General features: G+C 46.8%; 4 protein-coding genes across 9 annotated transcripts in view; 3 read left to right on the top strand and 1 right to left on the bottom strand.

The window, feature by feature from the left end:
* The first annotated feature begins 12,283 nt into the window (after positions 1-12,283).
* CEACAM16 (CEA cell adhesion molecule 16, tectorial membrane component) lies at positions 12,284-16,360 on the top strand. Its single transcript, XM_088672661.1, has 3 exons — positions 12,284-12,330; positions 14,337-14,690; positions 16,194-16,360. The coding sequence occupies exons 1-3, from the start codon at positions 12,297-12,299 to the stop codon at positions 16,196-16,198; spliced, it is 393 nt and encodes a 130-aa protein (XP_088528787.1). The 5' UTR covers positions 12,284-12,296; the 3' UTR covers positions 16,199-16,360.
* A 12,562-nt stretch (positions 16,361-28,922) lies between these two features.
* CEACAM19 (CEA cell adhesion molecule 19) lies at positions 28,923-42,119 on the top strand. 3 transcript variants are annotated; one of them, XR_015950699.1, is made up of 8 exons: positions 28,923-29,094; positions 30,266-30,529; positions 32,850-33,221; positions 35,866-36,055; positions 37,319-37,371; positions 38,521-38,615; positions 39,766-39,973; positions 40,781-42,119. XR_015950699.1 is itself a non-coding variant. In XM_035121003.3 (8 exons), exons 1-7 carry the CDS (start codon positions 28,923-28,925, stop codon positions 39,943-39,945), a joined length of 1,224 nt encoding a protein of 407 aa, XP_034976894.2. In that variant the 3' UTR covers positions 39,946-39,973; positions 40,781-42,119. The 3 variants fall into 3 exon arrangements, 2 of the variants coding, with proteins under 2 accessions (XP_034976894.2, XP_034976893.2); XM_035121003.3 differs by having other exon boundaries at positions 39,868-39,973; XM_035121002.3 differs by having other exon boundaries at positions 39,766-39,807.
* Positions 42,120-44,431: 2,312 nt separating this feature from the next.
* On the bottom strand, positions 44,432-56,353 carry LOC118087878 (pregnancy-specific beta-1-glycoprotein 8). Its single transcript, XM_035120942.3, has 6 exons — positions 56,166-56,353; positions 53,861-54,241; positions 50,957-51,337; positions 49,052-49,177; positions 47,772-47,846; positions 44,432-44,890 (listed from the first exon to the last, which is right to left on the bottom strand). Exons 1-5 carry the CDS (start codon positions 56,215-56,217, stop codon positions 47,809-47,811), a joined length of 978 nt encoding a protein of 325 aa, XP_034976833.3. The 5' UTR covers positions 56,218-56,353; the 3' UTR covers positions 44,432-44,890; positions 47,772-47,808.
* Positions 56,354-64,925: 8,572 nt separating this feature from the next.
* The window catches only part of LOC118087788 (uncharacterized), an 8,061-nt gene continuing 3,343 nt past the window's right edge, over positions 64,926-69,643 (top strand). Inside the window, exons 1-5 of one of the 4 annotated variants that reach the window (XM_035120773.3) lie at positions 64,926-65,162; positions 66,113-66,232; positions 66,703-66,975; positions 67,968-68,072; positions 69,542-69,643. The exon at positions 69,542-69,643 is cut by the window's right edge and continues 14 nt beyond it. In XM_035120773.3, coding sequence (XP_034976664.3) covers positions 65,105-65,162; positions 66,113-66,232; positions 66,703-66,975; positions 67,968-68,072; positions 69,542-69,643 — 658 coding nt within the window. In that variant the 5' untranslated portion in view covers positions 64,926-65,104. The remainder of the gene's footprint in view (positions 65,163-66,112; positions 66,233-66,702; positions 66,976-67,967; positions 68,073-69,541) is intronic. The other 3 variants (XM_088671307.1, XM_088671309.1, XM_088671308.1) reach the window with 3 other exon arrangements.

Genomic DNA, 69,643 nt, shown 5'->3' with positions numbered 1-69,643 from the left:
TGTGAGGATCCATGCATCAAAACCACGTTTTTGGGCCACGGTGTCGCCAGGAAGCTGTGGATCCTTGATTTTTGTGGTGCAGGCTGTACCCCTGGCCATGATATGTGATTTGAGGGTGAATTTGGGGGGGTGCCATGCAAAAAGGTGAAGATTCGTGAGGATCCGTGCTTCAAAACCACGTTTTGGGGCCGCGGTGTCGCCAGGAAGATGTGGATCCTTGATTTTTGTGGTGCAGGCTGTACCCCTGGCCATGATATGTGATTTGAGGGTGAATTTGGGTGGCTCCATGCAAATAGGTGAAGATTCGCGAGGATCCGTGAGGATCCGTGCTTCAAAACCATGTTTTTGGGCCACGGTGTCGCCAGGAAGCTGTGGATCCTTGTTTTTTGTGGTGCAGGCTGTACCCCTGGGCATGATATGTGATTTGAGGGTGAATTTGGAGGGGGCCCATGCAAAAAGGTGAAGATTCGTGAGGATCCGTGCTTCAAAACCACGTTTTTGGGCCACGGTGTCGCCAGGAATCTGTGGATCCTTGATTTTTGTGGTGCAGGCTGTGCCCCTGGGCATGATATGTGATTTGACAGTGAGTTCGCGGTGGCCCAATGCAGAAATCATGAGGATCCATGAGGATCCGTGGTTTTTAACCACGTTTTTGTGTCATTGTGGCCGCACGAAACAGTGGATGCGTGATTTTTTTGGTGCTGCCTAAAGACTAAGACATACTCTACAATATCATGGTGTTGTTTTTTAATTTGAATGAAAAAATCATATGAATTCATGAGGATCCGTTTAAAATCATCTGGATCCGCGTTTTACCCTGACCCGTATTTACTTAAGGATAGGTTCAGTAACTTCTGGAATTACTGTACTGGTCTTGCAGTCATAGGAGCCCTGATGGACCATCAGGCCAGTGCCCCATCTGGTCCAGCATCCTGTATGGCCAAATCCACACCGTGATCAACTCCCTCCCGGAAACCAATGTCCCAACAGTAGAAGGACGTGTGGATCCAGAACTGGCCTCCACTGTCACTTACCGACTCATTGTTAAAACCGTGTTTAAGGAAGACAATCTTACTCGGCTACTAGTGATCGCCAAAGAAGAAGAATGGCCAATCAGATGCCCGTGATATGCCCCCGCAAGCGGGATCCGGGCACAAGAGCCTTCTTCCTCCTGCGCTCTCCAGCAACGGGTATTCAGAAGCGTTCCTGCTTCCGGCCGTGCAAGCAGGGCATCGCCTTCGTGGCTCGTAGCCATTGTTGGCTCGTAGCCACCGCCGTGCAGTCACACATTTTAATGTTTGTGTAGCTGACTTTTAGACTTCTGTAAATAGCTTATTAGCCGATTTTGGCATTAAGCGCGTTACATAGGAGCCAACTCCTTGGGGCCGAGGGGGTCTTCGGCTTCCCCAATAAAATATTTCCCCCCCATGGCCATTGGCCATTGCCATTCAAATGGGGTCCGTGCACCACGTCATGTGTTCGATTATGCAGGGTAGGGCTTCCTTGTGCCCCCATAACATGTCATTATTGGGCGTAGGGGGGCATAACTGTACATAACTAACTCAGGTTCTGCCCCCCCCCCCAAAAAATCTGGCAGATTAACAGCGTTTCCCCCAGCAATATAATGATCATGGGGAAAGCTGCACCTGTTAAAATTATGCCTGCGTGTAAATTGTACAGTACAAAGCATAAACACCACTTCACACGAGCATTGGCTTTTTAACTTCAGTGGCATAACGTTGCTGTCTTGAAAACTCCGATGCGAGGTTGGCACCGTCTTTATCACACTGTTCGTGGGCTGGATTTCTGTCTGGCATGGAGAAATCTACCAGATCTAGCGTCTTTCTCCATGCGAGGAAAAGCTTCGCTTGCCAGATCTCTGCGCTGCAGGCTGCTGTTAAACGCATAGGAGCAGGAGCAAGGAGAAAAGGTGGCAGCCGGCAGCCCTGCTGCTCCTCTTCCTTTAATATCAGCCTGCCACGCGGAGATCTCGCTTCCTTTGGCGTGGCGGGGGTGGGGGTGGGGAGAACGTAGACGCTTCGCCCGGGGGGGGGGGAGGTGGCAACCTGGCCTTTTCCTGCAGGCTGAAGCAGGAGAGGCACCGCGTCGCGTGGGTTGCCAGGAAGGAGCAAGAAATTATCTGGAAAGGAGGATGCAAGGCGATCCGGTTGTTCCCCCAGAGGACGCAGAGAGCGCAGCGGCGCTCCGGAGCTGCACGGAACGGCTGCTCAAATGACGAGTCATTCGCGGTTGGGGAAGGGAGGGGAAAACTGAACGGGATTCCCCCAGAATTGGTCCAAAGGGCAGGCGAGGTCGCTCGCGGCTAGGGAACGGGGAGCCCTCTGCTGGCCGGGGGAGGAGAGGCAGCCACCTTGGAAGCGAAGGGGTTAACCGCCAGCTTCAGAGCCAAGTACACTCTGCGACGTGAACATCCAAAGTTTTGCCAAGGAGGTGAACTGGAGGAGGAAGGGCAAGCGAGGGCTCTCCCCATCACGTGGGTGGGGATCGTGCTTCTTACCGTACATGAAGCGCCCTTCGCCCATGCCAACGAGGAAGGGAGGCCTGCTCTGATAAGCTTCCCCCCTTTTTTTCTTTTTAAGTGTAAGGAAATCAGATTGCCTCACCCACACCCGTCTGTGTTTCCCTGTCAATTGCTTTTCTGGCTTGGAAGCAGAGCACAGCGACTCACACTGGTCTGCAGCTGATTGGGAGGAAACGAGGTCAGAACAGTGAATCGTGCAGAGACACAGCGGGCAGCCTCTTTGCTGAATTGGTGCTAGTGGACTGACGGGAGCCATGACAAGACCACTTCTTCTTCTTCTTCTTCTTCTTCTTCTTCTTCTTCTTCTTCTTCTTCTTCTTCTTCTTCTTCTTCTTCTTCTTCTTCTTCTTCTTCTTCTTCTTCTTCTTCTTCTTCTTCTTCTTCTTCTTGTGTGCCCTGAACCTGGGACATTCTGCATGCAATGCAGGTGTCCTACTGCTCAGTCACTGGGGATACAGTACATGTTCTCAACTCATGAGACACGACTAGATGGGTGATAGCCATCCCAAGATTACACACTTACAGTCTCTGGTGCCGCTAGTTAAAAAGATCAGAGGGCTAGACTGGGAAAGATCCCCTCACTGCTCAGGACCATGTCTTATTATAATCATTATTTCAATTTATTATTTGCCCTTCACCCCAGGAGCCCTGGGTGGCTTGCAACTCTTTTCTGGTTGTTATTTTTTAAAAAATAAATAGCAGGTGTCTGTATGGGGTCTGAACCAGATCAAGTCTGTAGCAGAAGAGGGAACCTTCAATGACCCCCCCCTGCAGACGCAGTCAGAATCTCCCCCCCCCCCATGTCTGCTATTTGCAATGGGAAGATCCTTTTGCAAATAGCAGAGGGGTGTGTGTGTGCGTGTGTGAGAGAGGGCACTTGGATCAGAACCACAGCAAGGTGGCAAAAGGCTAAAGCTCCCCCCCCACCTGTGCTGTTGCCCTAGTTCAGTTCGCTCTTCACCACATGCTAGATATTTTATTTCCAAACAACCCAGCCATGCGAGAATGAAAGAGGTCATGAATAGTGTCAGAAATAGTTTGATCCTTGGGTTTTGGAAAAGCATAAGAAGAGGAGTTTGGTAGATCAAGATGATGGCCCATCTCTAGTCCAGCATTCTGTTCTCACGGTGGCCAAGCATAAGAGCCCTCTCCCCTCTTGTGGTTTCCATCAGCTGCAGTTCAGAAGCATTTCTGCCTCCATAGCCAGCCTGGCTAGTAGCCAATGATAGCCCTTCATGAATTTATCCAACCTTCTTTTAAAGCCATCTGGGTTGTTGGTCATTGCTGCAACTAATCCAGAACGTGGAAGCTAGACTGGTGACGGGGAGTGGCTGCCGAGACCATATAACACCGGTCCTGAAAGACCTACATTGGCTCCCAGAATGTTTCCAAGCCCAATTCAAAGTGTTGGTGCTGACCTTTAAAGCCCTAAACGGCCTCAGCCCAGTATACCTGAAGGGGCGTCTCCACCTCCATCATTCTGCCCGGACACTGAGGTCCAGCTCCGAGGGCCTTCTGGTGGTTCCCTCACTACGAGAAGTGAGGTTACAGGGAAGCAGGCAGAGGGCTTTCTCAGTAGTGGAACGCCCTCCCATCAGATGTCAAAGGAATAAACAACTATCTGAAGTTTAGAAGACATCTGAAGGCAGCCCTGTTTAGGGAAGTTTTAATGTTTGATGTTTTATCGCTGCTTCTTCTTCTTCTTCTTCTTCTTCTTCTTCTTCTTCTTCTTCTTCTTCTTCTTCTAGCTGCCAGGAGTGGCTGGGGAAACCCAGCCAGATGGGCAGGCTATAAACAAACAAACAAACAAACAAAATAATTCCGCAGCTTAACCATGTGCTCCTTGAAGAAGAACTTTCTTTAATTTGTCCTGTCTTCCAGAAACAAACCCAGGGGTCTGAAATGCCAAGAAAGAAGGGGGTGTGCCTGTATTTTTACCGGTAATATACTTTTCCTCCTCCTCCTCCTCCTCCTCCTCCTCCTCCTCCTCCTCCTCCTCCTCCTCCTCCTCCTCCTCCTCCTCCTCCTCCTCCTCCTCCTCCTCCTCCTCCTCCTCCTCCTCCTCCTCCTCCTCCTCCTCCTGTCATTCCCTTTTCCACACAACTATGGTGTTCAGCTAGGCATTCCCATGATTTGGATCCATGCAAATACTAAAATAGTGAACTCCCCCCCACCCTCCCCACAGTGTGAGGGTGAGTGAAGTCACACATGAAAGGGGAGGAGCTTAAATGGCTCTTTGCATTGAGCAAAACTGGCAAAGTGAAGAGTTTTTCCTTCTGCCACAAGCCCAAATAAAGGAGGGGGTGTGCGCAGTTCCTGCAATTGTTCCCCCGCCCCTGGACTGCCAAAACCCAAAGGCAGGTTTCCCAGAAGCCAGACTTTTGGAAAGCCCCATTCCACAATTTCAAGGCCCTGCCAGGAAGCAACGTGTTGCAGAAGAGCCCTCCCTTAAGAAATATTAAAGCGGTGTTTGGGAAGTTCATTTTCATAAGAAATTTGTTCCAGTTCAGCTGCTCCAAAGGGAATTAGTTGCAGATACAGCTCTCTCTCTCCCTCAAAAAATAATAATACAGGAGATAATTCCTTTCTGGTTCAATTACTTAATTAATTCTTGTCAAGCCTTTAGAATTTTACAGACACAGCAATTATTTTATTTAAACAAGATTATATATATATATATATATATATATATATATATATATATATATGAGAGAGAGAGAGAGAGAGTGTGTGTGTTTTAATTCTATCAGTGTTTAATTGTTTTTTAATGATTTGTTTTTCTATGTTTTCAGTGATACTTGTTTTTATGGTATCTGTAAGCTGCCTTGAGACCCATCAGGGGGAAAAGTGTGGGGTGTAAACAATTTTTTTAGTATTATTATTACAGCAGTACTGTTAGTACTACTACTACTACTACTACTACTACTACTACTAGTATTTCTCTCCCCCCCCGCAATTATGATATTTAAGATAAACAGTAGCATGAATTAATCCAGTGAATTAGTCAACCTGAATTAGTTTATAAACAAGGATGCACAGCATTGCAAAAGGCTAAGCATCCTCGTTTATAAACTAACTCACCTTCAAATATTGGTTGAAAATTCATTTCAATACAGAACCAGAAAGCTTATTAACCTTTTTACTAAAAGACAAACACAATTTTATTTATTACTCTTAAACTTAGGCAAATAGGCTTTACAGTGGATTTCCTCTTACCATTTGAGGAATCACATATTTTTGCACTTCTTAAGCAGAGGCTGCTAGATAATGAATTCCAAAAACGCTACACCTTTCAGCCCTCTGTATGCTCCCCTGCCTATTTGGGGCTTCAACCTCATCATGGAATGATGCCTAAATATTTTTATGATCTGGTCACCCCATTACATTGTGTAGTATTTGAGTGCCTTTCCATCCTCTAGGCTCAGAGGCATCCCTTACCAGAACAGACTCTGCACCTGTGGCCAGAACGTACCTGACTCCATGGACCACATGATTCTGGAATGCCCTCTTTTTAACACCTTATGTGATGATCCCTCAGTGTCCTCTTTGTGGCTCTGCACCCCCTCCAATAAACAACTCGTGACCCAGTTCCTGCTGAGCAATGACTCTCCTGCACTTACTAGAGTTATGGTGCAATTCTTGACTAGAATTTTTGAAGTAAAATCTGGGGCAGTTGGGCCTACACAATAGTGACCGCTGAGGACTCATTATCCCTTTCCCCTCTCCCCTTTTCATTGTATGTCACAGAATTATATTTTGTATAGATGGTTTATATGATTTTATATATATATATATATACCAATAAATATATATACCAATAAAGGTGTTGGAATCAGAACAAGGATCAGTCTGGGCTAGATGCCAGCATTGGGGTCATAGCTGCCAAGTTTTCCCTTTTCTCGCGAGGAAGCCTATTCAGCATAAGGGAAAATCCCTTTAAAAAGGGGATAACTTGGCAGCTATGATTGGGGTACCACCTAATGGGTTAAAAACAGCTCTTGGATAGTCCTGTGCCTTTAAGTGCTGCTTGATGTTGGAAAGCATCAGGTGAAGAAGCTTTACAAGTCATGGAGATAATCACGTTCTCAAACTTTTCCCCCTCTGGGCCACACTTTCAGAATGAGAAATGGCTCATGCTGCATGCAATTTCTTATTGATAAGAAAGACGTTGGAAAACTAAAAGAAACCACTCCTAGCAGTGCTTGATTTATAGCACAGAACACAAGTACTTTATACTATGATCGTGGGACACCCAGAAAGTATAAAACAATGCAGCTAGCTACCTAAGAACATCAATCATTCCCAAAATATAATTATAAACGAGCCTCTTACATATGTACCTTAAGTATACATACAAACTCAATGAGAGGTGTGAGCTTGCTTTTGCTGGGCAATCTCATTTATATTAAGTCTAGTTTGAGACAAGGTAGGGACATGGGTGGCGCTGTGGTCTCAACCACTGAGCCTCTTGAGCTTGCCGATCAGAAGGTCGGCGGTTCGAATCCCCGCAACAGGGTGAGCTGCCACTGCTCTGTCCCAGTTAATGCCAACCTAGCAGTTCGAAAGCATGTTGGTCCAAGTAGATAAATAGGTACCGCTGCGGTGGGAAGATAAATGGCGTTTCTGTGTGCTCTGGCTTCTGTCATGGTGTTCCATTGCGCCAGAAGCGGTTTAGTCATGCTGGCCACATGACCCAGAAAGCTGTCTGCAGACAAATGCCGGCTCCCTTGGCCTGAAAGTGAGATGAGCTCCGCAACCCCATAGTCACCTTTGACTGGACGTAACTGTCCAGGGGTCCTTTACCTTTAGTTTGAGACAAGCAAACTCTCTGAAATGTTTATATGTTTCTTTGATTGTCCTTGAATCTCCCCGCCACACTTGCCATCCTCTCCTGGCACACCAGTGCGGCCTTCCACACGTTTGAGAACCCCTGACTTAATACATCTTAAAAGAAGCATTTGGCTGTAGCATGTCTACACCAATTTAGGGCTGCCACTTATTAAAACCGGGCCTGCTCTCCGGCCTTTAACAAGAGTTTCACCTGAATAAACCAAGTTTTCCTCGCCATTCCATCCCTTTGTGTCACTAAATTGCTGTGTGTCAGGCTGCGGCTTAAGGCACAGGAGCAAAGACTTGGAAACAAAGTTGGCAACCCCTTTCTTCAGCCAGGGAGCTTGGCTTGGCAATAGCTAGGCTGACACCTAGTGGTTGACTTGAGTAAAGGCTGCAGAATCCTGCTCGGTTATTTTCCAGGGCGTTTGATGTGCTTCTGTAATTCTCTGCAGATACACTGGTAAGTTATAGGTATCATCACACGGGGGGGGGGGAGGGAGTTTCAGCTGCATCCAATATCAGACCTACTCAGAGCCAAGCCATTGAAATAATGGACACCTCCTGGCACTAGAGGTCAAGACTTGCCAAAAGAGCAGAAGAAATTATTTTTGTATGCGACAACAGCGGCTAGGATATTACTAGCCCCAAAGTAGAAAGACGATAAAATACCAGCTAAAGAAGCATAGCAAGAAAAACTGATGGAATATGCTGAAATGGCCAAGTTAACTGGAAAACCTAGAGACAAGGACAATAGAGACTTCAAAAAAGACTGGGACCATTTATGTTGTATTTGCAGAAACATTATAAAGAAGTGAACTCGCTTAGCAGGGTTTCAGCAAACACTTATAATCAACAAAACAAATATGGAAATCAAGATGTAAAAATTGGAAAATAACAAAGTGTAAGAGGAATTTTGAAAATAAGCATGGTATAAAAATGTTCAGGATATAGCAATATTTAAGTTAAAGTTTGCAATATTAAGGTAGAATAAAACAAGCAGCGGAAGTAAATATTAAAAAACAAGAAGAGGAAATTGAAGGAAGTCATGGGGGATTTATATTTCTTTTCTTTTTTGAGATAATGTTGATTTTGAAGATTATAAAATTGTAGAAACTTAATAAAATTATTAAGAAATTGATGGAAACCTCCCACAGAGGGTTAAATGAAGAACTTGGAGAAAATGGTGGAAAGTAAGTGCAGTTAATAACTAAGTGAAACAAGTATCAGCCTCGATAACGTAAACCAGAAGCTTTTCTTTTGGGAATTATAGGGACAGAACTACCTAAATTGTATAGAAATTTATTTGTGTATGCTACTACAGCAGCAAGAATGTTACTTGCCCCAAAGTTGAAAGAATCAGAAGTCCCAGCAAAGGAAGAATGGATACAAAAACTCATAGAATATGCAGAAATGGCGAAACTTACCGGAAGAATAAGAAATCAAGATAACAAACTCTTTATAAAAGAATGGAAATGGTTTGTTGATAAATGATAAATTGCAAGCAGATGAAAACATTGGCAGGATTATTGTAATATCCTGCAGTTTCATAAGAGTCTATATTTAAAGCAGATAATTAAATGAGCAAATATGCAGAAGATATTAAAAATATTAAGGAACTGCAGAAAGAGGGGGAAGGAAGTCATACTTTGAAATGTTAAATTGATTGTAAAAGTAATGAAATGTATAAACTTGAAAAGTATAAATAAATTTTAATAGAGTCTGCAGGTTCGATCTGCGCCCGGGATAGCTGCATATTGCTGCATTGTAGGGGGTTAGACTAGAGGATTTTTAGGGTCCTTTGAACTCTACATTTCTATGATTTTCAATGGGTTTTCTTGGCACCTCGTATCTGATGCCTACCACAGAATCAAGAGATGCCCACAAAAGCACACACATTTTGAATTGTTGTATTGCAACACTTTTACTCATAGGGGAGTTGCTCCAGAGCCTGGACCCTTGATCGTTTTGTTTACCTGGCTGCTGTAAAAGGCAGAGAAGCAAGGGCTAGGAAAGGAAGGTGGCAACCTTTCTATGCCTATGCTTGGATTGGAGCTAGCATTGGCGACACCTAGTGGCTGATTTAAGCAACGGCTGTGGAATCTACCAGGGTTTCCCCACCAGGTAATCTTAAAAGAGTTTGGTTGAAGCATGCTCTTCCTGTATAGTCAAAAGTAAAACAGATATTACAAAATCTCCGGGACACTCTCAGGGTAAAGTAACTGAAGTGCTTTCCCTGAAATTTACTGGGGAAATTAGAAAAAAAAGTGTAAATCAGAGCCGGGTACTTGTTGGAAGTGTCAAGAAATGAAGGGTATTTTTTTTTTATCATATGTGGTGGACATATGAAAATGTGAAGGAATTCTGGGATGATATATAATGAAATTGGGGGGGGGGATGTTTAAGAAGACGTCTATAAAAAGACCAGAAACCTTCTTATTAGGAATATTAGGAGCGGAAGTTTCTACAGATCAAAATAACTTGTTTTTCTACACAGTTACAGCTGCCCGAATGGTATATGCTCAGAAATGGAGAGAACAAGAAAGGAGGAGTAACAGGTGAAATTAATAGAATATGCAGAATTGGCAAATTTAAAATAACAGAATAGGGAATCAGGAAGATGGGAGTATTTAAGGCAGAGTGGAAAGTGTTTGCAGAGTATCTGAAGAATTATGTAAATAAGATTAAATAATAATCAGTATTAGCATAAATTCAGCAGTTTAAAGTATTAAAGTTATAGGGGGAAGAGAAACTTGAAAAAGAGGAAATTAGAACTTGCAGTTTTATTGGATAAATAAATAGAACCATGGAAGTGGGGGAAGGGAAGGGAATGATGGTGTGGTTGCGTTCAATGAAATGTGAAATTGCAACGATGGAAAAAAGGATAAATAAAATATTGAAATTTACTGGGGGAGTGCTGTGATCGTATGGAAAGCACCAGATTAACGTTAGCTTTTGAAAAAAGTGAAAAGACACACACCATTTAAAAATAAAATTTACCCATAGTTAAAATACAAGATTCAAATACTACCAATGCTATAATGGTATTTGTGTGTGGTCACATCATTTAATTTACAGCAACGGACTTTCACTAAGACATCCTGGGAACCGTAGTTTACTCGCCACAGGGCTACAATCCCAGCAAACTACAGTTCCCATGTGTGTGTGTGTGTGTGTGTGGTTTTTTTTGGGGGGGGGTGAGCCATGTGCTTTAAATGCCTGGTGTGGATGTGACCTATATGAAAGGGCAGGTCTCCACCTCAGGCAACATACGGTCTAAAATTTGTCTTGGGGAAACACCTTTAGACTTGGAGACAGGTTGAATTAGAGCAGGCTGAGGGACTATGGATCGAGGCCTTCTCTGTCTGGCTCTCAGGACTTCCCCCAGACTGCCGCCATCACCTTGGGGTCTTTTGATTGACTAGGACAGTCTTATCCCAAAGTGGGTGATATCATCCCTTTGGGGGAGGGGAACTGGAATGATCCAGGGGTGGGGGCGGTAGTAGCTTCAGGTGCAATCGGGGGGGGGGCATTGAATGAAAATAAGGAAGCAAAGAGAAAGAAAAGAGAATGTTGCAAAAACCGTTTGTACATGTTTCATCTGTTGTGTAATGGTGTTTCCCCATGTGACATAAAGTCGTGATGTCTTTATTTGCCAAATAAACCCACAAAACGCAAGTTGTAACCGACCCGCTATCTTAATTTTCTGTGCGCAGCGCGGATGTTACTGTGGTTGAGTTCAGCAGATAATTTTGAAAGGTCAAGCTTCAAGGTGCCCATATTTAGAACAACGCCTTTCTTTACTATGTTGTAGGCAGAAATATAGATGCATAAAAGAACGCGGATTTGTCACTGCATCTTTCTGTTTGTTCACTGAAAGAAGGTAGATTTCACTCCCCCTCATCTCCCCCCCCCTTCATTTTTTATTTATTTGTAAATAATATGTTCTGGAAATAATTTTAGCATTATTATAATAATACGTTCTGGAAATAATTTTAGTATTATTATTTAACAGTTCTTTTTCTAATTTTGAGGGCTCGTTGCTAAATCCATTTTTTAAAAAAACTTGCTTAAATGTCTCAAAGAGCTGGTGGTATTCTAGCCATCCTGATAACTGATCTTATTTCTTCATATCTCTTTAATTTTATTTGATTGCCTTCCTGTATTAATAACAATAATAACAATAGTAAATAATAGTAATTAATAGTAATTAGTAGTAATTAATAAGTCAGCCAATTTCCTTTCATATTTTTCTTTTTCACTGCTTTGAAAGAAGGTAGATTTCTAGGGGGGCGCCGAGTATTTATTATTTTTTTCTGAAAAGGGGGCAGTAGACCAAATAGGTTTGGGGATCTCTGGTCCAGAATGTGTCCTTGGGCTGCAATAATGCCTCTTGCTTCCCTTGCAATAATGCCTCTTGCTTTACCCTGGCAAGTTCGTTTCTGCACATATGACCTGGCATGAAAAATGGCGTTGCAAAATTCAGAGAAGGGTGCGTTTCGAAAGGCGGCTGCATTTCGGTTTGCGTATCTGCTGGGGGAAAGTGGGGATTTGATAGCTTTGCCCTGAAATGAGACTGGAATCAGACCTCTCCCCTGCCCCTATCCATTAGACTGGGCAGAAAAGGCCGTAGACAAATGGTTTCTTTCTCAAAAGAGCCAAATTAGGTGTTGGACAGATGAATGGCCGAGCAGGTGACCAATTTGTACTTTCTGCTGTGGGGAAATAGTTTCCTTTGAAAGAACGTCCAGTTCTCTTCCCCCCCCCCTCTCTCCCTTTCTTAATCTTGCCTAACTTTTCACTCCTTCCTCCTTTCACTTGGGCAATGTCCCCCCACACTGGGGAAATTCCTCCTCTGCACAATATATAAGCCCCCTGGCCTGGTGGAAGGCTTTTGCACCATAGAGAAGACGACCCAGGCATCATGGCTGCTCTGCTCAGGGCTCTGACCCTGGCAGGTAAGAGGTGGGAAGGGCCCCCGGGGTGGAGGGTGGAAAAGAGACCAGGGTTTCCAAGCCTTGTAACGAGAGAAGGTTAGAGTCACCAGACCTCCAGGTCAGACCTGAAGCTTCCAGGTTTGCCTGGTTTCCTCCAGGTGGCAGGTGGCGGGGCTTGAATCTCCAGGTGGGTGAAAGTCCCTTACAATACAATACAATACAATACAATACAATACAATACAATACAATACAATACAATACAATACAATACAATACAATACAGATCATTAAGAAGATTGTGCATGAAGCTTGCAAGCTTCAGCCTGGCAGGAGCCAACTGCAAAATATAGCCTAGACAGTCTGCAGTGTCCGCTCCCCAATCCTCTCCCAATTAACCTCCGTCTCCAGGGGCCTCCCCTTGTGACATCACTGGGGGTCTCCCTTCATACCACCAGGGGCTGCCCCTAGGTCTCACTGCAAGTTATATTTACAGGTAGGTAGCCGTGTTGGTCTGAGTCGAAACAAAATTAAAAAATTCCTTCAGTAGCACCTTAAAGACCAACTAAGTTTTTATTTTGGTATAAGCTTTTGTGTGCATGCACACTTCATCATATACACTGAAACAGAAGTAGCCAGACCCTTATGTATATTCAGAGGGTGGGGGTGATGGGAATGGGTGATGGGCTGATAGGAGTGGTAAACCTGTTGATGACTGTTAACGACTGCAATTGGTCATGCCGGGGGGGGGGGGGGGAAGCAAGGGCTGAGGTGCTAAGGAAAGCTGGATCATGTATAATGAGATAAGAATCCTATGTCTCTGTTCATTCCAGGTGTCTCCATGGTTTCAAGCTTGCTAATGAGTTGCAATTCAGCAACTTCTCTTTCCAGTCTGTTCCTGAAATTTTTCTGTAATAAAACAGCTGCTTTGAGATCTTGTATAGAATGTCCTGGGAGATTGAAGTGTTCTCCTACTGGTTTCTCTGTCTTGTGATTCCTGATGTCAGATTTATGTCCATTTATAAATTTATGTCCATAAAAACTTAGTTGGTCTTTAAGGTGCTACTGAAGGATTTTTTTTTAATTTTGCAAGTTATATGTATCAGAGTCAAACAAAGATTCAAACAACCAAGGAACAGCGAGGAACGCCAAGCTGTCTCTCAAAGGAAGACGTCTCTCTGAAGTCTCAAAAGGACAGTGCATCCGGAATAGTTCAACTGATTCAGAATGAAGTCTTCATCAGAGAATAATTATCAATGAAATATACATACTAGTGAAAATCATACAAATGGATCAGTTTTCACTGGATAATGTAGCTGCTGTTGCATTCACTAACAGTAAATTACAAACAGTTACTAGCCAGCATGTTGCGTTAGCATTCCCACCAGGACACGCCTTTTGCAGCTGGATCTAGCAGTTGATAAGTCTTTTCTCTGCGTTCTGAAAAGCTCCCTCTGCAAATCCCTGGAGATCCGGTTATTGTCCAAAGGCAGCTGCCAATGTCAGGAGTGAGAGAAGGAAGCTTGCGTGGGGTAATGTTTGTTGGCTTGTGGTAACGAAGAAGCGGGAATTTCCACCGATGTGGCAGAACAATTTCCCTGCTGAAATACGAGAGGCCCCAATCAGCATTGGCATTCCGCCGGCTCCTCAATACACTCCTGTTTAGACAGCAAGCATCCCCAGCGAGCATCTCCAAGCTTGACAGTTTACATTGAGCTCTTTTAATTGCTGTGCTGTATGGACGTGTTTGCTGCTCGTTTTGATTGTGGATTTTTTTTAAAAAATGTTTTTGATGGAATTGTTTTTATCATTTGTCAGTTTTACACCTTGTCAGCTTCTTAAAATGTGGTGCATAGAATTGGACACAGTATTCCAGGTGTGGTCTAACCAAGGCAGAATAGAGTGGTACTCTGACTTCCCTTGATCTGGACACTATTTTCCTGTTGATGCAGCCTGGAATAGTGTTAGTTCATCACCCTGAACTTCCCGAAATCTTCCTATAACCTTTCTTCTTGGTTCTTGTCTTGCAGCCTTAGTCTCCTGTCTCCAGCTGGCTGATGCCATCCAGATTGTCGCCACCCCATCGACCGCCCGCTTAGGACAAATGGTCACCCTTTCTGTGCAGGGCATAAGGGACCCCACCATCTGCTTTTGGTTCCGGGGTAACAAATTCGACAAGGGTCGAATGATCTACCAGGTTGAGGCAGGAAGGGTGGTCTCAAAGGGTGGGGGCTCCACGGACCGCCACAGCCTGGGGAGAGACTGCGCCCTAGTCATCCAAGGCGTGCAGCCCCCCGACGCCGGGGACTACTATTTTATTGCCCTGCATGGGCGCCGCTCAAGCCAAAGATGGGAAGATGCTCTGACACGGCTGCAAGTTTCCAGTGAGTACATAAAGGGAAAATGAGACTATTCTGGGGGTGGGGTGGGTGGATGGATGGATGGGGAGGCTGGGAGCAGCCTGAAGGATCTGCAGGGATTCAGAGTTTACCCACTGTCATGGACTGTTTGAACGCAGAGGAATGGTGGGGGGAACCAGTTGGGGAACCCCCAAGGGAAGAAGGCTCAGAGGGATGAGTGGTCAGAGGGAGAAGAGGGAGAAGATTGGAAGGAGGAGCTGTCGGAAGCTGAAGAGGTAACAGGGTATAGTGAGCAGGAAGAGGCTGTGGTAGAAAGAAATCTAGAATCAGAGCTGAAGCAGAGGAGGAAGGAGGCCAAGAGGCCAAGATGATTCAGGCTGGTGAAGAGTCAGGGGCATTCACTGCTCCTGGTGTAACAAGCTCCCCTCCCTTCTGGTCTCCCAGAACCAGGAGAGGCATGAAAAGCGTAGTGAAGAGACTGACTGCATGCAGGCACAGTCTCCAATTGCTTGGAAAAAGCCCTGGAGAGGAGGGGACTTTCAGTCTTGGCAAGTGATTTCGTGGAGCAAGACCTACAGGGAATGAGCTGCTCTGCTCATTAGGCACGGCACTCAGCCAAGTCTGTGGAGATGGTAGTTTTGCTAATAAAGAGCTGACTCCCAACTTTAAACTGTGTGATTACTTGCCGGCACGCTCGGTCACTCCCGCAAAGGTTTGAATCCTTCCACTTCAATTACACATGTCAAATTTGCAATCAGAGTGTCTTGACCTTGTCTACCGCCTCTTGATGTCTTGGCTAAAGGGAGGGAGAATTGTGTAGTGGTTGGAGGGCTGGATATAGATCAGGAGACTTGGGTTCGAGTCTGTACTCAGGCCTGGGATAATCCGGGGCCACTCACAGCCTAACTGATCTCTGCTGAGAGGGTAAAGTGAGGGACACACACACCCTGAATTCCTTGGAGGAAGTGCATGCTAAAGAAAAATGTAATGGCTGCATAATAAGCTGCCCACTGACAAGTATTAAGTGCCATTGCATGTCAGCTATTGATTTTGCCAAGTGTTTGACTGGCCTTGCTCCTGTGTCTCAAATAGCAGCTTGCAATGTAGAAATCTGGTTATCTGGTTTATTATTATTATTATTATTATTATTATTATTATTATTATTATTATTTGGTTATCTGGTGGGTAAAAGGGATTGTGTGTGTGTGTGTGTGTGTGTGTGTGTGCGCGCGTGTCTGTCTGTACCACAAAAATGGTTTGCCTGTGGATTATGCTGCTAGCTCAGGCACAGGAGCAAGAACAGGGAACAAGATAGCAATGAGTGGTTACCCGGGGGGGGGGGTTGCCAACTGATGAGACAGCAACTGCTCTTTTGCCCCTGGCATCAGCTTGATCTGCAAAAGCCGAGAGGTCATGCAAATTATACCAGGCCCAGTAGAAAAGTTGGCAACTCTAGTGAAGTTGGAAACTCTGCGAGAGGCAATTTCCTCCCCACCCTTGAGCTGACTCTCTCCCTCTTCATTACAGACTGATGAATCTGGAACCCCTCCCATGGACCAACAGGATGAAGGAACTGTCCCTTTGGATGAATGAATTTCCCCTTTGGTTCCACTTCCCTTCCTTCTCTCTGATCTCCTCTTGCCTCCCACTAAAGGAGAACACCTCAATAAAATATCCACACTGGCAATTCAAAACAGCCTGGAGATGTGTTTGTGTTAGGTGCGTGCAGTGTTTCAAATGCCGTGCTTGAACCAGGGGATCTGTGGCCAGGATGAAGACCCTCTGGCCCATCAGATGGCAGCTGGAGTCAACATCTGAAGGGCCAGAGGGACCTCATTCCTGGTGTGCGAGTTGTCTGTCAGGGATGGGGAAATGGGGACTTTCCAGATGTTGTTGGAGAGCTGTTGCGGAGTGATTTTTTTCAGTTGGAGGAAGGCGTAGGAGCCAACTCCTAGGGGCCAGGGTCCCTTCACCACCCCCACAGAATATGTGAGGAAGCTGTGTCCCCCCCAAAGTCGATGGGCATTGCCAGTCAAATGGTCTTGTGATTGATTATGCAGGGCATACGTGCCCCCCCCCCAGTTGGCACCCTTGGAGGAAGGAATATAAACTGTGTTCAAAATAGACAATCTCTCTCTCCCCCCCTCTCTCTGTGAATTTCTTTGTGGTTTTTAAATGGTGAAGGGCTTAGGCTCAGAGATAGGGCATCTGCTTGGCATCTCCTGGTAGGACTTTCTGAAACCCAGGAGCGCTGCCACTGCCAGTCAGTGCAGACAAGACCAAGACAGATGGGCAAAGCCACTTAAACAGTGCAGGCAGAGTCCAGAGAGAAAAGTCCAAACCAGCACTTTCCCGAACAAACGGAACAAAAACGGCATATAATTTGAGGAGACAGGAACCTAAAGGCTTTGTCTTTCTCAGGTCAGGTCACAAGAGCTTTTTAACAGTGGAAGGGACTTCCTCGAGAGGTTGTGGACTCTCCTTCCTTGGAGGTTTTCAAGAAGAGGTTGGATGGCCATCTGTCATGGATGCCTTAGCTGAGATTCCTGCATTGCAGGGGGGTTGGACTAGATGACCCTTGGGGTCCCTTCCAACTCTACGATTCTAAGACTTTCTGCTAAGCAACACCTCCACCTGTCCCCCTCTTGGATAGCTAACAGTAGCATCAGCAGAATTAACCCTTAAATGGCAAAGTTAATGAGCCCTGCTGTTCCAACAGAACCAAAACCTTACTCAGCTCCCTCCGCCCCGTGACAATCTGTTGGCCCTGACACAGCGGGGGCTTTTCTGGAGATTTCCAGAGTTGATTTAGCCTCTTTGAGGAGGGGTGGAGGGGTAGAAAGAGGAAAAGGAATGTAAATATTTACCAGCACAATAGAGCAGGGGATTTCCCCTGCACTGATTCAGTTCAAAAGGACTCGCAGAACAAGGAAGCCCAAAAGGATCAGACAGATCTCCTCCCTGTCCCTCTGAACTAAGGGACAATCATGTTTGTCTGGTTTTTCTAAGCTCTGCCCTTGTGTTCTAAAGTGCCGCTTGACCTGCAGAAACCAGCCGTTGACTATTTTCATCGCGATTGTGAAGCACGGCCTTCTGCCATTCTCGGCAGACCAAGCTGCTGCGCATGAGAACCGAGGCCTGTGAAAGAAAGGCTTGGCAATGCCCCGTGTGCTTTTCTGCAAAACCCACCATGAACTGCAATTATTTTGCTGCAAAAGCTGAGGAAGGGTGGTTTGTGTTCGAATCATGCCCGCAGCAGATATAAACCACCGCCCAGGCCAAAGACCCTCCGATACCTTATCCCAAATCAGGATCTGCCATATATTTGATGTCATGCCCTTGTGGACATGTTCTGCAACATGCTATTGACGTAATAATAGCACATTTGTGGTGGATTTATTCTGTGCTAGTTTGTTCTGCAATGCTTCTCCAATGCTACTGTCACAATGGGTGCAATTCTGAGCTTTGTCTGTGGTTTATTGCTGTAGATCATGGCATCAGTGCAGTTGACATATATTGATCAAAGAAGAGATCCTGCAATTCAGAGCTGTCCTGACCCTAGTATTAATCTTTATTTTAAATGTGACCTTGAGGGTATACTTAATGCCAAGCTCAGCACATAAATCGCCTGTTACCAGCAAAGTTTAATTGTCACCTCCCGTAAGAAAAAATTGGGTTCCGCAGAGACAACAAAGTCTTCCTCCGAAAGTAAAGTCATGACTCAGGAAGCCTGCAGATCACCAATTAGTCATTTCTCATGAGACTAACATTTGCACGTATTGACTCCAGCAAAACGTTTCAGAAAGGTTTTCGGCAGAGTCCCTTGTGAGATTTCACTGAGGCTTTTTGACAATCCCCCCCCTGATATTCTTGCAGAGAAGCTGATAAAATGTGGGCTGGACCAAGTAACTGTTAGATGGATTTGTAGCTCGTTGAACCTGTAGAGCAGGGGTCCCCAGACTTACCCGCCTTTGGGCTGGTGCCCGCCGCGCCGACTGCGCGGCGGGCCGGAGGGTGGGGGTGTGCGCGCACAGTGGGCTGGAGGGTGGGGGAGTGCGTGCCAGTGTGCATGCGCACACCCATTTACTGGCGCAGTGGCGCGCTTCCAGACTGAAAAAAACCGCCGAAAATTGTTTGTGCGCATGCGTATGGGCCTCCCCCGACCCGGAAGTGCACCTCCCCCGACCCGGAAGTGCACCGGAAATGACCTCTTCTGGGTCGGGAGAGGCCCATACGCATGCGCAGAAATGATTTTCGGCGATATTTTCCGATCCGGAATGGCACCGCCGTGCAGCGTGCTGCAAGAAAGGGGGCGGCGGCAGCGGGCGGCGGGGGGCGTCGTGGGCCGGATTGGGAGGCCAATTGGGCCGCATCTGGCCCACGGGCCGTAGTCTGGGGACCCCTGCTGTAGAGTGCTCATGAATGGGTCTTCATCATCCTGGGAAAAGGAGACAAGCAGGGCTCTGTAATGGACCTGGCATTGTTCAACGTCTTTATAAATGACTTGGGTGAAGGAATTAGGGGATGCTCATCCCATTTGCAGGTGACACCAAACTGGGAGGGGTACGGTAGCTAAGGTTGCGGAAGACAGAATCAGAATTCAAAATGGCCTTAACGGATTGGAGAACTGGGCCAAAACTAACAAAATAAATTTCAATAGGGACAAATGCAAGGTTCTGCACTTAGGCAGGAAGACCCAGCTGCACAAATATAAGATGGGGGACACCTGACTTACTAGCAGTACATGTGAAAAGGATCTAGGGGTCTTGGTGGACCACATGCTGAACATGAGTCAACAGGGTGATGCAGCAGCAAAAAAAGGCTAACCCTGTTCTAGGCTGCATCAACAGAAATATAGTGTCCAGATCAAGGGAAGTAATAGAACCACTTGGTCAGACCACACTTGGAATACTGTGTCCAATTCTGAGCACCACAATTTTAGAAGGATGTTGACAAGATGGAACATGTGCAGAGGAAGGCAACCAAGATGATCAGGGGTTCTGGAAACAAAGCCTTATGAGGAACAGTTGTGGGAGTTGGATGCATTTAGCATGGAGAAGAGGAGACTGAGAGGAGATATGATATCTGAAAGGTTGCCACGTGGAAGATAGAGCAAGCTTGTTCTCCACTGTTCCAGAGGGCAGAACCGATTGATTCCATTTACAAGAAAGGAGATTCTGATTAAACACCAGGAAGAACTTTCTGATAGTAAGAGTTGTTCGACAGTGGAACAAGCTACCTTGGAAGATGGGGGACTCTCCTTCCTTGGAGAGGAGTTGGACTAGATGACCCTTGGGGTTGGACTAGATGACCCTTGGGGTCCCTTCCAACTCTACGATTCTCTGCTATCCCTCTAGGGATGGTGAGCAGGGAGCAGATGGGTGTTGGACATGCAGGGGAGTTCAAGCACGTTTCTTGCAACAGCACCACCTTATTGCTGTCCAGATGGGCTCAGGCACAACAAAAGCAGAACAAAAACAATCTATTTTTTAAAAAAATAATTTTTATTGGTTTTTATACAAAGAAGACAAACATAACATAGAATGTAGACTCTGTCCCTTCAATTTCCCTCCACCCACAAGACCACTTCCGCCACCAGTAGTACCCGTGAGCATTGGGAACCAAAGGGGTCCATTTTTGGCTGGGTTTGACCTCCCCCCTCCTTCCTCCCCCCTCATCCCCTCCCTGCCACTGAGAGGACAGGGATGGAGGTTCTCTGAGGCTTGGTTTCCCCCCAGTTGATTCTTCAGCATAACAATCCAATTTAACAAAAAACAACAACAAAAGGACAATAAAAAAGAAAAAAGAAAAAGAAAAGAAGAAAAAAGAAAAGAAAAAAAAGAACTATAAATTCCCAAATCTTAATTTCTTAACATTGTAGTTGTGACTTCCTCGAATCTCTTCCTCCTGGTTTTCCTAACTTCTCTAATTATTTATGGCGGGTTTTCTACTCTAATTCAAAATCTTATTCTTACACTATTAACTTAATCCTCCTCCTTCTTCGTGCCGGCCTCCCACGAGCCCTCTTCTGCCACAAGAGGGACTCGCGGGGGCCAGCACTTCAAAGGTTCCATTTTTTGTGTCTGGGTTTCCCTCTACCCCCTCCCCTCCCCCCAGGGCACCCCCTGCCACTGGGTGCCACCGAGTAAAGAGAGAGAGACAGGCAGCTCTCTACTCAAACACCTATCTAAACACAAACTTATTCATACTAATCCAAAAACTTCTTTCCTCAGCCCATCTTCTAACTCCCTCCAGAAAGGTCAGTCTTTACAACACTCTCCTTCCCCCCTCCCGATATCTTTTCCCCCAATTGGATCAGCATTCCTTAAGCAAGCCAAGATGTCAGAAACCGTCATTCAAAAACCAAAAAGCCTTTAAGTTAGAATTCTCACCCCACACCAGTTCTTTCCCCCTTGCAACTCCAGACCCCTATTCCCCCCTCCCCTGCCTTTCCTCTCCCTCAATGACATAACTCCCCACTTCAGTCCCTCCAGGTTCCTTCTTTCCATTAATCTTCATTTCAATTTGCTTCTCCTTGTCACTCTGTTCTTCTTTTTCAAATCCTTGTTTTACCTCATCCACAAAGTATTTTTTATGGTCCAGATCGCCTTCTTCTTTGTCATCAAATTGTTGCTCCTCATACTCAGTCCCAGAGTCAAAATTATCAGAGTCAAAATTGTCCAAATCCTGATCTTGAACCTCATTTTCTAATAATGATCCATTAGGATGTTGTCGTTCCTTGTAAATGTCCTCCCATATTTGTAGATAATTCAGCACAGCCACCTGGAAGGCTTGAGAATACTTTGTTTTCATAGTTCTCTTAACCGCAGACAGGCAGAAGATAGAGGGCAAAGGGTGCTGGAAAATTCCTTGCTTTTACACGGTCGGCTCCATCTTGGCTGATCTTCTCTTTTGTCTTTAACTCCATCAAAAATCCAGTCCCAATTCCAAATTTTTACTTCCACAGCAACGCAATAGATTTCCTTAGTCTTTTAGCAACTTGGCAGCTTTTGACAGCTTTTGACAGCTGTCAAAATACTTTCCCCTTATTGATGCTAAACCTCAAGGGGTGCCGGACTCGGGAGCTGAGAAGGGTTGAAAAAGTCTTTCTTTCTCTCGGGTTCACAATCCAAAAACTTTCTTCCTTTTTCGGCTTGAGGATATTTAATGCGCCTCCCAATTAGCCAATAGGAAGAGATCAACTTCCGTTTTTTTAAAAATCTCTCCTATTCTCGAGATTAATTTTTTAAAAGTCCAAATGTAAATTTCACTTACTTTGTGTAAGTCTCTTATTTTTTTTGGAAGAATCCGCCGCTTGCTGGGTGAAGACTCGGAGCTTCGCCTCTCGGAGGTAAAATGGATCCCAAAATGGCTCCCGCGACTCCACTCCGCTGGCTCTCGATCGCTCTACTGAGCTCTCGGGCAGCGGAGGATTCGCGGAACGGAGCAGCTGCTGGGTCATGAGTCGCCGGGACGCTCTTCCCGGTGCTTCTGTGGGGAGTCCGCTCACTCTGCGGACTCCCCCCCCCCTCCGAGAGGCCAGGGACTTCGGAACGCGAAGTCCCTGCATCCTCCTTCCTCGGCGCGACGGACCGGAAGCCAGAACAAAAACAATCTAGAACATTTGTGGTATAAAAAGTTATGGGATTTCAGCAAGCACAAACAGCAGTGGGGTCGTTTGTGACTACCCTGAGAGCAACATGTGAGCTAAAAATAAGAGATCAAAATTAGGGTTGCCAGACTCAATAGAGGACAGGACTTCTGTGCCTTTAATTTCCCTGCTCTCTTTTGAGTCTGGAAACCTTAAAGAGAAACCAGCAGACCCTTTGCTTGGAAATTAAACAAAGGGTCTGCTGGTTTCTCTTTAAGGTTTCCAGACTCAAAAGAGAGCAGGGCAATTAATGGCACAGAAGTCCTGTCCTCTATTGAGCCTGGCAACCCTAATCACAGTAAAACAACTAAAAACCTATAGTAAGAACAAAATTCATTTGCCATAAGCATCCTGAAACCTCTTTCTTTAGAGCTAATTCTGCATACAGTGGTACCTTGGTTTAAGAACAGCTTAGTTTATGAACAACTTGGATTAAGAACGCTGCAAACCCGGAAGTAGATGTTTTGGTTCGTGAACTTTGCCTTGGAAGCAGAACATGTTCTGCTTCCTGTTGAGTGTGTTCCATTTGTAAATTGAGTCCCTAGCTGCTATGGGAAAGCACACCTTGATTTAAGAATGCTTTGGTTTAAGAACGGACTTCTGGAAAGGATTAATTTCGTAAACCAAGATACTGTACCACTGTTATTTCATTTCTCACTTAATGTTCCTATCCAGTAGGTGGCAGGAGAGATCACAGTATAGTACGTATCTTTTGGCTAACAAAATAAAAAAATTCCTTCCAGCAGCACCTTAAAGACCAACTAAGTTTTTTATTTTGGTATTGTAGCCTCAGCTTCAGGATCTGCCTTCCAGTGAGCACTCGGGGCTGATTTCCTTCAGAATGGATAGGTTTGATCTTCTTGCAGTCCATGGGACTCTCAAGAGTCTCCTCCAGCACCAGAATTCAGAAGCATCCATTCTTCGGCGATAAGCAACCAGGTATTACGAGCCAACATTTCTGTGATAAAGCAGAGACGGGAGATTGTTCCTCTTTTGGCCCCTTGGCCAGATGTGGCACATAGATAATGTCTCTCGTGATGTGCCCCTCCCTCAGAGATATAGCACAGGTTGCAAAAGCGGGCAGCAGCCTCCATCTTTAAGCAGCGCCGCCCTCCCAACCCCCCCAAATCCATATCAGATCTGAACATAGCAGAATCCATCAATATTTCCTCTTTCTCAAGCATTCCTAAGCAAGCCAAGCCAAACTGGTTCCGGCCCCAGGCAAACGGGTTTGTTTTTTTTGGTGACCAACACTTGGAGGTGGGTGTGACCTCCTCGCACATTCCCGGTGCGGTTTCTGAGACAAAGGCCAGCCAATGGCCTCATTAATTCACGAAAGCTGCAAGCGCCTCCTTTGAGGGTTTGTGAGCTCCTCTCATACCAGATGCGTTTGCCCGATGCGAACATGAATGGCTTGACTAATATCCTGGGTTCCCTTCCCTGGCATATTCGCCTTTTAAACATTGTAGGGTTTTTTTAAGGGTTCTGGAAATTGTAGCTCTGCGAGGGGTCAACTACCTCTCCCAGCATTCAAAATCCTCTTTCAAATGGAGATTTTTGCAGTTGGGGAATTGAGGGGGGAATGCATGCAAAGCGTGGGATGAAGGAACCATCAATGGGAAAATGTGCACGTACTCTGGAAGCAGTAGTATTGTGGGGAATTCAGACGTGCAGAGCAGCTTCGTGATAAGCACATCCACTCTCCCTTTCTGAGTTTATAAAGTCTCCCATGTGTTTCTGAATGCCTAGTTTTAGAGCTTGCAGAACAAATTCTCTCTCTCCCCCCGGTTCTCTTCCCATGAGCCTTCTGCAGAGTGACTCTAGGAGCTGATCCTCACTGGCTAACACACTTCTTTTCACACCGATTCAATGCAAAGGCTTCTTCCCCGTGGCCAGAAATTCCCCATTTCATGCTGATTGGTTGTCTCTGGGATGTTGGAGACAGGGACCCTGCTGTGGAAATGGAAATAGATCTTCCCCCACCCCCAGCAACCCCGAACAGCTACCCTTCTGCCCATTAGCAAATCAGGAACGAATGCACAACAAATTCTCACTGTCGTATAACTGACCCCAGAAACAAATAGAAGAGAATGCTCACTTAATGACTGGACACAGTCTAACCTCCGTGTAGCCTTTGTGTCAGCAAATCAGGACAAATGCTCAGTGCCGAGGTTGCCCAGAGGAACCCCAGGAGGGGGAGGGGACTGGAGGAAAGCCCTTTGAGGAAAGGTTGAAAAAGTTGCCTACTTTTCGCCTGGAGAAGAGACAGTTAGGAGACACGATAGCTATCTCTAAATACCTGACCGGCTGTCAATTAGATGATGGAGCAAATATTTTCATGTTGCTTCAGAGGGGAGGGCCCAGAGCGATGGCTTCACATTACCAGAGTGTTTGAGGAAGGAGGGTTTGAGCAGGAACTGGCTCAAGACATGGTGGTGCCTGAGGCGAACCACAAAATGGCGCCCCTGGGTGAAGGGGTGAGTGAAGATTTGCATCAGGAACAAGAGGGAATAGAGATCGATGTCGGAAACAAGGGTGAGAGGAGACCAGCAGCCTCCTATTTGCCAAGAGGCTCCAAGGAGCAGGCAGCAGCTATTGTTGCCATCACGGCAACATCAGCAGTGGGCATTGCATTCCTTGGAAGCCAGATATGCTGCCTCGGTGAATGCTGCCGCCTGAGGCAGTCGCCCCACACTGCCCCATGTGTAGGCCGGCCCAGACCATAGCGCAATGCTAGAGAATCTGCCACAGAAGGTTCTAAGGCCGATCGCTCGCATCTCCAGGTAGGGCTGCATGAAACCAACATCTTTGTAAATGGCTTGGGTGAAGGAATTGAGGGGACGCTCATCAGATTTGCAGATGGCAGCAAACTGGGAGGGGTAGCTAAGGTCGAAGAAGACAGAATCTGAATTCAAAATGGCCTTAACACATTGGAGAACTGGGGGCAAGCTAACAAAAGAATTTCAATAGGGACAAATGCAAGGTTCTGCATTTAGGCAGGAAGAAGCAGCTGCACAAATATAGGATGGGGGACACCCGGCTTACTAGCAGTACATGTGAAAAGGATCTAGGGGTCTTGGTGGACCACAAGCTGAACACGAGTCAAAAGGGTGATACAGCAGCAGCCAAAAACAAAACAAAAAAACTTAACACGATTCCAGGCTGCATCAACAGAAAAATAGTGTCCAGATCAAGGGAAGTCAGAGTACCACTCTATACTCTATTCTGCCTTGGTTAGACCACACCTGGAATACTGTGTTCAATTCTGTGCACCACAATTTAAGAAGGGTGTCGACAAGTTGGGAGGTGTGCAGAGGAGGGCAACCAAGATGATCAAGGGTCTGGAAACAAAGCCTTGTGAGGAGTGCTTGAAGGAGCTGGATATATTTAGCCTGGAAAAGATGAGACTGAGAGGAGATATGACAGCCATCTTCAAAGAGTGGAGTCTCCTTCTTTGGAGGTCTTTAAGCAGAGGCTTGACAGCCATCTGTCAGGAATGCTTTGATGGTGTTTCTTGCTTGGCAGGGGGTTGGACTGGATGGCCCTTGTGGTCTCTTCCAACTCTATGATTCTATGATTCTATGAAATATATCAAGGGCTGTCACATGGAGGAAGGAGCAAACTTGTTTTCTCCTGCTCTGGAGGGTAGGACTCGAACCAAGTTACAAGAAAGGAGATTCCGGCTAAACATTTGGAAAAACTTTCTGATAGTAAGAGCTGTTTGACAGTGGAGCAGACTCCCACGAGAGGTGGTGGACTCTCCTTCCTTGGAGGTTTTTAAGCAGAGGTTGGGTGGCCATCTGTCATGGATGCTTTAGCTGATATTCCTGCATTGCAGGGGGTTGGACTAGATGACCCTTGGGTCCCTTCCAACTCTATGATTCTATAAACTAGAAGGACCAGAAGGACCTGCAAACTTCCTGATGCTACAGGTCGTTTAAAAGTGGCAGAGTTGGCTTGGGAGGAGGGTGGACTCTCCTTCCACCTACGATTTTCTGCATTGATAGCGGGTTGGATGTCTTGACCTTTGAGCTTCCTCTGAACTATGTTCCTCCTTAAAGAGGAACCATGCAGGAGATGGGAGGGTTGACCTGGCCTTGTGTGTGCTTTAATGTCAACTTGTGGAAGCCGGCTTCAATGGCGAGGCTCAGACCCAGAACATCTGAAGGGAGGACCAAATCAGACATGGTGTTCAAGTGGTCTTATCCTCACCCGACTGTCGTATATGTTTAAGGGATTATTTCAGGCCCTCCAAGTGTCTCTATTTTCCAGGGACGCCCTCGATTTACAGCTGTCCCAGTTTCTGAGTTGATCCTGGAATGTCCCGCTTTTCCTTTTTCCCTTTTTAAAATATAATTTTTATTACATTTTCTATTTCACATTTCAAAATATTCATTCAAGCAACCTTAAATCAATTGCTTCCCTGCATATTGAACCAAACCATTCAATAATCCATTGTTACAACCATCAAAGCTTATTTACACTGTTGAATTCAACTTAATGCTACCAGCATTTTTAAATAAACACAATTTCCCCCCATATATTCAGTAAACATTTTCCAGTCTTCTTTAAACATACATTCTTCTTGTTCTCTTATTCTATATGTTAAATCTGCAAGCTGCACGCATTCCATCAGTTGTCCCACTTTTCCTTGGGATGTCCCTGTTTTCTTCAGAGAAATTTTGGAGGGTATGGATTTATCCGACCCCTGAACCGTCTGAACACAGCCCTGTATCGGGAAGGTTTTTTTTATTTTATTTAAACTGTTTAATGTTTTAGTCTGTTTATTGTAGTCAGTTGGGTGGGGTATAAATAGTAATGTTGTTGTTGTTGTTGTTGTTGTTGAATAGGATGTCCCTATTTTCATCCGAGAAATGTTGGAGTGTATGTGTATTGTGCCACTTTAAATAGCCACAGCTTCACCCAAAGGATTCTGGGAGCAGAGGTTTGTTAAGGGTGCTGAGCAAAGCATGCCCAGCCATTAGGAAAGGTGAAACACTGCCTCAGGCGGTCGATGTCCCCAGGTGACATGCCTGCGACTGTCCTGTCACCTCTTTCAGTGATGGAGAGGCACTGCTGCCAGTGGCACCGATTTGGGGCCAGATCACGTCCATTTGGGGCGAGAGCTCACTGAAAATTGGAGCCATCTTGCCTGAAAAATGGGCGCCATCTCCGCCTGGGTAAGGCAGCCAGGCAAGGTGGCAATTCTTGCCCCGGCACTGAGAGTTGTTAGGAGGCCTCTTATTCTCCCCCCAGAACTATAATTCCCAGAGCTTCACAGGGAGTAGGATTGATAGCTGAACCACTCTGAATTGTAGCTCTTTGAGGGGGAATGGGGTCTCCTGACAACTCTCTGTACCCTTAGCCAACCCTACATACCAGATGTGAGAAAGCATGGGAGGTCATATCTCGTTTGGCCCTGAGAATAAACAAGGATCTCTCTGAGCAAGTGCAGAGTGCAGTTCGGCCACCACTGCCTACATGTATAACTTGGCATCTCTTTGCTTTGTTCTGGGTCAGTCGGCACAGTCGGCAAGGCACGCTGCCACCACGGCCCAAGGAGCCCAGACTAACCAGCACATAGACGCCTCTGCCAATGGATAACCTCTAGGTGACTCATTCACTCAAATTCCCAGCACCACAGTGCTGTTCACAGCACTTTTTTTTTTTTTTAAGTCCGGGGGCGGCGGATCCCTCTTGCCAGGACACTCTGAGAATTGTGGCTCTAGGAAGATAATAGGGGCCTTCTGCAACTCTTAACTCCCAGAATTCTTAGCAACTCTTGCCAACCTTAGCAAACCGCAGCTCCCAGAATTCTTTGGTGGTTGTGGTGGGGAGCCATGACTGTTTAAAGAAGATTCCCATCACATAGTTAGAATTCCCAGAGTTCCCTGGGAAGAAAGATTGGTTGTTAAACTACTCTATGAATTGTAGCTCCGTGAGGGGAATTGTGGGATGCGTCTCCCTCCTGACAAAACTCCCAGAATTCTTTAAAAATAAAATAAAATAAACTTTATTATTTTTGAAAGGCAATAATTACAATAAAAAATGTACAGCCATAACACTGTCATTACAGTTGTCTTTTTTCCCCTTCCCACACCTCCCTCCTTCCCCCCTCTATTCCCTCCCTCTTCTCTTCCCCGTCGACTTCTCAACCTTTTCTAAGCTTATCCCTCCCCCCCATATGTGATCTACATACCTTACTCTTATATTGCATTTATTTTCTTAAAATTCTATCAATTCTTTATATTCTATCAATTCTTTCTATTCTATCAGTTTTGTTATTTCTACATAGAATGGTTCTCCAGGCGAAAAGATTGGTTGTTAAACTACTCTATGAATTGTAGCTCCGTGAGGGGAATTGTGGGATGCGTCTCTCTCCTGACAAAACTCCCAGAATTCTTGGGGGGAAGCCACAGCTGTTAGAACCTCTATCAAAGAGCATGGTGCGCCCACACTCGATTTCTCGACAAGCAAACTTTGTGCGACAGGCAGAAATCCAACCGGCTCAGCTTGGGCTGGCTACGGAGATTCTGTGTGCTACAGATAATTACACCTTGCCCGTCTCGGAAGGCACCTCACTCCCTCCACCTCCCTGTACCCAAATGCCTGCAGTCGGCCCCACCTTCCCCATCTCTCTGTCACCCTGCCGTCTAACTAGTCGGGTTGGGTTAGGACTGGGAATGTGTGGGGGAGAAGCACAAGAGGAGAGGAAGGCAGGGAAGGCGGAGGCAGAAAGATCCCTTCCAGATCTTGTCTCCTCGTCCTCAGCAGAAGGTGAGAGAAAATCAGAATTCTCTTTGGGTGGGTGGTTCGTGCAGCGCTGCTATAACATGATCCCAGGCACTGCAGAACTCGGGAGGAAGCCCTGCAGAATTTGGAAGCGAGAAATTATATGCGGAGCCTGTGGCGCAATGGGTCAGTGTGTCTGGCTGTTAACCAGAAGGTTGGTGGTTCGAGTCCACCCAGGGATGGCTGTGGGCAAGGATTCGTGTACTGCAGGGGGTTGGACTAGAGGACCCTTGGGGTCCCTCCCAACTCTATGAAACTGGGCCCTGTTTTTTTGGGGGGGGTCAAGGAAAGATGGTTTGGGGGGTGGGGAAGCATATAAATCAACGTCAAGGCTAAAACAAGGATCACCCAGATTTTTTAGAAGATATCTGAAGGCAACCCTGTTTGGGGAAGTTTTTAATGTTTGATGTTTTATCGTGTTTTTAATATTCTGTTGGGAGCTGCCCAGAGTGGCTGGGGAAACTCAGCCAGATAGACAGGGTATTTGACAACAACAACAACAACAACAACAACAACAACAACAACAATTTCCTCAAACACCATCCATTGGGACTATTAATCTGCCCCATTCAGCACCCCCTTCTTCTCCTCCTTTCCCCCCAAAATCAGACCCCCCACTCTGTTTTATTAGGTAAGGACTGAGGTTTAGAGTATTGCTGCATTGTTGCATTTCTATCTCACCTTCCTCCCGAGGAGCTCAAAGCAACACACCTGCTTCTCCCTTGCTCTCCGTCCCATCTTCACAACAGCCCTGTGAGGGAGGTTCGGCTGGGAGGCAGTGACTGAGGTCACCCAGTGAGCTTCAGGATTCAGCTGTGGGATTTGAACCCGGGTGGCGGCCCCTCGGGCCCTCGTTTGGCACCCTAAGCGTTCTGCTGCACTGCCACCTAACCGTGGGGTGCTAGGATTCCTGGGTCTCAGAAACGGGAGGGGGGACCCTCCGAGCCTCCATCCCGGAAAGGGGAGGCTTCTAGCTCACCCCACAACTTGCCCAGGCCAGCCACGGCACAGAGCCAGCACACCTGGCCTGCTGGTTGGCTCAGTCGAAATTTTAATATCCCAGGACATTCCTGGCAGGCAGTGAGTCAGGCTTGAGCGCCTTTGACGCTGGCTTTGAGTGATGTTGTTGCTCCCGCCTCCCCCCCCCATCCCACAGGCTCGCACCCCAAAGAGGCCAGAGAGACACCAGGAGCAGGAGGAGGAGGAGGAGGAAGCAGCAATTGGCATAGAACCACCCTGTGGAATGGAACAAGGAAGAAACCCAGGTGCCCAGCTGACTGCCCAGTATCGGTTTTAACCTCAGAAGTGTTATTCTCACTTGGAGGGGGTCATCTGCTGAACTTTGGCCAACTTCCACCAAGGACCACCATGCAGAGTTTGACCAGCCGGGTCCCCTTTCCTGGGGAATTCCTGCTAGTAGGTGAGTTGATGACAGAGGAGTAAGCAATGTGAAGCCCGCCCACAAGGCCGCCAGCTGTTTTGGGGGCAGGAGGATTTGTACATAGGGTTGCCAACTGACCAAAAAACACCTGACGCAGTTTGCTCCTCTGCTTTTAAGGAAAATTTGAAATCTATTAAAATTACAGGCGATGGTCGCCTGCGAAGTGTTCCAGATCAAACTGTTGTTCAAGGGACATCTATGGTAACACTTTGAAAGGTTTCTTAAATTAATTCTGTTTATTGTAACAAGCTGGTTTTCTCCTGCTCCGGAGGGTAAGACTCGAACCCATGGCTTCAAGCTACAAGAAAGGAGATTCCGACTAAACAGCGGGAAGACGTTTCTGGGAGTGAGAGCCATTCAACAGTGGAACAGACTCCCTCGGGAGGTGATGGACTCTCCTTCCTTGGAGGCTTTTAAAGAGAGGTTGGGTGGCCATCTGTCATGGATGCTTTAGCTGAGATTCCTGCATTGCAGGGGGCTGGACTGGATGATCCTCGGGGTCCCTTCCAACTTTGCGATTTTATGATTCTAACACAAAGACATTTTTTAAGAATCATGAAGCTGGCAGTTCTATGAACAAGTGGAATGTTGAGGGTGTTTCTGTTTCCTGGCATAGAGGCAATACAAAGGGAGGGGGCACTTTTGCCTGTTTCATGTTAAGCTGCCCTTAAAGACAGAAGAGCAGGGTCAGTTTAATAAGTTGGCAATTCTAATTTATAGAGTTTGGGAGTGTCGTAGGGAATCGGTCAATGCTGAACAGGGTGGAGTCCAACAGCATACGGCTGGCCAATGATTCCCCATCGCTGGCGCACGTGGATTCATAGGCAATGGTGCCATCTGGGCAGAATTTGGGGGCACACAGCAAAATTAGTGGGAGGGCCTCCCAGATTCAGCAAGGCTTTCCACTTTTTGAAGTAAGGGGGGAATATGAGGAGTCCCTCCCCCTGCCCTCAACATCCTGTAAAACCATTATCCCTGGAATTACCTATATTGCAGGGGGTTAGACTAACTTCCAATTCTATGATTCTACCTAATTCAGCCTTTGCCAACATGGGGCAGATAGGAGCCATCCAAAACACCTAAATGGTGCCAGATTGGCAAAATTCTGTACTAATTTTACCGTGGTCAGTAGGCCAAACCTCTGACCACACAGCAGCAGGGGCTGGCTGAGAAGTTGGCAACTGCAGAATGTAGGAAGCTGTCTTATGCCACGCCACACCAGGATTGTTTACACTGGCTGGCAGCAGCTCTCTAAGGGTTTCCACCTGAAGGTCCCTTTCATTTGGAGAAGCCAAGAATTGTCCTGGGGCCTTCTGCACTCAAAGCAGCTGCTCTGCCACTGGGCTACGCCCCTTCCCCCTAGGGTCAGGGTGCTGCACATCTACGAGTTCCTGCTGGACTGGGAACTGCTGGCAGCTGAACTGGTTCGAAGCTGGTTTGAATCTAGTGTGTAGACTAGGGTTATAACCTTTTGACTCCATCTCCCCCCCAAAAAAGCCATTTCCTGTAGCAAAATGAACTTTTGCTTAGAAACGCCAGAAAAGGGAAATGAAAAGTTGGAATTGCTGTAAAAGCTGGAATCTATTTCTCCTGTTTACATGCTATGCCTATTATACAGTTACTTATACAGAAACTGGTTTATTGCTTTTGGGGGTGGCCTTTTCACAGAAGAAATGACCATTCATTCCTTTGCTTCTAGGCAAAAGTTCATCAAACTAAGCTACATGAGCATGAGGCTGTAAAAAAAGTTAGAACAGGGGTCCCCAAACTAAGCCCCTGGGGCCGGATGTGGCCCAATCGCCTTCTAAATCCGGCCTGCGGACGGTCCGTGAATCAGCCTGTTTTTACATGAGTAGAATGTGTCATTTTATTTAGAATGCATCTCTGGGTTATTTGTGGGGCATAAGAATTCATTCATCTCCCCCCCCCATATAGTCCGGCCCCCCACAAGGTCTGAGGGACAGTGGACCGGCCCCCTGCTGAAAAAGTTTGCTGACCCCTGAGAACCTTAGTGTAGACCAGGCATGGCCAAACTTGGCCCTTCAGCTGTTTTAGGACTACAACTCCCATCATCCCTAGCTAACAGGACCAGCGGTCAGGGATGTTGGGAATTGTAGTCCCAAAACAGCTGGAGGGCCAAGTTTGGCCATGCCTGGTGCAGACATATGCTGAGCCAGGTGAGCGGGGTGGGGGAAGCTTTCAGACCAGTAGGATGCAAAGGCAGGCAGGTGCTGTTGGAGGATGCTGTGAGTTCCTGTGGCCACCTAACCTGACTCTCCCTCCCTCTCCTCTCACGCAGCCTGCCTTGTGGGCTTGTGGGCTCCCCTGAGCCAAGCTACCATTGGCAGCGTCCCTGTTGTGTCCATCCCGGAGACCCCCGCTGAGGGTCAGAACGTCACATTTGCCGTGGTCAACGTGACGGGCACTATTCGCCAAATCGACTGGTACCGAGGCGTGGCGACGGACGGTTCGACCCGGCTCTTCAGTTACTTCCCTGGGAACGGCAACCCGCAGCGGAACGGGGTGCGACATACAGGGAGGGAATTTGGCTTCCCCAACGGGTCCCTTCTCATCACCAGGGTCAGGCCCAACGACAGCAAGGTCTACACCGTGATGCTTCTGATGCGCCCCAAAGGCTCTCTCAAAGGGTCCATCGAACTTCAGCTGGCACGTGAGTGTTTGGGCTCTCTCCCGCTCCCAATCTCATTGCCTCCCCCTGTTTCCTGTCTCCGTGGCTCAGCGCTGCAGCACGGGAATGTCCATTCCGGCCACCGTTGAGAGTTTGCCGATGCTTAGCTTTGGAGATCCCCCCTCTCTCTCTCTTTTTAAAAAATTCAAACAGATAAACAATTCTACAAGATTGCACATTTAGCAACCAGTTTTTCCACCTACGGCTTCCATCTCCCTCCGTGGTCCCCCTAAAATTTCTGTTTATACCTTCACCTTATCACAAAAGGGAAACAAAAGGTTCACCCCCACTCAAATCCCTATTTGCGTTTTAATATATTTACACTTAGTGTTTGTTTTTGTTTTTTAAAGTACCGGTATTCTGCAAACAGAATACTCTTCTGGGGGTCTTCAAAAATTGTGGACGGGAAGGAATTTTGACTTTTCTCATCCGCAAAAAGAAGTTACGTCATCCGGACGGTCCTTCCGGATCTCCTGTTTATTGTTTGCATGTATACCTTAGGAATGCTGGAGATGGTTCAATGAGATATTGGGCTGCTTGCTTCTGTTGCATAACACAACTCAAAGCACAATTAGCGTTATATAACCACCCACATCTTCCTTGTACACAACTGTCAAACGGGGGCAGCGAATGGCTGTAGCTGAGTGGTAGGAACACCTGCAGTGCATGCAGAAGGTCAATTCCCAATGGCATCTCCAGAAAGGGGTGGGAGAGGCTCGCTTTCGGAAAACCCGGAGAGTTCAGTATTGCCACAAATGCTAAACTGGTGCATCGGTTAGATCAGGGTTTCCCAGACTTGGGCCTCCAGGTTTTTTTGGACCACAACTCCCATCATCCCTAGCTAGCAGGACCGGTGGTCAGGGATGATGGGAATTGTAGTCCAAAAAGAGCTGGAGGCCCAAGTTTGGGAAACCCTGGGTTAGATCAATCAAAACAAAGATATTTAATGGGCTAAATATGTACCCTGCATTGCCAAACTACAACAAGCACAGCCAATAGGCAGGAGAGATGGGAGTTGTAGTTCAGCAACATCTGGTGAGACAAATGTTCCAGACACACCTGGTTTCAGTTGCCGGCAGAAGGGCACAGATTGAATTAACTCATTTTATCAGTTGATGGGCTAAAATATAGTTGAGGATTCAACCAACAGGGACCCAATGCATGTCCACTCCAAGAGTAGCCCCATCGAGTTCAGTAGGATTTATTCCTTGGATAATGTGTATATGAGTGATGGGGAAATCTGGGCCTTCCAGATGTTGCTGAATGACAAGTCCCACCGTCCCTGGCCACGCTTGCTGGGGCTGGTGGGAGTTCATGAGGCGGTCTTAATGGTGGGGTTTTGCAGGGAGTTGCCTTCCATCGGGTCAGACCATTGGTCCATCGAGCTCAGTATCGTCTACTAGGGATGGAGGAGAAACTGAAATCAGTCTGCATTAAAAAACGGACCTAGCAAATTCTCGCTTTCCTAAAGAATACAGGCAAACCGAAGCACAGCCACCCTTTGCAATCCACACTTATCTGAATTTTGCGAATGGAGGAACAAGAATGCGTTTGACTAGGGTAAAACGTGTGACAAAATACACCCCTCGGTGAAAATAATGTACGGAAAGGCATTATTCTGTGTGAAGTTGTTCTGCAAAAAAAAAGGCATAAAATGACATACACATGAAAAGTGTGTTTGGGGAGAAATTTGTGCTCAAAGCCTGACGAGTTTTCGTGAAGGCCTTTTCTTTTTCTGATTGCAAACTGATGAGGGCCTGCGGAGGACAAAACTTGCTGAGGGTGAGGAATGAGAAACTAAAACCAAAAGATTTATCCATCCCTCTAGCCGACCCTGAACAGCAGTTGGCTCCCCAGGGTTTCAATAAGAGAGTCTCTCCCAGCTGTACCTGGAGATCCTGGGGTTAAAACCTGAAATCTTCTGCATGGAAGCTGGATTGATTGATTGATTGAATTTCTATGCCGCTTTTTATTCAAATGAATCTCAACCAATAAATAACCATAATATAATAAAACATAATACCAATCGTGAATACTGCATACAGCATATAAAATATTTAACAAATTATCAATAAAACAGTTGCAATCTATTAAAAAAACTTAACAAAACAGTCGCTAAGAAATAAGCTAAACTTGACAATTACAAAAAGTCACGTGATTAACAAATAATGCAGCATTTAGAATCTATAAAACAATATTAAAAACATTAACAAAATAGCAATTATAAGCTGAGCACTAAGTTCATCTTTAATTTTTTATTTGAAAATTTTATTTACAAACAAAAACGCATAGACACAAAACAAAATTCATATTGCACTAAGCTCATTCACACAATCTCTGCACCCCCATACTTCTGCCGCTGAGCTACAGCCCTTGTCGAAAGGACACCCTCTTCCACGCAGCTGTTAGAGGTTCAGGAGGCCTGTCCCCTTTTGTGCCTGCCGCCCCGCCACTAGGCGGCTCACGGTTATGCTGGCCCTACCTGGCAGGGTTGTTGTGGAGAGCTGTGAGGACAGAGCTATTTCCGTCATTGTCTTGCCGCAGCCAAAGGGGCCCGTCTCAAGCATTTGCTTGCTCCCTCGGTCACTCGGTGGGTACTAACACCCATGTTCGTTCTCTTTTCTAGACTCAACTACTACCACCCCACCACCTACAACTCCCACCACAGAGGCACCTCCTGTGAAGGAGCTCACCAAACCTTCTTTGATGCTGGGCTGGATTGTTGCTGGAGTCGTGGTTGGCATCCTGCTAGCGGGGGCTGTCGGGGCTGTCCTGGTCTACCGCTTCGTCTTACAGAAGGCAGACCCAGGCACGGGGTAAGGGGGAACGAGGGGCTATGTGTTTAGAATGGTCATGAAGGTAGACCACTGAATTGTAGAGTTTGGATGGGACCATGGGAGTCTTCTAGTCCAAACTCCTGCAATGCAGAAATCGTATCTATCTATCTATCATCTATCTATCTATCTATCTATCTATCTATCTATCTATCTATCTATCTAATTTAATTTTCTCAATTACATTTCAAAATATTCATTGAAACAACCTTAAATCATTTACTTCCCTTCTCTTTCGGTGGTTCATTTTGCATTCCATACATCCCTGCATATTTTACATGAACTAAACCATTCAGTAATCCATTGTTACATTTTTAAAAAACTTATTTACACTGTTGAATTTATCTTAATGCTACCAGCGTTTTTAAATGAACACAATTTTTACCCATATATTCAGTAAACATTTTCCAGTCTTCTTTAAACGTGCATTCTTCTTGTTCTCTTATTCTATATGTTAAGTCTGCAAGCTGTGTGTATTCCATCATGGTTACAGGTAGGTAGCCGTGTTGGTCTGGATCGAAGTAAAATAAAAAAATTCCTTCAGTAGCACCTTAAAGACCAACTAAGTTTTTATTTTGGTATGAGCTTTCGTGTGCATGCACACGAGTTTAAGTTTAAGTTGCCATTCTTCTTTGGTTGGGACCTTGCTCGTTTTCCATTTTGGGGCTAACAAGACATGGGCCATGGTTGTGGCATACATAAATAGTATTTTTTGACACCTGGGAAATTCCCTCTGAATTATCCCCAACAAAAAGGACTCTGGTTGTTGTTGTTTTTTGGAAAGGTACTTCTAATTACCCCCCCTCCAATTCATTATATATCATTTCCCTGTATTCTTTTACCCTTGTAAAAGGGCAATGCAGAAATTTCAAGCATTTGTTAACAGAGGGCCATCCAATCTCTGTTTTAAAACCTCCAAGGAAGGAGAGTCCACCAGCTTCTGAGGGAGACCGTTCCACTGTCAAGTGGTTCTTACTGCCAGAAAGTTCTCCCTGATAGTTAGTCGGAATCTCCTTTCTTGTAACTTGAAGTCATTGGTTTGAGTCCTACCCTCCAGAGCAGGAGAAAAAAAGCTTGCTCCCTCCTACATTTGGCAGCCCATGAGATATTTAAAGATGGCTTTCCTATCTCCCCTCAGTCTCCTCTTTACCAGGTTAAAGATACCTTGCTCGCCCAACCATTCTTCATAAGCAACATGTAGATACGTCATTGGGCAACCTCTCACCCATTCAAATTTGTTTCTAGGATGCCAGGAAGACTGGATGCAATAGGGAAAAAGCCACCAGCACCCAAACATGGTGAGTGACCTCCTCTAGAGTATCTGAGAGTCCGGGGATCCACTTCCCCCCTGCAAACAGTGGTGTGTGTGTGTGCTTTGATTGGGACATTGTTTTTCATGTGGATAACCCTTCCTCAAGGTCTAGCAAACGGGATGTTAGCCCTGTATACCTGAATAATAATAATAATAATAATTTATTATTTATACCCCGCCCATCTGGCTGGGTTTCCCCAGCCACTCTGGGTGGCTTCCAACCAAATATTTAAAACAGTATAGCATCAAACATTAAAAACTTCCCTAAACAGGGAAGTAGTGTCTCCACCCCCATCGTTCAGCCTGGACACTGAGGTCCAGCTCCGAGGGCCTTCTGGCGGTTCCCTCAATTCAAGAAGTGAGATAACAGGGAATCAGGCAGAGGGCCTTCTCGGTGGTGGCGCCTGCCCTGTGGAATGCCCTCCTATCAGATGTCAAGGAGATAAACAACTACAGCTGTACCTTGGGTTAAGAACGTAATTCGTTCCGGAGGTCTGTTCTTAACCTGAAACTGTTCTTAACCTGAGGTACCACTCTAGCCCGCCGCCGCCGCACAATTTTTGTTCTCATCCTGAAGCAAAGTTCTTAACCCGAGGTACTACTTTCGGGTTAGCGGAATCTGTAACCTGAAGCGTTTGTAACCTGAAGCATTTGTAACCTGAGGTACCACGGTATCTGACTTTTAGAAGACATCTGAAGGCAGCTCTGTACAGGGAGGTTTTTAATGTTTGAGGGGGTTTTGTGTGTTTTATAGTCTGTTGGAAGCCGCCCAGAGTGACTGGAGCAACCCAGTCAGATGGGCTGCATATTAATGATAGGATTATTATTAGCCGGCTACAATCTTGATAATGACGCAGTTCAGCAGCAACCGAAGAACCTAAGAACATAACAATAGCTCAGACAGTGGCCTCTCAAGTCCAGCATCCTTTGCTCACAGGGACTAACCAGACTGTATTGATTTTTATCGGTTTGAAGGGGCAGCTGCCCCCCTGCTCCGCTTAGCTACGCCCATGCACCCTTGGGAGCTGGGGTGCAATGGCGCTCTCTCTTTGCCTATAGTTTCCAACAACAAGGTTGTTGTGAGAATGACATGCTATGCAGTTCTGAGGCATGTGTTCTAATCTCCACTTTCCAGGTGACAAGGAGCCCATTTATGAAATGATGGATTCGCCTGTGGAATCGCCCAGAGGAGAAGGGAAGGAGCCTCCCCCAATGTCTGGACCTCTCCCTGTAAGTCAAGTAATGGGACTCAACAGCTCCTTGGTTAGGTTTTGCAAATGGGGCGTGAGAGGATTAGGAGAGGCTGGGAACGGGATTTCTCAGTCAATGAACTCCACTGTGCAACTCCTTTAGTCCTGATCCGGACTCTCGGAATTCCAAAGGTTCTGTATGAATTTGCTGGAACGGCCCTTTCTTCTGCACATTTGAGAGTCTGTGATACGGGTGAATTTGTCAGGAACCGTGCTGAGGAGGGCTGCACTGAGGAGGAATGGTGGGAGCCTCCCCCTCCCCCTGCTCCTGATCCGGATCCTGAATCTTCCCAGGAGCAAGAGGACAGTATAGATTTGGAACAGCGGTTTGCAGAGGGACATGGTTCAGAAGGAGGGAAATACTGGATGGAGAACAGCTAGGAGAAGAAACATTGGAAGAGAGACAGTTAACAGATTCACAGTCCCTGGACAACATTCACCCCCCACCTCCCTTCTCCAAAGTCACGGAGAGCTCAGAAAGTGGCAGAACAGAAAGCACAGAGGGTACAAGCTCAGATTACAAGATGTAGGAGTGACGTAGATTAATAGGGACAGAAGGGGGTGAGATCCTTAATTGGGAGCACCGCCATTCTAGGAGATGGTTTCTTTGTTCTCTCGCTGTGATTATTAAAGTTTATAACTGGTAAGAAGGCTCTTTTCCCTTTGTTCTGCTTATCTACTGCCATGGGGGAGGAAGCCCATTCCCTGAAGCCTGACAAAAATTTAAAGGACTCACCCTGCCAGTGGCATAGCTAGAGGGGCAGATGGGGTGGATTGCCCTGGGCAACACTTACCTTTGGGGGTGGCATGTTGAAGCCCAAGGTGGTATGCAAGCCCAGGCACCCTGAGAGCCCAGCATGCTGCTTCCAAAAGCTGCTTGGGGCTGGGTTCATAGTGTGTGCAAGCTGTTGTACCCCCCCCTCTGGTGGCCCCCCTCTGGTGACCGAGCAGGATACAACAGGCATACACCAGCCCCATGAGCGGTGCTCGGCTTGCAGGTTCCCCCAAACGCCACGTCCCTCCCCGCCACCAAGGAACAAAATCTCAGCAAAGGGAGGATCAAATGGAAGCCCACCCTTTCACGATGATCCGATCTCTTTCATTGCCCACCATATTCTTTCTCTTCACAGCCTCTGCCGGGTACTTGCCCCAGTCTGGACACAAACTACATGGTAAGTTCTTAACTCTGTGGGAATCTTAACCGGACTCTTCATTTCTTCCTATATCCATAGAAATGTAAGCCCGTCATCACGCTTTGCAGTTTGCAAGCCGGCCCGACCACTGGGACTACAAAGGGAAGCATCGCCTGACATCGCTATGAAGTCAGGTGATTGACAGGTGGGCATCTGTCACCTTTGGCCTGCCAGGAGTTTGGGAAATAAAGGTCTGCCCTGCCAGCCAGGAAAGATGCCACCCCTTTCCATAAGGGATAGGGTGGGTAGGGTGAGCTATAAGGGGAGGGAAGCGGGTGGTGGTGAGCTCCAAGGCTGGGTAGGCTGAGTTGGTGAGTAGGGGATCAGAACATTTTCCAGTCCAAGGGCTGCCTCCAGGAATATGCAACTGTCCCGTATGGGGATTGAACTTACGACTTTGGTGTTGGCAGCACCAGGCTTCAATCAACAGCTTAACAGCTTGGGACCAGTTTACCTGTGAGATTGCCTTACCCGATTTATGCCCGCTTGGCGTTTATTCCTGCATTGCAGGTGGCTGGACTAGATGACCCTTGGGTACTTTCCGACTCTGCAATTCTAAGATTCAATTCTACGGCGGCTCCTATCTGTGGAACTGGCACTGTAAAGGTGCCAGATAATACTCATTCCACATTTGCACTTTGGAACTCCTTGCCTATTGACGCCAGGCAGGCACCTTCCTTGTACTCTTTTGGACACCTACTTGAAACATTTTTGTTTCGGCAAGCCTATTTAGTCATGTAGAATGCTGGCGTGGACTTTCATCTGGTTTTTAGCTTAGCGTTGACTCTTAATTATTTCGTGCAGGTGTTAAATTGCTGTTTCTAGCTGGTTTTTAATCTTATAGTTTTATTCGTTTGGTGAACTGCTTTGAGGTTGCTGTTGTTTTGCAATCAAGAGGTATAGCAGCTTTATGAAATGAATAAACAGGATTCCTTTCCTCTTTAATTTTCAGGAGTTGCTACGCAGAGCAGAATCTATTTACGCCGAGATCAAGAGGTGATTCTGTGCCTTGAAAGGTGCTACTCTGACTGCCCCCCCCACTCCCCTGCCAGCTCCCTCGTTCCCTGGGAACCAACCCATTCCAGTATTTTGGGATGCGAATTCTCCATCTCCCGTACTTTTGCTCTCTCTTGCCTGCTGCTGGCGGAACTAGAATCCCTTTGTCTTAAGACTGTGCATACAGCGAAGAATTTCAACCTACCGCCAAGTTCAAAGGCGATCGAGCCGAGGACTTTTCTCCTGATGGGATGGAGGAGCAAGATAGAGCTTGCTGTTGCCTGGGCAGTTCGATCTCATCTCTTCCTAAAAACGGACCACCACGCGTGGCTAAAGTCGTGCTCCTTTTCAAGGAATCCTGGCGGCGGGAGGAAATATTTCTGCTTGTGGTTGTGATTATTTTGGTTTTCTGGGCTTTTTTGATAATTCCGTTTTTTGGTTTTGTTTTGTTTTTAATAGCAGCAATCTGCTTTGGTGCTCAGAAAGTCTTTCTGTTTCCTGGAGGGCTGCTCTGCAAAGTGTTGGAGGGGTGCTCTGCCTCCCCCCGCCACCCCCAAGAACCACTTTCTTTGCAAGCTGTAGATCAGGAAATGGGAGGCCACACACACACACACACACACAAACACACAAACATACACACTCTTTGAGGTCATATTTGACTGAGGACACCACCCTCCCAGTTGCTAGCTCTTAGGGCTCTTCCAGAACACCTCTATTTTAAGCCTGAATTCAATCCTGCCCTGGAAAATTCAGGTTGAGCAGTGATCGTTGATGGGGAGGTCTTGCTCAAAGCCCTGCTTCCCCCAAAGATCTGACTTTTTGCAAGAAGGAAGTGGGGGGGGGGGTTGATGCTTGCTATGACGCAACATCCTCTGACCTCCCTGCAAAACAGATCGGAACGGATGCTCTCTAAATCCCTAGTGTCTCTAATCTTGCAGTTCTCGGGGGTGGTTCACAGCATAAAAATACAATATAAAAACGCCAAATACGTGATAAAAACAAGAACAATAATAATAATAATGACCAAATCAACAAGTCCCTCCCCACAAACACTTGATACTGTTCAAGCTGTTTAGGAAGCAAAGGCGTTGGAATAAGAGGGGGAGCTTTGAACCCCAACAGTGATGTTTAGGAGGAAATGCATGCTAAGATTTGTGTGAGTGCAGAATTACAAAAATATTGAGGAAGGAACGCCCTAAAGGGTGAGGAGTGAGCATGCTCAGAGGCAAGAAAAGTAGGGGGGGAACATACCCTCCAACATTTCTCCGATGAAAATAAAGATGTTCTATTCCATATGGATAATTTTAGTCTTTATACCCCACACATCTTACTGGGTTGACCCCCAGCCACTCTGGGCACAGCTTCCAAGATATATAAAAACATAATAAAACATTTTTTAAAAAACTTCCCTATACAGGATTGCTTTCAAACGGCTTGGGGAGGGGAGGTCGAATAACTCCATACCCTCCATGAAAATAGGGACATCCTAAGGAAAAACACAGCTCATGAGAAGAGAAGACTCCCTGGAAAAGACCCTGATGTTGGGAAAGATGGAGGGCACAAGGAGAAGGGGACGACGGAGGGTGAGATGGTTAGACAGTGTTCTCAAAACTACCAACATGAGTCTGGCCAAACTGCAGGAGGCAGTGGAGGGACAGGAGTGCCTGGCGTGCTATGGTCCATGGGGTCATGAAGAGTCGGACACGACTAAACGACTAAAGAACAACAACAAAGGAAAAACGGGACATTCCAAGATCAAATCAGAAACCGGGATGGCTTCTCTAAATTGGGGGTGGAAAATTGGGACACTTGAAGGGTTGGGGGGGGGCAGAGATGGAAAACTAAGGGGGAAGCAGGAATGGTATTGCATGTCCTGGGATAATGGCATGGCTGGCTGAGTAGCTGGAACCTTGAGCGGGACATTCCACGCTGCAATGTTTTGTTGCTGGCCCTGTTAGTTAATCTTTATCCCAGTTGGAACCTTTCCCTGGCATTCAACTTGCTTTGGTTAGTCAGCTGCACCCTGGAGAGGGTTTTTATTCCCGTATTTGTTAACCGGTTAGCTAATGATCAATGCCAGGCTGCAATTAAGAAACTTCCAGAGATTCTTGAGCAAGGAGACGCCACCCCATTGCTCTTTCCGGCTGCTGCATATAGCAGACACCCTGCTCCACTTTTCGAGGTGTCAGGAATTTGGAATGCGGGGCGGCCGCTTTCCAAGGTGCTCCTGCACCTTTCAGAGCAGCCTGCCGTGCAGAAAAATTATGGGTGCCTCCAGACTGTCGAGGTTTTGCGGGAGGGGTTCAGGCACATACCGGAAGTTTAGGTTTGTGCAATTAACATGATTTAAAGGGCTCTGTCGCCCTGTCACAACAAATCCGGTTTGGAAAGCAGCGGAGGGAAATGATTAACGGGAAGATTAACACCCTGCAAGCAAATTGGGAGGAATGCTCAATAAAGGCCGGATATAATCTCATCTCTGCATGAGGTTTGTGCAAGCAAACCAGGATGAAGGTGCCCAGGAATTAGGTCACCTGGAGGGGTCTGAATGCAGACAGAGCGTTTCTCTCGGGCAAGGAGATAAGGGGCGTCAGAAGCTTCACCCCATAGCGACTGAATGTGACTGTGTCAGCCGGCAATTAATAGCGCAGCCGGACAGTCAGTGAAAATAACAATGACAACTCTGCCAAGGAAGTGGAACAAGGTCCTCTAGTTCCTGACTCTCTCTGGGGAGGACATTCCATATACAGGGGGCCACCACTGAAAAGGCCACTCACTCCCATTGGACCTAGCTTGGTAGGGATACCTGGAGAGGATGTCATGGACTGGCAGGAAGAAGAGGAATGGTGGGAGGAACCAGGTGGGGAACCCCCAAAGGAAGAAGGCTCAGAGCCCGGGGAGTAGTGGTGGTGGGACTACGATGAGTGATCAGAGGGAGAAGACAGGAGGGAGGAGGTGTGGGAAGATGAAGAGGTAATAGGGTTTGGTGAACATAGGGAGTCTGTGGCAGAGAAAAGTCTGGAATCAGAGGCAGAAGCTGAAGCAGGAGAGGAGGGAGACCAAGAGGCAGAGAGGAGTCAGGCTGGTGAAGAGTCAGGGGTGCCTCCCCTTCCTGCTGCGACAAGCTCCCTTCCCTCCTTGTCTCACAGAACCAGGAGAGGCATGAAGAGGACGGAGCAAAGAGAGGCATGGCAACAACGTCTCAGATTGCTTGAGAAGGATCCCAGGGGGGAGGGTACTGGGACAGCTGTGGTAAGGCAGGGTCCTTTTGTCTCCACAATAGACCTGCTGTGCTCATGCGGCCTGGCTCCCCTGAGCAGACCTTGTTCCTTCTAATAAAGAGTTGCCTTCACCTACTCCGTGTGATTTATTGCTGGCTGGCTTCTGTTCCACTTTCTCCCTGCTACGCACAATTTTATAAACTTCCACCATGTCGATTCTTTTACCCCACTAATCCTTTTATTCACACACACTCCCTTGACCCCTTCCTGTGCTGCAGACCTGGAGTCCATGCTGGGTGCAGAAGGCCCAGGAAAGTGTTAAAAGAACAGCAGAGATCTGCTCCAGATGGGTAGCAAAGGGCCAAATCATGCAACTGAAATGAAAATTTGTAGGTTTAAGGCAGAAAAAAAGCAACACTTTATTTGAAAAAAGTATCAGGGTGCAGGAAAAGCATCAACAGGCTTACAATAAGTTTGTTCAAAACTGGGTAACATCTGATAATTACGGGTAAACAAGCTACATAGGTTTGATATACTTTTCTGAGTTTCTGTAAGTTTCACATCTTGTGCATTGTCTACATCAGAGTAGACCCAGTGAAATTAATGGGCCTAAGTTCACCATGTCTATGAATTCAAATGAGTCTACACTGAGTTGATTGAATGCTGGATAGACGTTCTAGAAATCTTTACATTTTTTTTGTATTAACAGAAATGAAATACGGTTTATATATATATATAAGACTGCACAGGATCCAGGATATTTCTTCATCCACAGCTTGGCACTGCATAGAAAGAGGCAGAGAGGCCTTCCTGGTTATCGGGAATCTGTTGCCCAGATGGCGAGGCTGTGGAAAGATTTGGAGATTTGGAGATTAGAATATTCATAGGGTGTTAGTGATGTGGAGCTTGTACAGTAAAAAGCCGAGAGAGAGAGAGGGGGGGAGAGTTCTTTGCCCCAAACAGCTTACAAAATAAAGTTTGCAAGAGGAGAAGGAAAAGAGTGGCAAGATGAACATGTGACGAAATGACTCCAAGAGTATCGTCGAGCATGAACAAAAAACTGGATGCAGCAGCAATAACTAACTGCCAGTCACATTCAGAGCTGCCAACTTTTCCTAGCAACCCCTGCTCCTGTGCCTTTTAAGGCAACTAGATTTGTAGGCCAGGCATCCCCAAACTGTCGCCCTCCAGATGTTTTGGCCTACAACTCCCATGATCCCTAGCTAACAGGACCAGTGTTCGGGGAAGATGGGAATTGTAGTCCAAAACATCTGGAGGGCTGAAGTTTGGGGGTGCCTGTTGTAGGCCTTAGTAGGTAACAATGCTCATGCCCGTGCTGGGTGAAACTTTCCCTGCTGGTTTCTGCAGATCATCAAGGTGTGGGGGGCTTTCGTGTGCGTGTTTGTCTGACAAGTTGTCTCGTAGGAAATGTTCAGCACCACTGCAGAAAATCATTCCGCTGCCATCGTGGTTGGTGGCAAGCCTGCCACCTGGTGGCTACTTCAAGCTTTGCCGCTTGCGCCGGGGGTGGTGGTGGTGTTCATTCAGCTGTTTCCAATGCCACAATGGATTGCAATGGCTCGTGCCTCTTACAAAGACCCTCCAAGTGCCCCTGTATTCCAGGGACAGCCCCCAATTTACAGAAACCACCCCAGGTTCTGATTTGATCCTGGAATCAGGGCCGGCTCTAGGTAGACGCCCGGTGGCGCAGGGCACCACAGCGCCGGCCCGCCAGGAGGGTGCCGCGAGCTGCGCCCGCCCGCTGGCCGGCTGGTCCGCCACGCAGCTGCGCCTGTGGCAGCCGTGCTGCGCGCTGTGCCCACCCCCCCACTGCGCTGGGGAACGGGGCGGGAGGGCGCCGGAGAGATCGCGCTGTGCCTGCCCGCCCGCCCGCCGTGCAGCAGCGCCTGTGACAGCCGCGCTGCGCCCACCCGCCCACCGCGCTGGGAAACGGGGCGGGAGGGCGCCGGAGAGATCCGGCGCACCACGGCACCAGGGGCGATTAAGACGGCCCTGCCTGGAATGTCTTGATTTTCCTTAGAACCAAATGCTTTGGAAAGGCAAAATGGACTTAGCCTGCTGCCTAAAAGATAACCACCCCAGGAGAGGGTGTTCCAAAGACAGAAGGTTCCAACACCAGAACAGAAGAAGGACCACTCCCTGGTAAGTCATAGGAACATAGGAGGCTGTCCTGGGTCCAGAGGTGACGCCAGGCCCAGGAGGCTCAGATGGACAAGGAGGGGGATGGGAGAGGAGAAGAGAGGTCCAGAGGAGGCAGGCATTTTTCCCCCTCCCAGGATATGGCAGATAGGGTGGTCATATGTCTGTAATTTCCTGGACATAGCTGGAATACGGCAGTCGTAAGCGGCGTCCGGGTGGGAAAGCCAACATCAAAAGTCTAGATAAGGAGCTATCCTAAAAAATAGCTCAAAAACTTCAGCAGGTTTTTTTATTATTATTTAGTTTTTGCAAACACCAACTTTGGCCCCAAAAGCCACCACTACAATAACAACTTTTGTGTCCAGATTTTCACTTTTTGAAATACGGCAACCCTAACTCTGGATGGGAAGCAGGACTCTACCCTAGCCAACAGCTCGGGTTGCAGGAAGCAGTGCCAGGAGTGGGGCACAGTTTGGTCACTCAGGGCCTGGTGGTGCCTCCATTTCTGGGAAGGGACCCTCTTCCAACACAGTGACCACCTTCACTCAGCAGTCTCATGAGGCAGGAGAGTCCCATGAGTAAGCAAGCCTTGCCCGTTGGGACAGCCCTGTTGCTTCCGCCCAGTTCTGAACTACTCATCCAGATCTTGGACTCTCTGTAAGCTGGAACCACTGCTTGCTGCCCAACTGGACTGGCCTTTCCTGTCGTGAAGGCGTGAATCACTGCCTATTGCCAAGACTTTCCCTCTACTCTGCCTCAATGAAGACATCTTCCTCAGTCTCAAGTCATCAGGGTCTGAATCAGGACAGAAGCTGACTTGTAGCCGGTCCATCTAGCTGTCAGGTGTGGGATCTTCCCCAGCCCTACCTGGCGATGCCCGGATTTGAACAAGGGACCTTCAGCGTGCAAGACAATTCTCCCCCACTGAGCTACAGCTATTCCCCATTACTTGGCTAAACCCCAAACCTAGGGTACCTGGAAACCTAAACATTAGGAAGAACTTCCTGACAGTAAGAGCTGTTCGGCAGTGGAATTTGCTACCAAGGAGTGTGGTGGAATCTCCTTCTTTGGAGGTCTTTAAGCAGAGGCTTGACAGGCATATGTCAAGAATGCTTTGATGGTGTTTCCTGATCGGCAGGGGGTTGGACTGGATGGCCCTTGTGGTCTCTTCCAACTCTATGATTCTATGATTCTATGAAAGCCTTTATTGATAGAGAAGTCCACATGGATTTTTGATGTCTTCATTGCTGTGCTTGAAAGCAGTTTGACTAGTTAATGTTTCATGCAGATCAAACTGCTGTTAAAGGCCAAGGAGCAGGCTGGGCCAGGTTCTTCTGATCAGCTGGCAGCCTTGTTTTGCACATTTTGGATTTCTGGAGTTCTTGGCGTCCTAGCTGTGGGCATGGGAGGAGAAGCACGGCACGGCACGGCACTGGTTTCCTACGAGCTGAATTGGAGCCCAAGCTGGGGAAGGAGCAGACGCCCCAGAAGCTGTGGATGCTGCGAGATCGAGTCCCCCCAACACTACCACTATCACTGCCAACCCAAACAGGCTGTCAAACATACCTTGCAAAAGTGAGGGACTTTCCGCCAAACTCATCATTCACGGGGCGACTTTGCGCCTCAGGGAAGTGAGGGAGCCTGAAAGGGTGGAGGAAATGGGTTCATTAAATGCATCCACATCCTGCCCTTTCTCCAGCAAGAAAGAAACACAGAGATCGTCCTGTTTTAGCTTCACTACAATTCTGCTAGGCAGGACAAGGCAAGTGGCTCACGGTGGCCAAGGGAGCTTTGTGCTTCAGCGGAGATTCAAACCCTGGAACATTTAAGCAACATTCCCCCTCCCACCCGCGAAATCTTGGGAACTGTGGTTTGTTGTGCTGTGAGGTCCTAGCTCTGTAAATGGTACTGTTTTAAATGTGCATTTTATATTTGACTTCACTTGGCAATGTTTTCTTTTGAAATGTTTCAGATTTTTTTGTCAACTTTGTTTGCGTCAAATATGTATTCTGTAGCTGACCTCCTTTGTAATGTTTCATTTTGAAATCTTTTAAGATAATATTTTAGTTTCTTGTTAATTATGTTGCCTTGACTGTATACTTTATCTTTGACTTTCTTCGGAAATGTTTGATTCTGGATAGTTTTAATGTGCTGTAAACCGCTTTGAGATTTTTCTTAAAAATATAAAGCGGTATAGAAATAATAATAATAATAATAATAATAATAATAATAATACAGTTCCCAGGCTTCTTTGGGGTATACATGTGTGCTTTAAAGGTATGGTGCATTCCTGTCAACTGCCCTGGAAAAAAACGGGACACCTCATTTCTTCCTGAGAGAGTACGGCGGCCATTTTGGGAGCCTTGCTGTTGTGCGATTTGGGGCCGAAAACTCACCCCGAAAAAGTGCCTTTCCCAGATCTGTGATCTCACACAGGTCATGTGACTTGTGCGGGATTTCAGACCCGGAAGATGGTGTCCCGGATTTGGGGCATGTTGTGTCGGAAGGTATGGTGGTGTGTGAGCCTGAGATTGTCTGGGTGAGAATGTGGGGTGGCCAATGATGAATGTGACATATGGGCCAAAACAAAACGCTTTGCCACTGGTCCTTATTCCCATCTCTAGGGACTTAAGAAGAACCCGACTGGGTCAAAGCAAAGGCCTGTCTAGTCCACCATCCTTTCTTCACAGCAGCCAACCAGATGCCTCTGAGAAGCCCACAAGCTGGACTCTCATTCCCCAGTGGCTGGTTTTCAGAGACCTGCTGCCACCATGACCAGCAGCCCTCGAGAGAGCCTTATCCTCATTTCTGAAGCTGCGTATCCTAGCGGTTAGTGTGCCACTCACAGAATAGCCCGGAGAAGACGGGCACCAGGGCGTCTGCCCAGGCGAGCGATCCAAACAAGGTCCCGGCGACGACTGCTGCGCTGTAGGTCAAAGAGGCAGAGGCACGACCTTTTTGGGAGCCATGAGCTGAAAGAGGGGGAAACGGATCGGGAATGAAAGCATTACTCCGGAATCTGGCTCCAAACAGCTGCACTGTTGCTATCCGGAGGTGTGTTCCAACACCCACACAACGAAGTTTTTCCTGGACGGTTAAATAAACTTTAGTTGGTGAAGCAAAACAGCTTAGGCAGTGATTCAATCTGTGTAAATCTGCATGCGTCCAAAACTCCCCACCCCCTGGCCGTACAAGGTAAGCTGGCAACTTTATTTCGAAGAGGCCACAGCATCCCCAAAAAGGTGCGCATGGGACGGCACTCATTTGCACATGGCTGAAACAATAGTTTAAAGTCCCAAGATGGCAGAATGAACTTTTTTAAGACCAGGCATTCTCTCCGGTGTGAGAGAATGAGGCTAATAATAATAATAATAATAATAATAATAATAATAATAATAATAATATATTTATACTCCACCCATCTGGCTGGGTACTTCTTAGTACTTAATCTAAGTACTTCTTAGATCAAGGCGCTGTCTGTACTATACAGTAGTACCTTGGTTCTTGAACTTGATCCGTTCCGGGTGTCCGTTCGACTCCCGAAACTGTTCGAAAACCAAGGCACGGCTTCCAGGTGGCTGCAGGAGCTTCCTGCACTCAAGCAGAAGCCGCGTTGGACGTTTGGCTTCTGAAAGACGTTTGCAAACCGGAACACTTACTTCTGGGTTTGTGGCATTCGGGAGCCGATTTGTTTGGCATCTAAGCCGTTTAGGAGCCAAGGTTCCACTGTATGTTGAAAGTAGTATCATACCACTTTAAACAGCCATGACTTCCCTGCAAAGAATCCTGGGAACTGTAGTCTGCTGAAGTTGCTGGGGGTTGTTAGGAAGCTCCAATTCCCCTCACAGAGCTACCAGTTCTCCACCCCCTTGCAAATGTACTGAATATATTTATGTGGTTGCCGCCTAGTGGCCAAAAGGCAAACTGCTCTCTTGAGAAACAGTTGGAGCTGAGTTCTTGGGAGCTGGTCCAAGATGGATGCTGGACTACAAACTGTGTAAAAGAAACCAATAAATAAGACCACTTATTAGGCACCTGCTGGTATAGCATACATATATTATACCTCTTCCCAGGGAACTCTGGGAATTGTGGTTCTGTAAGGAGAAGGGGACAGGTGTCTCCTAACAAATCTCAGTCGCCATAGCAAATTACACTTCCCAGAATTCTTTGGGGGGAAGCCATGACGGTTTAAAGTGGCATCAAAGTGCTTTCAATATGTAGTGTGGAAAGGACCGAAAAGAGAAAAGGACTAGTTAACCAGTTTATGGGTCCGCCTTCTGCTACCCTTGCCTGGTCTTCTCTCTGTGGGACCAGACTCCTTGCATCTCCATAGCACAGCAACTCAGCACCTGCTCAAGATTCTCAGGACAGCAACGTGCTGTGAGCAAACCTCCAGGTTTGTGTTTCTTTCATTGGGAACCTGGAGAGAAATTAAGACCTGCAGCCAATCCCATTGCTTTCCACCACTCTTTGTAAAAGTGCAACAGTGGTGTCAGAAGTTAAACCTCAGCAGGAGAGAGAGCGCTAGAAGGGACTCCGCTTGGCCAAGGAAATGTTTTGTTCCCGGAATGCAAATGTTAAGTTTGGCACCCCCTAGTGCTTGCAGTGGGGTTTCAATGTCTAATCGATGAAGCAGTTTGATTAACTGATTTTAAAAAAGCTTTTAAGGGGCCCAAAAAGGAAGAAGTCATTGTTTATTTAAGCAGGTGGCTGCCGTACGGTGTAGAGCTTTGGAGATGGTGGATACTTGCCAGATTGTCGGAGGACGTCAAGATAGAGCTGTCCCTTGTGTATCTGATAGTCTCCTCCTTCAGGTTCTTGGGGGGATGTCCCCTGCCCTGGTTGTTGCTGCTGCTTCAAAGAAGATTCGATCTCCACCGTGTAGTTGCCGGTGTCAGAATTATCAAGCTGCCTGATGTGCAAGGAGCAATCTGACTTCAAAGTCGCTCTGTCTTGGGACGGGTTCTGCTGATCTCCGCCCCCTGGGCTGTATTCGAGAACTTTTTCTTTCCTGCTACTGGGATGTATGACCCACTTGCAAAAGTTAAATTCCCTCGGGGCATTTTGTGGGGTCAGGGTGAGGTCCTGACCTGGTTCAGGACGTTGCGGGTTGAGGATTATGGAGATGAGGTCTGTAAAAAGAGAGTTCGTGAGGATTTCACATGGCTCAGGATGAGAGTTGAATATACTGTATTGGCCTGAATATAAGTCTCACTCCCCCCCCCCCCAATTCCGAGCATGAAAAGTTAAAGTGCGGCTTAAATTCGCGACCTTACAAAAATGGGCTTTTACGATATCGCTGTAGGATTTTCTTCTACATTCGCCATTTACAGGTGTGAGTGCCTGCGGAATTTTAAGGGAGTGGCTTATATTCGGGTATTCTCTCCCCCCCCCCCCCGAATTATAAAGGTCAGCTTATTTGCGGGTGCGGCTTATATTCAGGCCAATATGAGAGAGAGAGAGAGAGAGAGAGAGAGAGAGAGAGAGAGAGAGAGAGAGAGAGAGAGAGAGAGAGAGAGAGAGAGAGAGGGTTGCCAGCTTATTTCACGGTTTGCACTCCTGTGCCCCAATCAGCAGTCGGACCTGCAGACTTTGCCAAATGTTGATCACTGTGCTTCTGCAAACCAAGCTTGTGCAGCCCATCTTCTTTCCTTTCCTTTCCTTTCCTTTCCTTTCCTTTCCGGTCAATTGGCAACCTTATGCGGAAGGGGCCAAACTACCCTTAAATAACTTGCTCCTTCCCCCTGCTGGATTGTCACTTTTTTTGTAGTCCCCGTTCCTACGCCTTTTGGACCCTAGTCTTGAAATGAGCAACTGAAGCTTTTACCAGCAAGAGAGGGTTTATCAGCATAGGCAAGATAAGCCATAGGTATTTTAAAAATCTGGACAGAGGTTTTATCCCCCCCCCCTGACATCCAAATCTCGGATAGGTCTGGGAAACCCTGGACGTATGGCAACCCTAGGCAAATACTGGGGAAAAACTTCCAACAATGTTCTACCCACACCCACACCCTCGAAAAATACAGGAGTTGGTTTAAAAGGCAGAAAATTCCCACTGTCTTTTCTGACCCTACAATTTTAAATTTATTTAGAGTCAAAACCTCCAGAAATGGATGGGTGAATTGATAGGAGTGCACTGAGATCAAATTAGGGGTTACCAACTGACAGAAAATCTGAAATCTGCCTGCTGTTGTTACACACACACACACACACACACACACACACACACACACACACTCTTATTCATACTCATTCATAGATACAAAAATACATGCACATCGCAAAGTAGCTTTTTTATAATATGCTAAGATAAAACAGCTACTTAGTCTAAAAAAGAACAAAGCCAGAACAAAGAAAATAGAAGACAAGAAGAGACCTAAAGAAAGAGAAAGCGAGAGAGAAGAGAAAGAAAGAACAGACTAAAATAAAATAGAAGAGAGTAAAAGGACATTTGGCTCTCTGTCCTGCAGCTACACATGGCATTTGTTCCTTAAACCACAACCATTCTGTCTTTGAAAAGGCCAAATCCCGATATTACACGTTGATTTCCTCTACCCTGCAAAAAGTCCGTAAGAAATTTCCAATCCTTAACCAGTGCCAGCAATTATTTTTCTCTAATTAAACATGTCAGCTTGCCATATCGGCCAGCTCCAATAACTTTATCAACCGTTCTTCTATCAATCCTCTTGTGCCCTTGATATAGGAGGCCAGAAATTGGCAGAGCCAAGCCTTTCATGGTGTGGAAACAAAGCGTCGTTGCAGTTGGTGGCAGCGAGAACTTTTGCAGCAACAAGCGGCAATCCAAGGAGTTGTGTGTGTGTGTGGGGGACCTCCGGCCCTCCACAACTCTCTCGCTGGCCCCTGGAATCCTCCCCAGGCCACGCCTTTCTCGGGCGCTGCTGCTCCAGACCCTCCCCGAGGGCATTTGCCTGGTGGGCCTGGGCCCCCGAACTTTGCCAATGCCTTTTGGTTGCCTGGACAGAGGATAGGGAGGTGTTTGTGTGTGGAGACTAACCTCCTGCTCAAAGGAAAAACTTAACATTCTATGTTAATCGCTAGAAATTGGAAGGGGGCAGGACACCAACAAAGGAAGAATGGCAAGGTAAATTGTATGAGTATTTGGAATTGGCAAGAATGACAGAGGCAATTAGGAACCAACCAAACCAAAATCTCAAAAAAGAAAAAGAAAAAGAAAGGAGTGGGAATGTGTAAAAGATTATCTGGGGAAACATTGTTCTCAGATAAGACCCTTGGTATGTTCCGACTTAATTTTGCAAAGTAATATTCAGATAGATGAGATATATTATGTATTAGAAAGGCAGCAAAGAATAACAACACAGCTGAAAGGAGAACGAAGACTGAAGGAGCTGCATTGAGGTGGTGGGAAGAAATATTGTGTAGAAATGTTGTTATTGTTTGGTTTTTATATGTGTACAATACATGTTAAAGAGTGAATGGAATATGTATATGAATAACCAATTTAAAACTCAATAAAAAAGCAATTTAAAAAAGAAGAAGGAAAAAAAAATTCTCCACCCTGCTCACTTTTGCCTCTGGTGCAATGCTAAGGAAAAAAAAAAGGCTCTTTCCGTGTTACATTGTGACACAGGAGCCTTTCCTTGAAAAAGATGGCAACCGAGTGGTTTGGTACTTACTTGAGATACGCAAATAATAAGAGACAGAGTAGTTTCTCCCTGTTTGCTGGTCCTGTATCACCACGGTGTAATTCCCCTTATCGGACTGTGTCAACCTCGAGATATACAAGGAGCATTTGTCTTTCAATGTCTCCCGTCCGGTGTGTCCACGGCCTTTTACCAGTGGCCTCTGAGTCTGCTCCCCAAAGTGTGTGAAGATGTTCTCCGCTCTCCCCGAGTGGCTTTGCCGGAACCACTGGCACTGCGTGAACTGCTGGGGGGCGCCCTTCAGAGACAGCTTGACATCCTTGCCCATCAAAGGGTCATTTGGCTCAGGGGTCAAAGACAACTGGGATTGAGACTGTGCCGGCGCCAACTGCAACATGCAGCTTAGGAGGAAGCCTAAGGAGAGGAGAGGGAAAATGGACTAAGACTTCTTCTGTGGGGTAATGGGCTTAACATACACAATAACATACCCTCCAACATTTCTCCGGTGAAAATGGGGGACGTCCTAGTCCTTAACAACAACAACAATTTTATTATTCTTACCCCTGCCCACCTGACTGTGTTGCCCCAGCCACTCTGGGTGGCTTCCAACATATATAAAAACAAAATGAAACATTGAACATTTTTTTAAAAAAACTTCCCTATACAGGTTTGCCTCCAGATGTCTTCTAAAGGTTGCATAGTTACTTATCTCCTTGGCTCGGAGGGGGGGGGGATCAGATAACTCCACACCTCCAACATTTCTCTGATGGAAATGGGGACGCCCTATTGTACACTACGATATTTATTAGGTGAAAACAGGGACGTCCTAAGGTCGACAGTTCGAATCCCCGCGACGGGGTGAACTCCTGTTGCTCGGTCCCAGCTCCTGCCAACGTAGCCGTTCGAAAGCACGTCAAAGTGCAAGTAGATAAATAGGTGGGAAGGTAAATGGCATTTCTGTGTGCTGCTCTGGTTCGCCAGAAGCGGCTTAGTCAAGCTGTACCCTGGCTCCCTCAACCAATAAAGCAAGATGAGCACCGCAACCCCAGAGTCGTCCGTGACTGGACTTAACTGTAGGGGTCCCTTTACCTTAACCTTTAAGGGAAAATGGGGCATTCCAGGATCAAATCAGAAACTGGGACAGCTTTTGTAAATCTAGGGCCGTCACTGGAAAAGAGGGACACTTGGAGGGTCTGCAATAAAGGACGAAGGAAGCTGGGTGCTTCTCTGCTTCAGGGTGTGGCAGAAAATGGTACCCGGAAGGGGAAAAGAGGAAGTTTCCTCTTCTAAACTGAAGATATCGGGCCAGCCTGCCCATGAGAAGAAGAATGGCGATCAGCTCAGGTGGCAGATTTGGGTCCAAGGAGCACACTGCCCACTGCTGCTGAGGGCACCCCCTGCCACCTCCCCCATCATGGCTGCACCCCACCACTTGCCTCCCCCTGCCACCACGTCCTCCATGGGTGCACCCTAGAATCATAGAGTTGGAAGGGATCCTGAGGGTCCTCTAGTCCAACCCCCCCGCAATGCAGGATTCTCAACGAAAACTAGCTGTTCTGCTGCGGCTGTTGCTTTGCTGCCACCTCCTTAGCTGCAGGTGTGCCTACTGCAAGGAGGAGGCAGGTTGTGGTTTGGGGGGGGGCAGCAGGTTTGTTTTTGTTTTCAAATGGCAAAACGTCCAATCCCGGCCCTGCACCTTGTGCAGCCAGGCTGTCGATCCATCTAACTGGGCGCCACAATTTAAGAAGGATATCGACAAGCTGGAACGTGTGCAGAGGAGGGCGACCGAGAAGATCAAGGGTCTGGAAGCCAAGCCTTATGAGGAACGGTCGAGGGAGTTAGGTAAAGGGGAGACTGAGAGGAGATAGGAGAGCCGTCTTCAAATATTTCAAGGACTGCTGCCACATGGAAGATGGAACAAGCTTGGTTTCTCCTGCTCCAGAGGGTGGGACTCGAACCAAGGGCTTCAAGTTACAAGAGAGGAGATTCCAACTAAACATCAGGAAGAACTTTCTGGCAATAAGGGCTGTTCAACAGTGGAACAGACACCCATGAGAGGTGGTGGACTCTCCTTCCTTGGAGATTTGTAAGCAGTGGTTGGGTGGCCATCTGCCAGGGATACTTTAGTTGAGATTCCTGCTTTGCAGGGGGTTGACTAGATGGCCCTCGGGGTCCCTTCCAACTCTACAGTTCTGTGATTCTATGACTCTTTTGCCAACACTAAATGGCAGTGGCTTTCCAGGGTTTCAAGAAAGGGACAATCCCAGCCCTACCTGGAGATGCCAGGGATTGAACCTGCGGCCTTTTGCCGCTGCCCTACTACCTTTCCTCAGCTTACCTGCCAGAAGCATGACCTTCTGTGCTCCCTGTCGGCTGTTGGGGAGACCCATCGCCTTTTTCTCCTGCAGCCTGCAAAACTTCAAGAATCAGGACGGACGGACGGACGGACAGAACCTCTTCTCTGGACAAAGTCTGGGTCCCTCTGTTCCACGTCCCTCTGCCTGCAACACTCGCTTCCTCCCCTCTGCCTGTTTCTCCTTTTGTCCTGCAGAGAAAAAGGAAGGAAACGGGTACCGTAACACAAGGTCGACACATCCCTGCCTTCTTTGGTTCGTTTATTTTGCCATTTCTGAGTTACACCATCTCAAGGTGACTAAGGCTGAATCCTGGCAACTCAACCCTGTAGTGCATCTCGAGAGGTGTGGGGGAAAGCGGGTCACTGGGTTCTTGTGGGGCTGGTGGGGGAGATCAGCTGTCGCCCCTTCCATGCACAGAAGGGATGATTTACCAGTAGAGTGTCCTCAATGTACATTGTTAGCTAGGCAACACAGACAGGTCTCTGCTCTCAAAGCACTTACAGTCTGCTATAGTGATGCAACACACAGGGAGGGAAGGAGGGAGGGAAGGAGAACAGGCAACTGCCATGCTTTAGTCTTGGCTGCAATCCTAACCCCACTTACCCAGGAGTAAGGCCCACTGAATTCAGTAGGACTTACTTCTGAGTAGGCACAGTTAGGAATATAATAATAATAATAATAATAATAATAATAATAATAATAATAATAATAATTTATTATTTATACCCCGCACATCTGGCTGAGTTTCCCAAGCCACTCTGGGCGGCTTCCAACAGAAAAATAAAACACAGTAATCTATCAAACATTAAAAGCCTCCCTGAACAGGGTTGCCTTCAGATGTCTTCTAAAAGTCTGGTAGTTGTTTTCCTCTTTGACATCTGTTGGGAGGGCATTCCACAGGGCAGGCGCCACCACCGAGAAGGCCCTCTGCATAGTTCCCTGCAACTTGGCTTCTCGCAACGAGGGAACTGCCAGAAGGCCCTCGGTGCTGGACCTCAGTGTCCGGGCAGAACGATGGAGGTGGAGATGCTCCTTCAGGTATACTGGACCGAGGCCATTTAGGGCTTTAAAGGAAACATGGTGCAGTTCATAAGGATGGAAAGGCCTATCAATTTTAGGCATAGCTGTCAACTTTCGGATTTGAAAATAAGGGATCAGCAGCCTCACCTGTCCCGGGCACAGTCTACGGTATATCTAACAATCCAGGATAGCAGCATGAAACGGCGCTGGAATAAGGCGGTTTCCCACAAAAAAGGGAGGGTTGACAGCTATGATTTTAGGTCTCTCAGTATCTCATGTTTCCACTCTTCAGTTCTTACATTCAGTGGGGAAGATTTTCAGCCCTGAGGGCCACATTATTTGCTTCAAAACCTTCTGGGGGGCACATGCCAGGGCAGGCAGGGCCAGAGGCTAACAATTCATGCAAATGTTACCTCTGAGAAATGTTACCTCAGTCTACCATATGCCATACAGTGGAACCTCGGTTTATGAACACCTCGGTTTACGAATTTTCGGTTTACGAACGCCGCGGACCCATCTGGAATGGATTAATTCACTTTCCATTACTTTCAATGGGAAAGTTTGCTTCAGTTTATGAACAGACTTCCGGAACCAATTGTGTTCATAAACCAAGGTACCACTGTACTGGAGTCCGGCTGCTGGAAGAGGCACCTGGTAAGAAGACAGGGAGCAGGAATGGGCAGGTACCTTGAAGGCCAGGATGGCACAGCAGCTTTAGTGTAGGACTAGGACCTGGCGGACCAGGGTTCGAATCCCCACTCAGCCATCAATGAAGTGTGACCTTGGGCCGGTCCCTTTCCCTCTCAGCCTAACCTATCTCACGGGGTTGTTTGGGGAATTCATTGAGGGGCAGGAGAACCTCGTGCGCCACCTTGGGCTCCGTGGTGGTGGTAGGAAAGTGAGTATAAAAGCAAGAAGTTCAACAAAATCGTCCAGGACTTTGGCAAAAGGGGTAAAGGGAAGGTAAACAGATGGAGGCCTCCTCCATCAGCAGCCAAGCATCCTCCAAAGGGATGCGAGATTGGCCAGATTGATTTGTATGCTGTTGGGGGGTTTCTGTTGTTGTCTTGTTGGGCTGTATATGAAGCAAAGGGGAGTCACCTTCACTGGGGTGAAGGTGTCCTCTTTTGTTTGTTCCTGTGTTCATTTCAAAAAAAAAATTTGTTAGCTTGTCTTGTAGGGCTGTTTCCCATACAGTTTGGTACCAGCGGTCCAGTTTTGACACTCTTAAACAAAACCCAATGCAGTCAACTAAATGCAACCAAGCAAGCTCTGGGCTCTCCAACCTCTCACACCGCCAACGGAAACAAACAAAGAGACGAATGAAGAAACTGTCCTCGCAACGCTGAAACCAAAACTCTGTTTCTTTAAAACAAAAGACTGTAAAAAAAAACCTCCTTCCTTAGAGACCAACTAATTTTGTCATTGCCGTGAGTGTTCATGTGCATGCACACTTCTTCTTTGGTTGCTGTTCATTTTTGTTTTTCATCATTGTGCTGGTTCTGCAGACTGAAGTGGTCAAAAGGGTGCATGTGAGATTGAACACCTGGCTTAGCATCTGCTTCGAAGTGGTTTTTCAGGCTGGGGAAGCTCTCAGCCTTACCTGGAGAGGCCAGGTATTGAAATTGGAACCTTCTGCATGCAAAGCAGGGGCTCTGCCACTGAACTATGGCCCTTCCCCGGCTCTCTATAGGTGTACAAGGACCCCCCCCCTCGTTTCCTGTCTCCCACCACCCTATGTCACTCCCACCCTTGTCCCTTGCCTGCCCGTTGCAAAAGAGCAGCACAGGTTCCATGATGCAACATGTGGCTCTTGCTAGCTTCCTGGCAAGAATTTGGAAAGAAAGTTACGCAGTCCGTTTCCCTGCTGTCACCACCGCCTGACAGCAGCCGTTCAGAGTGGGGCAATGGAACAACCGAACTGACGAAAGTCACAAAAACAGACAAACTCCGATGGAGAGAGGGAAGAAGTGAACGCTGCCAACTAGTGGCCGTGCTGGGATGCGCAGCTTGTTGTGGTATCCCTGCAATTCTTAAAGCAGGTGGTTGAAACCTGTGGCCACTGGTCTGCTGTTTGGACTCCAGTTCCCATCAGCCACAGCCAGCATGATGGGAGGTGTAGTCCAGCAATATCCAGAGGGCCAAAGGCTCCCCATCTCTGCTTTAAACAATAGCATAGTTTATAACATTGTTAGGTGCTCACCTTCACGATGGCCCTGCTAATGGTTTTTAGCAGAGCAGGAAATGATTTGGGAGAGGCAGCACTTCCTATGGTGTACAGACATATTTTATTTCTCTCCCTATTGCCTCCAGAAAAACAGGTGCTGCCGGGTTTTGTAGTACATGCATGTCCCGCTGTCCAAATGCTCGTTAAACGAAAATTTGCTCCTTGAAATATGAGGCATTCGTATCTAAACTTTGCTATGCACAGTGCAGATTCAGATATCCAAACAGCCAGACCTGCATGTATTACTGTAAACAAATAAGCAGCCTTAATCTGGAAATATAGAAGCATAGAATCATAGAGCTGCAGGGGACCCTGAGGATCATCTAGTCAAACCCCCTGCAATGCAGGAATATGCAGCTGTCTCGAACCTGCAACCGGGGATCGAACCTGCAACCTTGGTGCTATCAGCACCGTGCTGTAACAACTTGAGCTACCCAGTTGCCCAAGCTCTACTGCTGGGAGGGAGGGGGAGTGAACAGACAAAGAACAGAGTATATTTTCCCTTGTTTGGCTTTTGCAAGGTTTCAGAGGGTTTTCCTGTCCGCCGCCCCCCCCCCCCCCAATCATTTTTGCTTCAAAATGGTTGGGAACACATTAGAGGTTTCCCCATAGGAATCCATGGAAATCATTGACTTGTTATGCAAACACTCACCTAAAAAATGATTCCCTGATAATGCATTGTGTGCAGGCTGCATGTAGCTCAAAATCCCATCTAACCTGTTTACTGGAGGCAGAAGTGGGATATGTGTCCATAGCCCAACAGCCACCTAACTTTTAAAGAATTTTCAAGCATGTTCTTGGCCGGGGTGGGGGTGGGATGTCTATTGCAGGCATAGGCAAACTCGGCCCTCCAGATATTTTGGGACTGCAACTCCCATTATCCCTAGCTATAATCATCAGGGATGATGGGAGTTGTAGTCCCAAAACATCTGGAGGGCCGAGTTTGCCTATGCCTGTTCTATTGCCTTTCTGCAGCCTTAAGTGTTCAGCATGCATTCCATACCCCTCTAATCTCATTGAGAGGAGGATGTCTCTTAATCCAATGCAAACAAACAAGTTGTATAATCCAGAATGGTTATTGCAAACACAATAAAACGAGAAGAAGCCAGCTGCCAAATACTTGGTCAGCTGGTTCAAGAAAGTCTCAGTTCTCTGTCTCTGCGGCCTCTTCGTTAAGCCTCCTCTTATGTTTTTTCCCCCCCAATGTTCTTCTTATGTTCTTTTCTTATGTTCCCGTTTCGATGCATCATCTGCTCTGTTGCCCTTCTTTAGTCTTCAGTTGTGGTGCCAGCTGGCCAGAAGAAAAATGCAGAGGGGCAGGTCAAGCTTGTTAACCTCAGCTTGAGCAGCAAAAAAGGCGGGGGGGGGGGAGGTGATGCTTCTTACCTCATGCATGCAAGCATTATCACCTACTAGCATTTGCAAAGGAAGGGGCAGTTGCGGGCCAGGAGTATGGGCTTGCCCCAAAGTTGTCTTTGGCGATCCCTCATAGCCGAGTAAGATTGTCTTCCATAAACACGGTTTTAACAATAAGTCCGTAAGTGACTGTGGAGGCCAATTCTGGATCCACACGTCCTTCCACAGTGGGGAGTTGATCACGGTGTGGATTTGTACCTTCCTCTTTTATATGGTTTTCCCAGTAGTGATGTATGGAAGTGAGAGCTGGACCATAAAGAAGGCTGATCGCCGAAGAATTGATGCTTTTGAATTATGATGCTGGAGGAGACTCTTGAGAGTCCCATGGACTGCAAGAAGATCAAACCTATCCATTCTTAAGGAAATCAGCCCTGAGTGCTCCCTGGAAGGACAGATCATGAAGCTGAGGCTCCAATACTTTGGCCACCTCATGAGAAGAGAAGAATCCTTGGAAAAGACCCTGATGTTGGGAAAGATTGAGGGCACTAGGAGAAGGGGACGTCAGAGGACGAGATGGTTGGACAGTGTTCTCGAAGCTACGAGCATGAGTTTGACCAAACTGCGGGAGGCAGTGCAAGACAGGAGTGCCTGGCGTGCTATAGTCCATGGGGTCACGAAGAGTCGGACACGACTAAACGACTAAACAACAACAACAACAACCTTCCTCTTAGCACGTTTCTCCCTTGCGTCCTGAGTTTGAGTGTCTTCATGACACTACCATGACACCTTTGGTAAAGGCTGTTCTCCAATTGGAGCACTCGCAGGCCAGTGTTTCCCAATTGTTTGTGTGTATACTACATTTTTAAAGATTTGCCTTGAGAGAGTCTTTGAACCTCTTTTGTTGACCACCAGTATTACGCTTCCCATTTATAAGTTCGGAATACAGTAGTTGTTTTGGAACACGATCATCAGGCATCCGCACAACATGACCAGTCCAACAAAGCTGATGAAGAATCATTGCTTCAACACTGGTGATCTTTGCTTCTTCCAATACAGTGGTAGCTCGATTTACAAACACAATTGGTTCCGGAAGTCTGTACTTAACCTGAAGCGAACTTTCCCATTGAAAGTAATGGAAAGTAAATTAAGCCGTTCCAGATGGTCCGTGGAGTACTTAACCTGAAGCGTACTTTACCTGAAGCGAACTTTCCCATTAAAGTAATGGAAAGTGGATTAATCTGTTCCAGACGGGTCCACGGAGTACTTAACCTGAAGCGTATTTAACCCAAGGTATGAGTTTAATTGGTTCTGGAAGTCCGTACTTAACCTGAAGCGTACTTGACCTGAATCGAACTTTCCCATTGAAAGTAATGGAAAGTGGATTAATCTGCTCCAGACAGATTAATCAGATTAATCCAGACGTGGAGTACTTAAACTGAAAATACTCAAACCGAGGTGTACGTAAACCGAGGTATGACTGTACACTGATATTATTTCACCTGTCTTCCCAAGTGATGTGTAAAATTTTTCGGAGACACCATTGATGGGATCTTTTGAGGAGTTGGAGATGGTGTTTATAAGTGGTCCATGTTTCACAAGCATACAGTCAGGTTGGTAGTACAATAGCTTTGTAAACAAGCATTTTGGTTTCCCTGAGAATGTCCTGGTCTTCAAACACTCTGCACTTCAATCAGGAGAAAGCCGCACTCGCAGAGCTCAGGCGATGCTGGATTTCGGCATCAATGTCGGCCCTTGTGGAAAGATAACTGCCCAGGTAGGAGAAGCTTAAAGCCACAAAGTTGGCAACCCTGGTCTCTAAGCTCCTTGTCCCATAGCTTCCTTAGTTCTTTTTCCTGTCCTCCTCAGCCAGAGCTACCCCTGTCAATATTTCACTTGGACTGTTATCGGTTCCCTGGTCCAAACGCAACAAGGAAACAACACAATTCTCAGTGCTTTTTACTCAGAAGTAAATCCCATTGTATTCTGCAGGGCTCATTGCAGGGGCAGATCATCTATCTGAAAGCGCCAGGTGTCAGTTACCTGTAGGGATGGGGGAGAAATCCGCGCCTTCCTCATTCGCACTTTCTGAAACAATATAAGAACCCAGACTCAGCCATCCTATGAAATTTGCAGTTCCCTGAATTTTGCAATGCATTTCTTCAACCTTGTAATGTGTACAAAAAGCCACTTCCGCGCCTGCTACGGAGGTGGGGTTGTGGGCTTCCCGACTGAACCATTGCGCAGGGGCTGCTAGCTCAGCCCCAGTGCGATGGAAGGTTCTCACCTGCATCACACCCGGATCGACCAATCAGGTCAGTCGGGGGCGTGGCTTCGAGTTTAAAGCCCCCTGCAGGCGGGAACTCTGCCTCTTTTACCCCCTGTTCGCCGGAGGTTTACCACACAAATGCAGATGAATTTTCATGACTCCCCCCCCCCCAAGTTAATAAACTAATGAGGAAATGTGGAGATCTGCTGCCTCTCCTGCCCTTAGTGATAGCAATCTGATAATAATGCATGAAGAATTAGTGGGATTCTTATTATCAGCTGCTTGAATGGACAGTTCAACTAAATGGCAAAGAGGAGCTGGTCTCAACATTCAATGTGGGCTAAACAGAATATGAGAAATAGTTCTCTCAGAGCATCTCACTCACCATAAGAGAGTGGTTTGTGGGCAATCTAATAAGGGCCGGTTTGATTGGACTTGCTTTCTGTTCCTAAATTCTATAAGCAAATCCACCAGCTCAGCGGATTTCTGTTCCTATACTGTATTATGTCATCGTTTGGAAAGGGGACTTTCAGGTTGATTTGCAATCCTTACCCCATCCCAAGAATATAGGCTGTGAAAAGACCCTTTGCTGGACCCTGGACAGCACCATCAGGGCAGCTCAAACAGACACCACTACACTAGATGGACCAAATGGTCTGACCAAAAAACAGCTGCACATATCTTCTGCCTGATTTGGCTGGACTCACAAACACAGGCAGAGTCCAGGTGAAGAAACTTTGAACATTCCGTGACATCACCTTGCCTCACCCAATCAGCACCAGGGGCCTCACTGCTGCAGTTGTTATGCAGATGCATGTTTTCGTAGAAAAAATGCACACAGAAATATCAGCGTACACTTTGTGCTTAATTTCTTGAGACAAGACGTGTTTGGGAACAAACTTCATCTTGAAGTTTGGCTCCTTATTTCCAGAAGTGTGGAGCCTATTGTACTTCCACAGTGATGGGAACACACACACACACACACACACACACACACACACACACACACACACACTGCACCTGCTCAGAAATGCTGGCTGCTTTGCAATTAATAGGGTTGCCCTATTTCAAAATATATTTTGCAGCAAAGTTGTTGAGCTGCTTCTTTTTTCTCATTTGCCAAAGTAGTTGTTGAGCTCTTTTTGCAAAATCTCCCCCCAATTTTTTTTGAAGTTTTTGAGCTATTTGTTAGGAAAACCAACACTTCCAACATTGGTTGCCACAGGCCTGGGGCTCCCAGGATTTTTTACGGATTCTGCCCGGATGCTGTTTCCAACAGACAAATCCTGGATATGTCCAGGAAATTCTGGACTTATAGCAGCCCTAAATTACAACAAAGCCTTTGTGATGTTCCCTTGCATGTTCAAAATGGGTCTCGGGGGCTAGTGGCTGCCAAGCCTGCTCTCGAACGGAAACTTTGGCACCCGAGATACTTGATCCCTCCAGGTTGCAAATAAGGCATGGTAAACAAATGCTTCATGCGGGGTGGGGTGGGGGTGGAGCTCAGTTTTGTTGAAAGATGAAAGAGACCCCTCTGGCTTTTCTCTGCTGTCCGCATCCCTTGAAACAGTGTCCGATGGGGTGTGTCTTTAACCTTGCACCACGCAAGCCTTCGTTGGACAGAAGTCTTTATTGTTCCCTCTCTTTGCATAACAGGGATTAACTTGTTTGTGACTCTGAATGGGTTGAAAGGCAGGAACCACAGTACATCTTATTCTGGCACCTCTGTCCTCCCAGATCCCGGCTGTCACCCCCTCCCCCGTGGACACATCTCTCAGCAAGATAGGCAAAGCATAGGTGGGTTTTGGCAAAATAGACAATTGAAACCTCACTGCATGTCCCAGACAGGGATCTGATGCAATAGAAGCCAGCCACACACTGGAGTCTTCTCTTGCTTGGGAGAACAAGAAGGGAAGGAGGAGTATTTAGGGAGAGAGATTTTTTGCAAGGGGTCAAAAAAATAGGGCAAGGTTTGCAAATCAGCCTGAAAGTCCTCTTGACATTGCAGAAACGGTGCATTTGCTCCAGCTCTGGGCGTGTGAGGAGAGCCAATGGAACATCTATTTGCCAGCCCAAGGTCAAAGCTTTGGTTAATATTTCTTCTTGCAGGTAAGGGAGATCCAAACGGGCAAAGGAATTGGCCACAGTAATTCAGGTCAGAAGCATAGAACAGTGGTCAGAGGAGCTTGTAAAGATGAAATGAATGACTTTCCCTGCTTTTATGCAAAAGATGATGCTGAATTTCCACTTGATGTCGTGGATATTCACAACGTTCCCGAGATTCATGAAGTATTTGTTGTTTTTGTGGTTGACTTGTAATGGTATGTAGGATTTTGGTCTTTGCCAGAATGTGGTTGTTGACAAGCAGCAGTGTATCTAATACCAGCAGTATATCATAAGTGAAGTGAAATGGTTAAAATACCAGTATCTGACAGGTATTCTGGGAGTTTATATTTGACACCTGACAAAATCTAATCGAGAGACGTCAACAAGTTGTGGTTGAAGTTTCACGTTTAGAAATATGAGCAGGGGAATGGCATGTGACATTTTGGCATGTTTCAAATGTTTGGAAATGTCTAGTTCTGGTTTTAGCAGATTGCTTCCGGAAAGCCTTCAACAGCTGATGAGGAACAGAGTAACACCTTATGGGTGCATAGTTCCATGGCCATTTCCTGTGTCTACAGGTGAAATGTCTTAGTGCAAAATTTGAGATCTGGGGTGTTAATGAAATAAGTTGATGGAGAAAACATTTGCCATCTGCCTAACCCTTCAACAGCTAGGAGGCAGGTAGAAATTCAACAGGTAGGGGCATTTCCCATTAGTGCATCACCTTCTTGGGAATCATCAGTTCAAATTTCTGCTTGTTATACTGCTTCTAAAAACACAGGAGCTTTGCAAGAAAGAAAAAAAAGGGCAACGTCATTAGGGATATGTCATGCATGATTTGGATCGGAAAGATGAGCTATCTGACGAAAGAACTGGGGGGAAACTGCTGGTTCGAAAAAGGCAAAGACCTATCAGTATAAGATTTTGCATTTACTTTGATTTTATTCTTGCAGAACCAGTAATCCTGAGCTCCTTCATCTCGATGGCCCTGGGAGAAACAGAAAGGGTGATTTCTGCCACGGACCAGAATGTGATCTTCACCACAGAGGAAATGCCACAAATCTTCCAGTTTTGTCAGTGATCACTGAGATCTCAACCACCACCCTTGTTTCCTTACCACTTAATTATTGGTTGGGGGGTTAGGTGCTCAGGAAAAAGGGATGGGACCAGACTCTCTTTCCCAGACCAAAGTTTTAGTCTGACACAGCTTCTTTGAAGTGTGAAAATAAAAACAGCGGGGGATCCCATTGTGGATCCTTCACATCGTGTGGAGTTTGGCTCCTCATAACTAGTCCTCAAGCCTGTTTCTGGAATGTTCTGGAATGTGATTAGAATGTTCCAGAACGTTGACAGAACATGATGTTGGGAACTAGAACTAGGAGTTCTGTGATGGGGCAAAGGTCATAAATGTTCTGTGGAGGGAGAAAAGTGGATTATAAATAAAGACACACACACCCAGAGCTAAAGCAGACCTTATTTTAGGGATTGCACCTTTCATCCTGACCTCACTGTTGATTTCTGTCCCCCCCCCCTTTTAATGTAGGCGGACCAAAATCTGCCACAATAAGCCCCTCTGGAAACATCAGCCAGCTGTTGGGTTCCAGTCTGACTCTCGTCTGTCGCGCTGAGGATTCAAATCGTGCTCCACAGTATAGATGGTATTTCAACAACACCGATGCAAATGTGACAAGCAGCAATCTGACCATTGAATCGATCTCCTGGAAAAACGAGGGGACCTACGTCTGCTGCACATCCGACCCTCACACCAGAGCCACAGGCTATGCGTCTGTATCTCTGAGGATAAAAACAAACAATGGTGATTTTCTTGGCTGTTCTGCCTACTGTCCCCCCACAAGGAAAACCCACAGTTTATGGCTGAATTGGAACAAGCGGAAACTGGGTTGTTGTTGTTTTATTGTCATTTGTTCTGAATTAGCATTAAACAGTGGGTTTTCCCAGAGAAAGGCAAAAAAATTCTGGGAGTTGTAGATTGTTAAGGGTGCTGACAGCTGTTAGGAGAAACCCGCCCCGCCCCCCAAAAAAATTCCTCCCAGAGCTACAATTCGCAGAGCATTTTAACAACCAATCCTTCTTACCAGGGGAATTCTAGGACACCTTTGGAACGACACTTTGCTTGGGTAAAAACAACAACTTTCCATGCATTCGTCTTTTAATCTCTATACTTTTGTGGGACGGGATGTGGGGAGGAAGGAGAAGGGGGATCTGAGGTGTTTGACAGTGGAACAGTCTCCCTCAGGAGGTGGTGGACTCTCCTTCCTTGGGGTTTCCAAGCAGAGGTTGGATGGCCATCTGTCATGGACGCCTTAGCTGAGATTCCTGCATTGCAGGGGGCTGGACTGGATGACCCTCGGGGTCCCTTTCAGCTCGACGATTCTGCGATTTATTTTGGTTTTTCTTCTGCATTAAAAATATTTTTTTAAAAAAAGAGAGAGAAGGTGTGGTACTGCTGAAGCAGCAAAAAAGGGCAAATGCAGCCCACAGGATATGAAAGCAGCTTCCCCTTTGTGGCGACAAACAGCGCGTCCTGTGCTGGGTTGCGATATCCATTTCTGACACATGCTGGGTAAAGAATGCACAATGAGACATCTTGCTTTAGCCTCTCAAAGCTAGAACATGAGAAAAGTCCAGCCAAAGACCCATCTAGTCCACTATCCAGTATCTCACAACAGTCACACAGAATTTTTTTCTTTTTAAAAATAATTGAGAGAACAAGAAGTAAAATCCCTAGGGGTAAAAAAAATAAAAATAAAGAGGAATGTTCACACCACTCTTGCTTATCTGTTCCAGAAACTTCTTCAGCTCAACCGCAGCTGCCTCTGACGGTGTTTTTTGGCATCGTGCTTGGGTTGGCTGCTGGGATTACTTTGGTTGGCCCCTTGCTATGCTGTTTCTGTGAGTAAACCCCTTGAACTGGGAAGACTTGGGCCCCTGGGTTCTGTTTCCAAGGGATGAGGGTTAGGAATGTCAAAGGGGCTCTCGGCTTGCTATGTATTTTAACACAAACCTCGGATGGCGCTGTGGTCTAAACCACAGAGCCTAGGGTTTGCCGATCAGAAGGGCGGCGGTTCGAATCCCCGCGACGGGGTGAGCTCCCGTTGTTCGGTCCCAGCTCCTGCCAACCTAGCAGTTCGAAAGCACGCCAAAGTGCAAGTAGATAAATAGGTACCGCTCCACTCCGGTGGGAAGGTAAACGGCGTTTCCGTGCGCTGCTCTGGTTCGCCAGAAGCGACTTAGTCATGCTGGCCACATGACCTGAAAAAACTGTCTGCGGACAAACATAGGCTCCCTTGGCCAGTAAAGCGAGATGAGCGCCAGAACCCCAGAATCGTCCACAACTGGTCAGGGGTCCCTTTACCTTTACCTAATCTGCAGATCGTGAAACTATCCTTCAAAGTTAGCTTATCATCCTCACCAGTGAATCCATGAAAAATCTTCAAGCCCTGGTCTGTGTGAAATATTATTTATTTATTTATAAAAAATAGTTACACGCCATTATTATTCAATAATAATAATAATATTTTATTTATTTATACCCCACCCTCTCCAGTCAAAACCGGGCTCAGGGCGGCTCACACCAATAAAATTACAATAAAACATAAAAAGCAATTAAAATACAGATTAAAATACAGTATTAAAATTTAAAAGGCAGCCTCATTTTAAGTAGTCCATAAATCCAAGCCACGAGGGAGGAAAACACAGGGGCCAGACTAAGTCCCCTTAGTTCTTTGTGTCCCTCCTCCACGAGATGTCCGGAGGGTGGCAACATGAGAACGGGCCTTTTCTGCAGTAGCTTCCTGCTTGTGGAGTGCTTTCCCCAGGGAGACTCGCCTGACCCCATCATTGCATTTCTTTAGACACCAGGGGAAAACGTTCTTCTTCAGCCAGGCCTTTGACTGATTGACATCTGATGCCCTTTTAAATCTATTGTGGGAGGAGGGGTGGGTAATTGGTTTTGTCCTGTTCTTAACTTTATCATGTATTTTGTGTTTTCATACTCTAATTTTATGTTGTGTACTACCCCGCATGAAGGGCGGTATACAAATTTAAATAAGAAGAATAAAAAAAAATCCATTTAAAAATCAGAGTGGTTTACAGCAAGTGAACATGAAACCGTTCAATAAAAAACATTATTAAAAAGTTTTAAAATCTCTAGAAACAGGGTAATCCAGAATACTGAGCCAATGGCGCAAAGACTTGGTTTCTTGTTGTTGTCAATCGGACCTTTTCCAGTTTGAGGAGAGATCAGTGACACTCCTGTAGATTGTCTCGGTAATCAAGCTGGGCTATAATTTATAAAAGGACCTCGAATCTGGCCTGGTAGACAGAAGAAGTGCTTTTCTCCATTCTTACCTTGTCCCCAGGTGTCCACATTCGGAGAAAGAAGCTGCAGCAGCCACCGCCGCCACCACCGATTTCGACAATCCCATCCTTACCTAAGGACTTCTCCGGCTCTGCTACCAAGC

This window comes from Zootoca vivipara, chromosome 6 (assembly GCF_965207765.1).
Source record: "Zootoca vivipara chromosome 6, rZooViv2.hap1.1, whole genome shotgun sequence".
Lineage (NCBI taxonomy): Eukaryota > Metazoa > Chordata > Lepidosauria > Squamata > Lacertidae > Zootoca > Zootoca vivipara.
The sequence above is the reverse complement of the archived record's forward strand: the minus strand, read 5'-3'. Positions and strand labels throughout refer to the sequence as shown.

What these genes read in the sequence shown, in the direction of transcription:
- CEACAM16 (XM_088672661.1), top strand. Translation starts at nt 12,297, where the DNA reads ATGGCTGCTCTGCTCAGGGCTCTGACCCTGGCAG. An exon ending in CAGGGCTCTGACCCTGGCAG is followed by an intron (nt 12,331 to 14,336) that starts GTAAGAGGTGGG and finishes CTTGTCTTGCAG; the next exon opens with CCTTAGTCTCCTGTCTCCAG.
- CEACAM19 (XM_035121002.3), top strand. Translation starts at nt 28,923, where the DNA reads ATGCCTGCAGTCGGCCCCACCTTCCCCATCTCTCTGTCACCCTGCCGT. An exon ending in CATCGAACTTCAGCTGGCAC is followed by an intron (nt 33,222 to 35,865) that starts GTGAGTGTTTGG and finishes TCTCTTTTCTAG; the next exon opens with ACTCAACTACTACCACCCCA. An exon ending in AAGGCAGACCCAGGCACGGG is followed by an intron (nt 36,056 to 37,318) that starts GTAAGGGGGAAC and finishes ATTTGTTTCTAG; the next exon opens with GATGCCAGGAAGACTGGATG.
- LOC118087878 (XM_035120942.3), bottom strand. Translation starts at nt 56,217, where the DNA reads ATGGGTCTCCCCAACAGCCGACAGGGAGCACAGAAGGTCATGCTTCTG. An exon ending in TGACGTCCTCCGACAATCTG is followed by an intron (nt 49,178 to 50,956) that starts GCAAGTATCCAC and finishes CCCCTCTTTCAG; the next exon opens with CTCATGGCTCCCAAAAAGGT. An exon ending in CGTCTTCTCCGGGCTATTCT is followed by an intron (nt 47,847 to 49,051) that starts GTGAGTGGCACA and finishes CCACCCTTTCAG; the next exon opens with GCTCCCTCACTTCCCTGAGG.